General features: G+C 42.4%; 6 protein-coding genes across 10 annotated transcripts in view; 2 read left to right on the top strand and 4 right to left on the bottom strand.

Annotated features, from left to right (window-relative positions):
* Positions 1 to 10,029: 10,029 nt before the first annotated feature.
* clic4 (chloride intracellular channel 4) lies at positions 10,030 to 33,237 on the bottom strand. Its single transcript, XM_080042681.1, has 6 exons — positions 32,849 to 33,237; positions 18,289 to 18,398; positions 16,119 to 16,244; positions 15,580 to 15,686; positions 13,267 to 13,448; positions 10,030 to 12,327 (listed from the first exon to the last, which is right to left on the bottom strand). The coding sequence occupies exons 1-6, from the start codon at positions 32,915 to 32,917 to the stop codon at positions 12,163 to 12,165; spliced, it is 759 nt and encodes a 252-aa protein (XP_079898807.1). The 5' UTR covers positions 32,918 to 33,237; the 3' UTR covers positions 10,030 to 12,162.
* A 711-nt stretch (positions 33,238 to 33,948) lies between these two features.
* srrm1 (serine/arginine repetitive matrix 1) lies at positions 33,949 to 44,268 on the bottom strand. 4 transcript variants are annotated; one of them, XM_080042328.1, is made up of 17 exons: positions 44,156 to 44,268; positions 43,180 to 43,269; positions 42,854 to 42,976; positions 40,315 to 40,485; positions 39,878 to 39,972; positions 39,189 to 39,419; positions 38,649 to 38,840; positions 38,374 to 38,496; positions 37,994 to 38,202; positions 37,686 to 37,766; positions 37,296 to 37,382; positions 37,024 to 37,153; positions 36,831 to 36,917; positions 35,836 to 36,309; positions 35,467 to 35,653; positions 34,941 to 35,114; positions 33,949 to 34,780 (listed from the first exon to the last, which is right to left on the bottom strand). In XM_080042328.1, exons 1-17 carry the CDS (start codon positions 44,174 to 44,176, stop codon positions 34,670 to 34,672), a joined length of 2,586 nt encoding a protein of 861 aa, XP_079898454.1. In that variant the 5' UTR covers positions 44,177 to 44,268; the 3' UTR covers positions 33,949 to 34,669. The 4 variants fall into 4 exon arrangements, with proteins under 4 accessions (XP_079898454.1, XP_079898455.1, XP_079898456.1 ...); XM_080042329.1 differs by having other exon boundaries at positions 33,949 to 34,773; XM_080042330.1 differs by lacking the exons at positions 43,180 to 43,269; positions 44,156 to 44,268 and adding an exon at positions 42,485 to 42,608 and having other exon boundaries at positions 42,854 to 42,978.
* A 1,233-nt stretch (positions 44,269 to 45,501) lies between these two features.
* Positions 45,502 to 48,449, bottom strand: tdh2 (L-threonine dehydrogenase 2; the record flags this gene model as incomplete). The annotated part of the gene is made up of 8 exons (XM_080042816.1): positions 45,502 to 45,647; positions 46,170 to 46,439; positions 46,542 to 46,632; positions 46,724 to 46,896; positions 46,986 to 47,135; positions 47,285 to 47,355; positions 47,445 to 47,487; positions 48,254 to 48,449. The coding sequence occupies 8 exons, from the start codon at positions 48,447 to 48,449 to the stop codon at positions 45,502 to 45,504; spliced, it is 1,140 nt and encodes a 379-aa protein (XP_079898942.1).
* A 1,172-nt stretch (positions 48,450 to 49,621) lies between these two features.
* LOC307261548 (myotubularin-related protein 9-like) lies at positions 49,622 to 56,497 on the bottom strand. Its single transcript, XM_080042117.1, has 11 exons — positions 55,971 to 56,497; positions 55,586 to 55,642; positions 55,053 to 55,161; positions 54,756 to 54,881; positions 53,201 to 53,374; positions 52,894 to 53,111; positions 52,534 to 52,695; positions 52,093 to 52,234; positions 51,009 to 51,233; positions 49,959 to 50,184; positions 49,622 to 49,824 (listed from the first exon to the last, which is right to left on the bottom strand). Exons 1-11 carry the CDS (start codon positions 56,153 to 56,155, stop codon positions 49,724 to 49,726), a joined length of 1,725 nt encoding a protein of 574 aa, XP_079898243.1. The 5' UTR covers positions 56,156 to 56,497; the 3' UTR covers positions 49,622 to 49,723.
* Positions 56,498 to 57,722: 1,225 nt separating this feature from the next.
* On the top strand, positions 57,723 to 60,188 carry fam167b (family with sequence similarity 167 member B). Its single transcript, XM_080042784.1, has 2 exons — positions 57,723 to 58,095; positions 58,648 to 60,188. The coding sequence occupies exons 1-2, from the start codon at positions 57,793 to 57,795 to the stop codon at positions 58,909 to 58,911; spliced, it is 567 nt and encodes a 188-aa protein (XP_079898910.1). The 5' UTR covers positions 57,723 to 57,792; the 3' UTR covers positions 58,912 to 60,188.
* A 2,222-nt stretch (positions 60,189 to 62,410) lies between these two features.
* Positions 62,411 to 70,593, top strand: part of lck (LCK proto-oncogene, Src family tyrosine kinase) — a 15,370-nt gene continuing 7,187 nt past the window's right edge. Inside the window, exons 1-8 of one of the 2 annotated variants that reach the window (XM_080042976.1) lie at positions 62,411 to 62,527; positions 65,314 to 65,426; positions 66,028 to 66,088; positions 67,285 to 67,375; positions 68,572 to 68,670; positions 68,798 to 68,901; positions 69,451 to 69,600; positions 69,698 to 69,850. In XM_080042976.1, the coding sequence (XP_079899102.1) occupies positions 65,319 to 65,426; positions 66,028 to 66,088; positions 67,285 to 67,375; positions 68,572 to 68,670; positions 68,798 to 68,901; positions 69,451 to 69,600; positions 69,698 to 69,850 (766 nt within the window). In that variant the 5' untranslated portion in view covers positions 62,411 to 62,527; positions 65,314 to 65,318. Of the gene's footprint in view, positions 62,528 to 65,313; positions 65,439 to 66,027; positions 66,089 to 67,284; positions 67,376 to 68,571; positions 68,671 to 68,797; positions 68,902 to 69,450; positions 69,601 to 69,697; positions 69,851 to 70,593 lie in introns of both variants that reach the window. The other variant, XM_080042975.1, reaches the window with a different exon arrangement.

Below are 70,593 nucleotides of genomic sequence, written 5' to 3'. Positions count from 1 at the left end.
TGATTGCTCAAGTCTGTTTTGGATCACGTGGGAATGGACATTAAAAGCCTGCATCGTCCTTTTCTTTCTCGTTCCCACTATGTTCTTTGGAAGCAGCAACGTCAAACAGATGCCTTCAATTATTTACTGCTAATTTTTACGTCTGTGTAAAAAGGAGATTTCAGTCTGGGGCTAACCATCAATCTAGATTACAAATGTCCATTCACCAGTGAAGGCTTGTGGGGCTGTAACAAAATCTGTGAAAACCACCAAAGCACCACAGATCTACACCCTCCTTTAACCCACAAACTGTTAGAGCAACAACATTACAAAAGTTTTCGCCCCGTCTTCTCAAGTGTCACTAAACACAAGAGCTTCACAAAAATGTGTCTGTCATCACCTTTCTTATATCATCGCTATTTCAACAGTCAGCTTTATTGTTGTTGCTATCGGCGCTTTGATAGTAAACGACGTCATCAAAACAATCAAAGGCCAGTCGGAATAAATCAAGACGACACTGCTGATATCCAATAAAGTGTCAGCTTTTGTTATTGTTAGACAGGTAAGGTGACTAAATGCCATTGAGTTGGAGTGTCTGTCTCCAGTCTGCAGTGTGTGTGCGTGGTAGAACACAGATAAACACCCCCGTGTCTGGCCACGGCTGCCCCGCAGGCCTCTGCTAACCAGTTCCCATGGTTCCACGGTTCAAGTATAGCGACTCTGGACTTCCTCGGGGGACACCTCCCACTCACTGGTTTGTTTTCATCCTTAATGGGAGATCATCTTACACTCTTTATGGTATGTGTGTGTGAAGTAAACAGTGTGTGTGTGTGTGTGTGTGTGTGTGTGTGTGTGTGTGTGTGTGTGTGTGTGTGTGTGTGTCTGTGTCTGTGTGTGTGTCTGTGTTTTCTGTGTATGCACCTGCAAGGACAAAGGCCTATCATGGGGTATGAGTTGTATGGGTGTTGATCTGTAGACACCAGACACCTTGATTTCTCCTCCTTTTGTTTTTGCCCATGAGGCAGAAATTAAGATGAAGGAGGGAATATATCTTTAAAGTGTCTGGAGACTTCTGTTGGGGAGCATTCATATTTAGGAATAATTGCTTTTAACTGCTGAAATATAAAAGCCAAATGGCTGGTGGAACAAAGAGGGCTTGTGGGGGGATGGAAAATGAAGCATTTTACATTCAGGGCCTGGTAATTAGGGGGTTTTCCTGAAAGATGACAGCGAGGAGGAAGATCAGAGAGAGAAAGAGAGAGAGAGAGAGGGACAGAGAGAGAGAGACAGATGATAAACAGAGAGAATGCATCAGATCAGGGGTTGGAAATTACAACACGGTTCCTAGACAAGTCTTTTGCCCTCAGACTGTGACACACTCTGGGGTGTGGAATCATCATGCACATGCATACAAATATGACGGCCTACAGGTGTTTGTGCTTTATGAGGCCCTACACTGTACCTCAGCAGGGGCTGCAGCAGCAGAGCCAGCCAAGGAGGATTTGGGCTCCGGGACGTCTTGGCCTATTCAGCCACATTATGAGGTGCGGCCCTTCTGGCAGGCAACTCGCAGCAGGGCACGGCAGACCTGAACACAAACACAGCCAGTCTTAAAAACCATCCATCAAACAGCTCCAACAGGGAGCAAAACCTATCAATCTCACTCACCGAGACGGACACAGAAACAAATTATTGAGGACATCCAAAGAAATTATATAGTCTTTTGGTTGACGTTTAGTTGTAAAGTTATGCGAGTGCCTCTACATGCATTATAAAGAAAATATTATATACATGCAATATATAAATTCAAATTGCCATTCTACTTTGCTCCACAGTCACCCAGTATTTTGCCAAAGAGTGGCCCTGCAGTTTGCTTTTTGTGGTTTTTGGAAATGCCCCCACTTTTCCGGCCCTGCTCCAATTTTCTTTAAATACAACCGTAATTGGTTTGATTTCCTACCTCCGGCCTGGTGGTGGGAGCTATAGCGAGGGCCAGGCAAAGGGACCCAGCCCACAGCAGGCGATTTCTATGCTTGGGTGGCAATACAGTTTGGACTTCAGTGCCAGCACCACTCTTCCCCCGTTTAAAGGCTGTTTATGGGCAGATGCTGGAAGTCCATCAGTGGAAACTGACATAAATCTGCAAAGATTTTTTTTTTTCAGGAATCTAGTTTCTCATACCTGAATGTGTCTGACGAGAAATTCTCCTTTTGCCTTACATCTATCACCCCCTCCCAACAAATCCTGCGACATTATCACAAAGACATTCCATCCTCCAAATCTAAACCAGTCTCCTACAAAAAGTATTTTCTTTGTGATTTTGTCTCATGGGCAGGCAGACAGAGAGGAGTGCGAGTGTGCCGCTCATCAGGCCGGCGTGAGTAATCAAAAAGGAAATAAGACGTAGCGTCTGGGAGAGGCCAAGCGAGCCCCTACTGATCTGCAGCCAGCTCATTGTTCTGGCCTTCTATTGTTTCCTGCTTGGTTGGCAGAGCGGAGAGCAACCAGTCAACAAGAAGCCGGTGTAGATATGCCCTGATCATGGATCAGATCTGGGAAACACCTCAGGTGGCACTGATGGCGAGGGGGTAATCCTGGAAAATCATTGCTATCAAATGCACCGATATAACGACAATCAGGATATCATTGCATTATGTCAAACTAGATCTAGTTTACCAAGCAAGCTACTGAGATTTAATCCCAAAGACTTCAAGCGGATAAACAGCTCTTAGAGGCTATTATTAGGGGCCGTTAAAGGTGAGAGAATGTAGCACACCATACATACACATCTTCTTATGACTGTGTGGGCCATGTGGGGGAAACTGGATCTACACATTGAAATGTCTCAGTCTGGGGTAGAGAAGGTGTTGATTTTTACTGTAACCAGCGGCAACCCAGAGCAGACCCGTTACGGTGAGTCCAGGGCCAAACACAGCCTGTTAATATAGGATGGAGAGACAGTAGAGGAGTTTGTCCTCTTTATGATGGCTGGAAAAAAAAAGACACACTTCCAACCAAAGCAAGATTCCAGGCTATGTGGTCCAGCCGCAGGAGAAAAAGACCCAGGAGGCTTCCGTAGCTTGAGCGCTGGTGCAGAGAGAACACAGGGACGCTTCCAAAAATGGCCCGAGCGCACGCACGCACATACACACAATGCTGAAGCCTTCCCGGCAAGCGACAGTCATCTCGGTGGAAAAATATGGTAACCGATGCATTAAAGCCCAGGACTTTGAGGGATTGCAGAGACAAAGTGGCATTAAAGACAGGCAGACCAGGGGAAACACACCACACAATATCCAGAAAAGCAGAGGCGTTTGTTAGGCAAAATGGGTCAGTGCTGCAGCATATACACACACACACACACACACACACACACACACACAGTCTCTCATGTATGAAATACGGTGGGAAATGTTAGTTTATATGTGTAATGTATTCTGACTTGTCAGCCCATACACATAAAAGATATGTGCAGCCTCTCTTCATATCTAGATGCCATTGTGGCACCATCAAAGCAAGACTTACCCAATAATTACAGCGATTTGAAACAGTGTAGGCCACATCTCCTTCCTCCAAAAGAGAGAAGGACCTCGCTCCTAATAAACATTTTTTATAAAAACAAGATGGCTTTGGAAGCAGAACCAGAAAACAACAAAAAAAAATCCCCAAATGCAACAGAGTCTGTCTTTCATGGCGCTTGAGGCCTGCGGTTGTGCTGTCAAACGATGCACTTCTAACCCCCGTCCTATTGAGCCCCATTTCCAGTATCGAGCCATAGGTCTCTCGACATTAAGTGAAACGTACAAACGCTACTGGCACATCTTCACATGTTTGTCAGTGTGAGAAGGGGCCGTGACTGCACACAAGTCGGAGGACATAGTAAGTTTACGGGGTGAGTGAACCACAGCTTTCACTTCACAATCAAACAAAGTCCCAAAAGTCTAAAAGCTAAACCGGCACAGGGCTTACCAAAAACAGCGTAGTCAAATAAATACTCAAAATTAAATGACAGAAAAACCAGCCTTTTGGCTTTGGGATCTCGACTTGTGTGTTCCTGATGAGCTGACAGGCTGTAGAACTAACACTGTGCGTCTTATTAATGCTTAAAGCATTCTGACAGAGCCTTTTGTTACTTACTTAAACCACGCTACAACCTAATGGAAGTCTAAAAGCCATTAGGATAGAGGGCTTAGCCAACACAAACCATGCACAGGCTTTGAAGGAGCAGCTAAGGGCAATCAATACATCTTCCCTCAGTCTCCTCCTTTCCTCCTCCAGTGTTAAAGCTGAATGTCATGGCATCCTCTATGGCTGGTGAGTAAAGCAGACAGTGGTTCAGGTCAGAGAGTAACTAGGGATGGAGGGCCAGCGTGGGCAGATCGGATACATCCATTAACTTTGGCTGCAAGTTAATTGCCTTTTGCTCTAGGGCCTCTATTTGCTTTGCTTTGTTTTGTACTGTAAGCTAATGTCTAGCATCTTGGTTGTGGACTTCAGCTGCTTCTGACAACTGTTTTAAGACAGCACAGACAGAACAAAAGCCAAAAGTCCAAACAGAGGATCTTTAGCATCAGTAGGGGCACGTGAGTGTGGTCTGTCGTCGTTTTACCATGGCTACATGCAGGGAGGAGCTGGTTGGGGCGTTTCTCTTTAACGGGCCTGGCCTCTGCAGTGGCTGGCATGAAAAGAAAGCCAGTGGGCTGGAGACGGATGGCAGGACCAAACACTTCAAAGACCTCCTCTCTCTCCCACTAGATGTGCTATATGGCTATGAAAGAGAACCTGCTAGTTCACTTTAGCACAAAGACATTCGCGCACACTATCTCTTATGCACACAAACACACGCACACACCTGGGATGATCAGCACACCCCACAGACATTTCCTGATTCCTTTTGAAAAGGGAAAAGGAGTATGGTCTGGTTATGAAAATGCACACATACAGTAGACATAGTATTTCACCCATGCACAAGTGCACAGACACAGCAATAATTCACCACATACCAGACAGATATTCAACCCGCAGGCTCTGACACACTCACATAACATAAACTGCGAGGGAAATCTCCCTCTATGTGGAGCTAAGGTGGGGGTGTGACTGCTGACAGAGCAGAGCCTTTCATGTCTAATAGTTTTTCCGTCACAGACAAAATAAAACAGGCCACTATTATAGTCTTGACGAGACTAAACAACATGGACAAAGGCCCCCGGGGGCATGAAATACCTGACGTCACAAGGTGTCTTTCAAGTATACACAGCTGACGAGGGCTCATGGTTGGCCCTTTTTTCTCTTTTAAAGCCACTTATTTTAAGACCCACGTCTCTCCTTATCCTCCACTCACAAACACACACACACACACACACACACACACACACACACACACACACATACATACATTCTCTCTCACACACACCTCCCTCGTGCTTCCTGTGAAAAAGTGCTGACCATGTAAAGGAGATAAGAACAAACCCCCGGGGAGAATATTCACCGCCAGGCTTTGAGCGTTCCCCCTCTTCTGGCTCACTGTGGGCGGAGTACCCTCTAGTGGTGATTAAGGTGAATGGCACTTCTTGAAATTTGCATCCTTGAACCCCTCACTGTGCCTCTTTTACCAGCCAACAGCCGCAGTTAACCGCAGCTCTGCCACAGGGTGTGACTGCAGGACACAGATGGGGTGAGTGGCAAGGAGGGGATTGGAAGAGAAGGGGGGGTCAGTTTTCTGTGGGCTGCCCAAGGGGGTCCACCACAGTCCCCTATCTCTCCACCACAGTAGCCGCCAAGCCCTGGAGAGAGAAAAGCCACCCCACCACATTTTTAATGAGGGCTAAAATAAACAATGCGAGCTCACACAAAACCCACCCTGACTGGTTGACTGCGGGCACTGGAGCAGGGCAGATAAGCCGGGCTGTTACTCGGCGGTCTTGGAGTTGATGGGGTTGCTGATGCCACAATAAACTTTTCGCATAGGCAGTGTGTGCATCCAGTGGAAGGCTGCCTCTGAAGAAGGACACACGCTGAGAGAACGGCCGTCTGCAGCCTTCTTTATGAATTGATCCACCGTTAAAACTGTGGTCACCTTCAATTAAAGGGTAAATTCACCCAAAACACAAATTTACACATTTTCTCACTGAGCCATAACCAAAGCCAATACTGTAGCTATGGTTTTCTTTGCACAGGTTTTAAGATATACATCTGGGGTTTCTGCTTCCAAACGGGAGGAGAGTGGAATTTTAAATATGCTGCTCAGAGAAAAACTAGGATTTATCTAGCATAATCTAATCATGTCAGGTAGGCCTACAATGACAGTGTGTTTCATCAAAAACAAGGAATGTGCTGTGTGAATGTCTTTAAAAAGGATTTCTTCTTTAAAAAAGAAAATAAGTAGTAAGGAGGCCTTTATTTGGCTTAGGCCCACTCTACCAAATAGTATACAAACAAACCAGCTGAAATTAGCTATTTATGGGGGCGCCCTTAGCTCAGTTGGTAGGGCGTCCCCCCCATGGGCCTCGGCCAGCAGCGGACCTGGGTTCGATTCCAGCCCGCAGTCGTTCTCTGCATGTCACTCCCCTCTTTGCCCCATTTCAACTCTGTCTCTACACTGTCAATAAAGCATAAAAATGCCAAAAACATATCTTTAAAAAAAAAGCTATTTACAGCACTAAATGTTACCAGACGGCCTACATATTATAGTAGGCCCTAATACTAATCAAATGATAGGCCTAGCATGACTCTTCCAGGGGTTATTTTGTGTGCATTATGACAATAGGCATAGGCCTACTCACTTTGAACTAAGTAGGGGAACATTTTGTAGGACTTTTTCTTGTAATAAAGTAGAGTAGGCTAACTGTCAGTGTGGGTTTGATACTAAATTATGTGTCAGCTGTTGTAGTTGCATGTGATTTTTAAAAAGGTATGAGCACCTAAAACAAAACATAATATACATGACTTTACTTGAGAAAACGTAGGCTATTATATTTGGGTTAACCAGGCTTTAAAAAACACCTGTAAAAATAATTATTGAACGAATGTTCTCGAATTTCCCGGTTCCCACCTCGGTGTCCCTCTGCGTTACCATAGATATAAATACGTAGGCCTAATATCTATGCTGCGTCACTAGTAGACTAGCTGCTAGCATGTTGATGTATTTTGTTCTACACTATCAGGAGACATTTTGGGCCAATTCATGAGTCACTCCCTAAGCCATTGCCAGCAGATAAAACCCTGTGCTAAGTGCAAAATAAAGACAGACGGTAGGCTAACGGCCTGAACCTGACCACGCCGAGTCAATTAAATGACCTGTTGTAGAACTTGAATAAGTTTGATGGAAAGAAAACACACCTTGTAGGAAAGCTTAGCCTCGTCGCTCTTGCTAACTTGTCGCAGACGACTACTGTTGAGAGTCTCTCGGCAAGAGTTGATGCCAACATATTTCTGGATAAAGGCCAATGGTGCTGAATATGTGAATTAAAGGTATAGGCTAAGGCACGGAGATCATAATGGAGGTTCTGTAGCCTGGCAGAAATGCCCACATTTCTCAGTAGAAATCCTCAAATTCTCTGCTATCCATTCCAACCATGGACATGATTCCAACAACACCAACACACTGTGTGCCAGGCTGGCAGCAGCTGTGTGCACTAACTCCTCCTGATTGGCTCATTATTTAACGGCTTATTTTGAATATGTTAACGAGCTAGCCAGCCAGCTACATGGTAGTGGATGCTGTCCATGAGCTGTCCCTGTCTGCAATTATAACGGTGTCATATCAAATGTAAAAGCTCATTAATGCTCATTGCAGAGATAGCACAGGTGGAACTGTATCACACTAATTAAGGTTCGGTTCAGGCCTACACCACCAAACCTTCCTAGTGCAACTGGAGTGAAATAAAACCACTTTGAGACAGTTAGCCTATTATTATTTATTTAGGCTTGACATTAAAAAACAAAAACACTAGCCTATGTTTCCTTACCTGGAATGAATAAGCCAAACTCTGCAACTAAATTAAAAAACAAATGCCCTCCTGAAGAAATAATTTGAATGGCACAGGATGATTAGCCCTACCAGAAGAGCAGAAAAACAAAGCTGTATGAGATTAAATGTTTCCCTTTAATTGTTGTGCCTTTCTTGTGGCCCACACCAACTTTATTTTCTTCTTAAATTAAGATGTATGTATTGGCAGGCACACCTTGAAAATATTGTTTATAGCCTGCTGCCTAACGCCCGACCTCGAGGGTCCCTGTGGTTTATATCCTGCTTGCTTGAACTTTCATAACTGGCAAAGTGGCACATTTATCCGTTGCTTTCATTTAAAGCCCACGTGGTAGATGTTAGATAATGTGCATGTATGGGCAAATAAAAAAATTAAAAGGTGTTTTATAACTTAAACAATTGTTTTTTAAACTGAGAGAATCTCCATGTTCTTGCAGCCATGAGTTTTCTATATGCAGGCCTTTGTGCTGTCAATCAACAGGCTAAACCAAACATGGAGCAACCTATGCACCCACATCAAATGTCAGGTGCACAGAGTCCATATGCAAAGAGGGGTTTTCACACATTGTAGGCCCAAAACCCAGTTGGGATATCGCTGTGTACCTTTGAGTGAGCTACTTTACCAGTGTAAATAATTAGCCAGCTGTATAAATGGGTGTTGTGCAAAAACCTGCAAACTGAACTGGCACTGCGCAGAAAGAGTCTGTGCCAAAACGGAGAAGGCTCCACTGAGCCCGAGTAGTGAAAAAAAACACACAGCTGATTGATTGAGCTGTCATTATTGAGTAAAAGGCACAATGGCAAAGATGTATATCCACAGTGAAACACTTCTGCACCAGAGGTTACACGTTTATCCCACCCTAACAAAGACAAATCCAAGGAAACAACTGTGACTGTAACCTGTGTGTGTTCATAGCTTAGCCAAGTTGTTGGCTCCCTCTCATGGTCAGTGATAAAGCTCTGCTTTCTCCAGACACACACACACACACACACACACACACACACACACACACACACACACACACACACACACACACACACACACACACACACACACACACACACACACACACACACACACACACACACACACACACACACACACACACACAAAGACATGTTTGAGAAAGAATACTCAGCTCCTCCCGGCCTCACCTTCATTACCCAATTACACTAATACACTCACCCTGCTTCTTGTAATGACTATGTGGTCTGAATGATAGCCAGCGTTGTTGTGTCTTCTCTAACCTCACACACACACGTCTGCATGTGTCTGGGTGGATTTCCTCCCCGTTAATAACAAGTGGAGACCACGTCTCAGCGTTCACCAGTATAGAGAATCGAGAATGTGTTGGGCTGAAATCTGACACTTTAATGATCTGGAGAGCATCCAAAGAACTGTACACACACACACACACTCACACACACCTTTTGTTTTTTTCTCCTTCTCTTGCGAAAAACCTTGGCTGCAATCAGCCCTGCAGAATAGTCTTGTTTGTGCCTCGGAACAGTAGGGGAATTGGCTGAAAAACATCATCAAGCTGACAGCCAGAGGGTGTCTTCAGAAAGAGGGGGGTGAGGTGGACACCCACATGAGACATTCCATGGAGACATAGAGCTGTAAACAAACATGCTTTGCCCAGAGGTTCCCAAACATTTCCATAGTTCTGTATCTGTGACCTCGAGATAGATTTATGATAGATAAGATTTTAAAATGGAGGTGATAGTACAAGAATACAAAGCCTCCACACACTCAACAGCTATGAGAAGCCGTTTTCTTGTATGTGCATGGGTTTTGATGGTATACAGTAGTTCCACATCAGCCATCAGAGTGCATTTTATGTTGGCATTGTATGTTATAGCTTTCACATAATATAGTTGTATTCATTCTTTTGCTAAACATATATAAGTTAATAAAAGTCCTTGAAAAATGTGTGAAAAGTACATTTTGTTTTGAGTGAAGTTTCAACTTGTCAAACTTTATTGTGTCCAATTGATATGGGAGATTGGTAATGGCTGTTGATAGTCACCACTGAAGATTTGTACAAAAACACAAGTCTGAGTGCCAATGAAAAGTTTATTTCAATTCAGTCAATATTGTTAAAAAAAAGCCATGACATAGCTTGGATACTGTTGGAATGAATTGATCTCTGAAAAACCTTCCTTCAGTAGAGAGAAAAGACTGAGTAAGGCAATAAGGAGATGGGTTTATCCGGAATTATCCAGGCAGGCGAGAGATGGCGCGTTTATCGAGAATTCAGACACTGCGTTCAGAGCAATCATAAAGAAGTATTCACAATTCCTTTTTTTATATCAAATTTGTTTCATAACAAATGTCTGAGACATGGCATAACAAAAACAGGTTTTGCTTTATCCACACTAAGCACTTTTGGAGGCTATTGTATCGTAACATACATTCAATACTTTAGAGATTAAACTAAAAACGTTGCTACTCTCCTCGATTTGTTTCGTCATAGATATCTTTAGCGCTGCCTTTCTTGGTGCCTGACTGCAGTTCAGTGTCCTTCACTCTGTAAGCTACGGAGAGGGAAAAGGTGAGTGTGTGTTGTCTTTCCTTTCTATTATTTCACCGGTTTACAGAGCCAGTCATTTTATCCACAGTGAGACCAGAATAATGTGCCCCTTTTTCTTTGGTCCGCCAGGCGTAATCCAAGCTACGACTACAGTCAGCACGACCAAAGTAAAGACTTTCCTTCACAATTCATAAGAGAAGAAAGAGTTGGCGGGCTGCGTCAGTGTCTAGAAATTAACACTTTATATGGCAATGTGGTGATTAACAAAAGGCCGGTCTACACATCTACTCGCGCTTGAACACCTGTAAGCTACATATGGTTGAATATATACACCTCAGACCTCAGGTTAGGGTTTTCCTGAGATGTTACTTCCGCAGCCGGTACAGGAAATATCCCAACAATGCTACTGAGCTGAACTACAAGCCTTTTTTGCCTGTTTGAGGCAATGAGGAAATCAGAGCATTGGATACCAGGTAGCTTTACCTGTAGTTACAATTATATTTGATTTATTTTCAACAAGCTCAACATTAAAATAAAGCTTATCTCACGTATGATATGTCTACCACCCAGGTTTGGATTAGCTTCTACTTAAACCTGTCTAATACTTGAGCCAAAAACAAAAAACACAGAAGCTTCCACACCGTTTACAATGCCTCTTAAAGGCCTACTTCACCGGTTTGAATATGAAGGTGTATTGAATTCTGAGATCCTATGTAGTATAAATGTGCGAAAAAAATTGAAATCGGTTCATCCTAGCCTGAGAAAAGGCCTTCTCGTGACTTCTGTGATGTCACGAGAAGGCCTTCTCGTGACATCACAGAAAGAGAAATATAGGGTTAAAAAAAAAAAACTTACTTTGTAAATATTACTGTGATGTCTTTTACTGTGACATCACAGTAATATTTACAAGTACGTTTTTTTTAACCCTATATTTCTCTTTCTGTGATGTCACGAGAAGGAGAAATATAGGGTTAAAAAAAACACTCTTTCTGCCTTTTCTCAGGCTAGGATGAACCGATTTTATTTTTTTTTGCACATTTATACTACATAGGATCTCAGAATTCAATTCACCTTCATATTCAAACCGGTGAAGTAGGCCTTTAATAAGCCAAAAGACAGGAAGAGAAAACGGCTTCTCTTTTTCTTATATAGCAATCATTGGATAGAGCTTTTTCAATATTAAACAGACAACAGAAATTTAACAACATCTTGTGACCTCTGCCCTATATGCAGAGAAGAGGTCAGCTCGAAGGTCACTTATCGGGGAGCCCGTGTGTGTGACGAGGCTCCCGACATTGATAATTGACATGGACTCTGAGTCGCCTTGCCATCTCACAACATTCATCGGCAAATGAAAAACAAAAGCAATTAATGATGAAAGGCGGAATTATGGCGAACTTGGCTGACTCAACAAAAAAACTAAAACAAAAGGTCTTCATACAAATCGGAGCACGGGAGGGAGCAAAAGGAACAACAATGGACGAGGGTTCATGCATTGCTCTAGATGAGGAGAGAAGGAAAAGAAGTCCAGAGTTTTTTTTTTCTTTCTCGTGAATGAGCACATCAGTCCCGGTGCTGGGGAGCAGAGGTGACGGGGGGTCTAAGGAGTGTATAGGGTGAGTGGGTGGAGGGATAGAGGGCAGTACAGGAACGGGGACGGGCTTATTTGACCAGCCTCTTGGCTACGTCTCCGTAGGCTATCTCAATCTCCTTCTCGCTGGGGCAGGTGTTGGTGAACTCCTCGCGTGTGTAGGCGTTGTTCAGGTACTTCCAGATGGCGGTCATCTCTTTGGGGATGTCAAAGCCTCTGTACTTCTTGGCCACCACCTAGCGGACGCATACAGGAATTAGGAATTAGGCAATTCACCAACTGAACTATGAACTTTTGAATAAAGTCAGAGCATCAGCAAAATAGAACCACTCTCGATCTTTGAGAAGCACCACGATGTACTTAATCTGATTTGTTGAATCTAATCCGACAAATCACCCGTCAATACATTACACTTTTGATGTTAGTAAGTTATCATGGTGTTATTTGCTCCATGTCATTATTCGTGGCAATTTTGAGGGAACTAAGAAATAGCTATAAAAAGGTGGTGTATGAACAATTAAACTACCAGCTACTAGAATGTGAAGATGTGTTGCCTTTCTTTGTTTTCAATGATGGTAAACTGAATATCTTTAAGTTACTTTGACTTTTTGATTGGTATTTATTTGACCATTTATTTAAAGTTATTTTCAAGATGCATTGACAATAGAAATCATTGTTGTAAGTTTCAACAACATCCTTATGAATTGAATAAATGTGGCTCACAGGAAAAGTAGTTTTGAGAATGATTAGCATTCACAATCTGATAGGCATAAGGTGACGAGATTACATTTCAAACATTGGCTCATTTAAAAATGCTTTAAATATACATGCTACCTAATAAGACTCTTGTGAGCACATGAGTGTAATGACTTTGCTTGATTCAAATATGTCTGACCCGGCTATTCATTTTGTAGCCCTTCTTTGGGTGGGAGAGGATATTCTTCCTATTGGTTCATTAAGTTTGGTGAGCTCGTGTAATTGCATTTGAAGACCATGCCCATCCCTCAGGTTGGGTGGAGCTATGCTGGGATTTATTTGAGGTCCCCTTGTCTCAATGTACCAATCGTTGGGAGTTTTCTCCCCACCCAGATATATTTCTGTCATAGTCTGTACACTCCTACACAGTCACACAGGGAACATTGCAGCCATGCTTTTTAAAATACTGCTCTGCTCACCTTGACTATGTGCAGCTTGGGCAGCAGGTTACAGTCAGCCAGAGTCATTTCATGGCCGTCCAGGAAGTTGCGGTTGGAGACCTTGATGTCCTCGATGCTGTTGTGGTCGATCTCATCGGGGAGTGGGGAGCAGAGATACTCGTCCAGCTTCTGCAGTGTCTTCAGGAGCCCGCGCTCCAGAGCTGCACAGACACAGACACAAGACATACAAGAACAACTTTACAAACCATTGGAATTTAAATTGGATTATAATCATTCACAATAGGGATGGGGCCGATCCGATCCAGTATCGGTATCGGGTCCGATATGGCCGAAATCTGCGTATCGGATATCGGACTGACAGCTCCGATATTAAAATCCGATTTTTTTTTTTTTTTTTATAATTTTTATTTTTTTATTTTTTTGCTATGTAAGAGCGAACATGCGCCGACGTTCGGTGGAGGGAGAGAGGACATCACTTTATAATTTGACATACAGTACATATCAGTTTGTTAGCCAGTGAGCTAACCAAAGCTAATCCAAGTCAAGGAAGTGGAGAGGCTTGTGACAAATTCTACTATGTAAAATACAGCCAGAGAGAGAAAGACTGTTTAGACAAACAGACCACCACATATTCTAGTGGGGCAGAAGTGATCATTGAGAAGGATTTCTGCCTTTAAGATAAACCTATATGCATTTGTGTATATTTATTGCTCTTTTAAATTAGAATTGCTTAAGCCTTCCTAGCCTAATACATAACATCACCACCAACGAAAAAATGTATAACAATTATGATATCGTATCGGTCAGTATCGGTATCGGCCGATATCCAAACCCCAGGTATCGGAATCGGAACTAAAAAAAGTGGATCGTCCCATCCCTAATTCACAACACGGAAATATTAAAAAAAAGTGCACTATGTAACTTTGGATGTGTCAGAGAAGTGAACATTTTTCTAAAGGTATATTCTCATAACTGAATAAACAAACTTTCGTCACGGGAAATTTGGATCACTTGGAACACTGTTTGAAGTGAGAAAGTTTCCTGAAAAGTTACTGTTTCACTGGCCCACAGTTTGGTTTACAAACATATTTAAGTCTTATATTTGGTTTACAAACATATTTAAGTCTTATATTTGGTTCCAGGTAGGTTCTTCAAAATAATTTACTTTGTGATGATAATTTAAAATGTACTAAAACATTAGATACAATTATTTTTGTAGACAAACTGCATGCTCTGCAAATGTAAACAAACTCTGAATCTGCATTGTGCACCTTTAAATATAACAGTATTTAAACTGACAGGTTTTTCTGAGACCTCCTACTGCAGTTGCTAAACCCATACGCTGATCAACCACACGGGGGCAGTATTTCATCAAGTAACAAGCCCCTGTGTTCATTAGAAATACAGGAAACAGACACTACACATAATGAACACCTGCACAATAAAACACAACCGCAGAGTAATGAAAAGGACCTCCTGTTGTAACAAATGCCATCGTTACCCACCACACATTTCTTGCAGTTGATAGCACAGGTGTTGGAAAGGCTTTGTCCTCTCACCATGTGGCCATCCATCAATAGATTATTCATTAACGACTGATTCTATTGTTGAAAACTATGACATGAATGGCGCTGCATGCTGGATTCAGTCGATCAACAGCAGACCTGAGCTGATACTTTGAGCACTTATCATTGAACCGTGAGATTTAGCCTCAAACTCTGTTGACACAGCCTTGGCTTTCACATCCAGCTCACCGTGGTTCAATATTTTCCCAGGGTGGAGAACAGCCAACATGATGCCAAAATCTTGGTATTTTGGTAATATCGTAAACGCTCTTCTAGGGAAACAATTTCTACAAATCGTTTCAACCAGGATGAAACAGAGTCTATGAATCAATACACAACACATTTTTCATATTATTCCAAAAATCTTATCCGATACGTTCATGATAAGGCTGTTCTTATGCAGCCGGGTCATGGGTTAAAAAAAAATATAAATAAAAATCAAGAACAGGTAGGCTGAGATTTTATTTCTGTATTTTATGAGGGACAGAGCAAGCACTAGTGTGTTTTTCTCAGAGAGCTCCACCAGGTGATACGGGCAGCACAGGGACAGGAGGAGGCAGCAGAACAAAAGCTCTGTGTTCCCACCTATCGGGGCAGGGCTAGCAGTGTTGCCTAGCGACCAGAGATCTCTCCCTACACAATTGGAAGGTTTCTGGATCTCTGCTCTTTAACAGTTTACCTGCATGGTGTGTGTGTGTGTGTGTGTGTGTGTGTGTGTGTGTGTGTGTGTGTGTGTGTGTGTGTGTGTCAAAGATAGATAACTTACCCTCATTTGCATCTGGCTTTGAGTTCTTAATGAATGCTGAAAACTTGGCGAAGATGTCCATACCAGCTGTGTTTGACTCTGGGTGTCTTGCACCAAGCTTGATGTACCTGCAAACACACACATACATACTAGTAAACACACTCACACGTATGCAGTATTTTCTGTTTAGGCAATCCCTGATGGAGAGTATTTCTCCGTGCCATAAACCAAGGGAGGTGTACTTGACTTGGGTCAATACAACAATTCGTGTCTGAAATGAAAGTATGTTTTTGTGAGCCATTTTGGAAGAGTTATGTCTTCATAGGGATAAAACAACTCCAGGTTCAGAGCCACATACAGACAGACACATTGTTGGTGTTTTTTCATTACATATATTGTAAGCCTTATCCTTCAAGTAAAACATTTAAGGCCTTTACCTTTCCTTACACATGCAATGGGAGCATCTAAAAGCTGACCACATGCTCATGGCAGCAATGCAGTGTGTTTCCAGAGTTGAGACATGCTCTAAAGTGTTGCCACAGGGCTGAGAAAGCACTCACTTGGGTGGGCAGAGGACATCCTCGAGGAACTCCTCGATCTTGTTGACGTCCGTTTTGACCTCACCGTTAAAGGTGACGAAGGGTGGGTGTGTGCCAGGGGCCAGGTTCTGGAGGTCTGCAGGCTTCCTGGAAGACAAGTGGAGCAACTTGAGTGGATTGAGGCGAACAGAACCAAGACACACAACCAGTAAAAACCTTTTTATAAAAGGCTTGTTTGTGGAAATAAATTAAAGTAGCTTTCATCTCTATACAATAAGATTTGCAAGATTTGATTTGATTTTATTAGGATCCCCATTAGCTGATGCAGAAACATCAGCTACTCTTCCTGGGGTCCACAAGATCTCTCCTTCTCCAAATACATCTGCATAGTACTCTGTCTTTAACTGTGTATGTGTGTCCGTTTGTCACCATGAGCGTGTTGTTTGTGTGTCTCTTCCCTCTGCAGCCTCCAAACCAGCACATTCTGTACCAGATGTCTCTGGCTGGCGGATGACACCGACACACGTAAACAAAAATAAGCATGTGTTGAATGAGGAGTGTGAACACAACCGACTTGTGAAACCTACAGAAAGCAGACGCCTAAATTCCTTTGACATAAAAACAAAAGAACACAAAGCAGTGTCTCAGCGACTGTCAATAGCCTAATAGACTGGTGTAAGCCAAGGGGTGGTGTTGTGGATCCTCTTTGATCCAATGTTAAGAGTAACAACATCAATCCAGAGACTCGAAATTGTCTTTGTTTGTTCTGTTTTTGCGATATTCACAATGGTTGCTGAATTTTGGGACAATCCATCTCAGGGCACAAAAAAAAAAGGGAAATGACTTCAACTCTTCAGTATGCGAGGCGGAAGTGGCACCCTCAGCAAATTACATCACTGAAGAGTGGGAAACAATTCAAGAACTTTCATCAAAGAAACAAATATTAGCATGATAGCCTTGACCCAAGAAACTCAGTGATGCTGTGACATGTGACATTCATGTTCCTCTATAGGCGTAACAAAAACGCACTGTGCTTCCATTTTAAATACTATAATAAAAAAGGAGCCATAAATATAGCAAACACACACACCTTCTTTTACAGTATGCAGTGGTATCGTGTTTACTCAAGATTACAGTAACTATGGAGAAGCATGGAAAAAAGCAAAGGTGGAATTACTGGTGCGCCTCTAGAAAAAAGAAAAGCACTATGTAGTCACTCCAGATGAACAAAGGGGTTGTTAAGAGGATTGAGGGGGTAAACAGGCACTGCTAAGTAGGTGGACATCCTCCATTGCCTTCTACAGCACACTTTGTTTTATTTCACAAGCTCTCTGCCAGGGAAAATACATGCAAATATATACAAAACTATGCACCCATCTCGATGGGGTAAGGCATGCGCAAAAACCAAATGGACACTGCCTTTCACTGTGTAAATAAATGGCACTTTTATTTATTTATTTATTATTTACTATCAAGTACATCTCTGTTGTGTTTTGTCAGCAAGCAGAGGTCTCCATGTCCCAGAGGGGGAGACGCCCGACAGATATCTACAATCTCTGAGTCAAACGCACATGACGAAGAAAGCCCATATAAACCAGACGTCAGTCTGACTGTGCCCGAAAATAATCTGGCACTCGCTTTAGCATGTGGAAAAACATTGAGGGAGCATTTAGATGAATCATACACACAGAAAAGCATAGTGAGGTTTGGGAAAGAGCTCCTGGAACTGGAATCCACATGTTAAAAGCACGTTCACTTGCAGCTGGGGAGGGAAAATAAAATTGCAGAGGAACCCCCGTTTTTTCTGATCCCCAGTGGTGAAAAATAACATGTTTGCGCACTAAAAACCAAGGCAGGAAGTGAAGCGGAGTGAAGAACCTTAAATAGCCCCTCCAGAGTCTGCCTGTTTATTTTGCTCCGGCCTGGGAAAGGGTCATGGGAAAACCAAATAAGCAGTGAGGGAAGCGGCGAGCGTGTTCGAGGTGGGGCCAGATCAAAGCGTTACAGAGCCGCGCAGGCCTTTGTGGAAACGCCCAGGGAATATGTTGGAGGCTATCAAAGGAAGAAAAAGAGGATTTCAATGTTTCCTTTAATCCTGGGTTAACAGCCAATCCAGAAGCAAGGCAAGGCTGCGGGAGGTGACAGATAGGGAAGAAGAGGAGGAGAGATAGAGGGTGGGAGTAGGTCTCACCTCTTCAGGTCCACTGTGGTGACGTTGAAGACGACTCCTTTGAGCCACAGGATCATGAAGAGCCTCTGGGAGAAGGGACAGTTCCCGATGCTCTCTCCATCACTTCCCGCCTTAAATAAACAGACAGATAAGAAGAAGTTAGAAAGAGGGCAGATTAAGTATATGCAGCAATATGTTGAAGTACATAAACAAGGCACCATTTTCTATTTAACGGAGGATATTTAGCACAGGGTGGGAAACGTCCCATATTATAATTGAAAGCATAAAACACAAAATAGAAGACAAAGATCTAAAAATCATCTGTGGCAGGTTTGGACCAATGATAGCCCTTGGCTTCTGGCTGAGAGCGAAAACGGAAAAAGAAAGGACTCGACAATCTTGATGGAGACAACATCTCTGTTGCACAACCTCTATGGCCCAGAGCGTTTTACTGCGGTCACCCAGAGAGAGGGCCCATTTCAGACAATGACCCTTTCATACTTGTTACAGGCTGCCATCTAGACTCAAGTAGGAGGGAGTGAGTGGAGAGCAGACCCCCTCTCTAGTCTTAAATGCTTCAGCACACTTCCCCTCCATTAATCTGGGTGACTACTGTCTCAGAGTGAGAGGAAACTTCTGGAGTGATAGGACTAGCACTGCCTCTCGTTTCCTCTTTTGCTGGACAACACTGCACTGAGATCAATGGAATGTGTGTGTGTGTGTGTGTGTGTGTGTGTCCCTATAAATTATTGTTCATTATTTAGCAACATCCTGAAAGCAGATTTTAATTAGAAACAGTAAAAGCACGACATGCAGGGCTCTTTTTAGGCTAACGTATTGACAAAAAGAGTCTAGTAGTCAAATTGTGGGGGAAAAAATTAACAATAGCTGGGATTTCACACATAGCCCACACACACACAACACATAGCCCACACACACACACAAACGCGTGGCTGAAATTCAGAGATGTCTCCCGTGTTCCTAACAACCATCCATCTCTTTGTCGTGCGCACTCCTTTTTCTCCAAGTCTCCAAATGATCCTTTGTCTCACTCAACTCACAGCCATCTACAGAGTGAAGAGGGTGTAGCAGAGGACAAATATGGTTTTGTATTTTCTACAGAAGGCGGCAGAATCAGCATGTCATTTGATTAACTGAACTTTCAGTGTTATCTAAATTAAATCTTATGTCCACTCCAAAAAAAAAAAAAATGTTTCCTTTTCTAGTTAAACAACATAAATGACTAAATTGACAGCTGTTATTTTACTCATTTGCTCCTTTTCATACATGGTACATTGGCAACAAAAACAAAACGGTTTACGGAATGCCATTCTTCATGCAAGGCAGGCAAAAAAAAGAGAGAGAAAAGGAATACACAATATTCTTCTATTCACAAGGACAAGCATGCAGGTCATTCAAGACTGGGCGCTCTGGAATGCACCTTTTCATTCAGCGCATTACTGCTGCAGAGCCTCTGTGAAACGGGGCTGGACATTGTTTCTTTTGCGTCAGCCTCTTTTGACGTCAGTTGCTCCTCGTTCCACAAAGACTGCACTTGACGCGTGTTATTTAGAAGACATACACTAGACCACTGTCATTTCACAAAGATATGGTTTAGAAAGATGTGGGAAGATTCGCAAAGACGGATGAATAAAAATAAGATTCAAATGTGTTTTCAATCACTCAACAAAAACATATTTGAACAGTCTTCTGGGGTACAGGGGACTTTGTTGTGGAGTATTCAGTCAGTCTGCCCGGCAGCTCCTTGCCGGTGTGTACAGGCTGGCTGCTGTTGTCCTCTGTGTGACGCCTTGTGGGATGGCTCTGTTTGATCTGCCTGCTGGCTCCCATTGTACTGTGGCTGTCCTCTCTCTCCCTCTCTCCCCTTCTCACTCTCTACTCCCTGTCCCCCCCCCCCCCCCCTGGATTAGATCATTGCCTTTGTTCAGCAAATGAAAGTCCCGTTTTCACCTTACATGAATACATTTTTAAAATAAAGCTTTTGGAGGTGACAAGCCCGTCACTGGACTCGCAGAGCTTTAGCTGATCCTTAAGGGGGATCATCGAAGAGACATCAGTGGGATGATGATCACTCCATTTTCTACCACAACACCTACAGAGAAACCACGGGGTTCTGGATCAAGGTCGGCAGTGCAGCACAGCAACCGCTCCCATGGCAATGGCCGGACAAATATGACATGGAGAGCAGAGGAGGGCGATTACCAATACACAGGTAGAGTGTCTAAATGAGCGCTCTCTGTTGGAGCACAACATGTCAAACCACACCGAACACAACGGGATTTATGTCAATCGAAAGCTTTTCACTGTACTTCGAGACAAAGAACTGCTTTCAAGCTAATATCATCTTTGAGTTCTGAGTCTCGAGTGGCAAAAGAAGGAGGCCACAGCAGCTGAGAAACACATCTCACTCTCTTCTCTCTAGCTCTCTTCGCTCTAGCTCTCTTCTCTCTAGCTCTCTTCGCTCTGTCTGTTCCCTGTGCCGTGGCAGCACTCTGACCCTCTGGAGTCTGAAGAGTCTGCAGCTCTCTGCCAAAGACTTGAAGGCAGGGATCTGTAGCACACAGAGAGACAGACAGCTAGAGAGAGAGAGAGAGAGATTTAGTGGAAATGGTCATTGGGCACAATAGGTAGTGCTAACACGAAGGAGAGCAGGCGGTAATGGATGCTTTAAGTGGGAGGAAGAGGAGAGATATCAAACTTCAGATGCTGTTTGGCACGCTGCTGGTTCCTTCCCTTATCCTTCTCCCCTTATCCTGGGCCCCTCTCTGGAGTCGGGGGGGTTGGGGAGGAGGCAGAAACTATTCCAGATATGTCCTGTTACTCCCGCTGAAGAGGCTGCCTTGTTTAGTTTAAGTAATGATGCTGGTGGAGCTGCATTTCCGCTACCTGTCACGTATTAACTGCTGCACTTTTAGGGGGGGGGGGTGGGGGACAGCTGCCCTACATGCAATAACTGTGCTGAATAACATTTTAAAGCAGCACCTTATTGAATAAGCTCAGTGGATTTGAAAGAAAATCAAATTGAAAAAATAATTGCTATATGAAGGCTGTGGCACTAAACAAGTTGGAAAAGGTTTAAGACAGCACTCCAAACATTGTCCTCCTCCACCATATGAACACTTTCCAGAGTCCCACTATTACAGTGTGACATTCAGAGAGGGCCTTCTGGAGAACCTTCTACACTGCAACAACACAAAGCACTTTTTGTTTGGAGTGTTTTAGATACGTCACCACTGGTTAGCAGCAAAGGGAGGGGGAGAGAAAAAACACACACCCCAATAAAACACAAGCAAGGCAAGAAATTGTTTTTCGAAACGGGCCCTTATAAGGCAAAGCACATACATTTTCCAAGAAGTAAACCAGCTATTCGATCTCCAAATACAAGCAGCAATGTCAGGAACCTCTTAGCAGGGCCCTGTGTGTATAGCCTAGCCTGCCATTTTGTCAGAAAATGACTCACATCTTGCAGACGGTTGCACCATCTTTTACACAGAGAATTCGCCCCCCTATGGGAAAAGGCTATAATAATGTCTGGGCCACGCAAGCAGCAACAGCTGACCTAGGCTAACAGACTCTCCACCAGCAGTCTCTCTATAGAGGCACAGTGGATGGACCGTGAGTCAACAGATGCCTGTTTATTTAATGCCAAACACACACAGCTGCCCAGTGGAGGGTATGAGTCACACTCCAGTCGGATGTTATCTAGGAGTCACTAGTGTCCAGGACGGTGTGGCCCCCGCAGCAGCAGTACAATGAGAGCTCAGTCTGCGAGCGGGAACGTGGGGTCTTCAAAAACACACTGTTCACATATACACTCTAAGGCCATATCTCTTCCTCTACACTTCCCCTGTGACTATGTTCATGCAGCCCTCGATTAAAGTACCAGCCTATCTCCAGAATGATGAGGACGATCCTAGACCCTTAACTAACAAGCTTAAAACATAGTAAAGCCACGTATGCACTTGAAGGTATGTGCACTTCAACAGGCACAGAAAAGGTGCCCTCTTTACAAGTCCAGTCTTTTAACATTTTACGAGCGGACGCGGAACACATAAAACACAAGGGCTGTTCAACTCAACCTCCACCTCTTTGACTCTCCCACTTCCACTCCAATGATTTACTGATACTTCTACTAAAGACTTGAAAGCTCCCTTATAGGCCTTTCACACCGCAGCAAAATCGGAGCCGGTTCTGGGCTAGTTCGGAGCTAGAACCAGTGTTTTGGTTTCACAACACCAAAGAACCGGCTCCGGGCTGTAAAAACCGGTTCAACTCAAACACCAGGATTGAGCAGGGTCTAAATCAAGAACTGCTTTTACGCCAGGGGCAGGGGGCGGGGTTATCCTTACCTTCATGGAGGGATTATCCTGACCAACCAGACCAACTCAAAGCTTAAACCTCATGCCCGCCATATTTAAAAACACCGCTACTATGAGACGTAAACATAACATAATTACCGAACGTAGCGATCAAATTGACCGGCGAGAATACGCTGTATGGGTCCTGTTTGCAAAGTAGGGTGACCAGATCCCAATTCACCAAATGTGGGACAAAGACTACGTTTGTGCGGGACAATGTGCCGTTTTTTTAGCAAAATAAACATGTGTCACCACCGGTAATGCCAGAGACACGGCGGTCTATATTAAAAAACACTATCTTTAGATCAGTGCGCAGCAGTTAAGTTACTGTTAAACAAATGGAGCATTAAGGCTGCGGCTTCACATTAAAAGCATTTCACTGGCTTCACATTAGGATTTCACTGGACAAACGTGAGTTGGCTTTTATTTTGAAGTAACAGGAAAGTAAACCCACTGAGCCGAGCAGGGCGACACAGACAAACGGAGACACACACACACACAAACGGCAACATGTAAAAATAACGTATTCGCCGCTGTTGTTGTGCTTAAAGCTAGCGGTAGCTTTAGCGTTAGCCACGAGAGCAGCGGCGTCGGGCGACGTACACACACGTTTACAGTGAAATCATGACGTTGCTCTCTTGCCGGCTCCATGGCTGGCTCTGGTCGTTGTGAAACCAACCGGTTCATAACTGGGATAAGGCTGTAACCAGTTTTGAACTGACCCCAACACCAGCCCTGAACTGGCTCATGGTTCTTTTTGGTGTGAAAGGCCTATTAGACACTTTTTGTAGACTGGTGATGTGTGACCACAGTTACAGTAGACAGTATTTGAAGGACAATGAATCCTGTTCAGGCTGGTCCTCCCAGTCTCTGCTCAAGGTCTAATTTTAGTAACATGAAGGCCCCGTGCCCCCACCTCCACAACACACTTCATAGTCTAAAATGGGGTGGGCTGCTCAGCCAGTTCAAGCCTCACTTTGACCGAATAAGGAAGGGACGATGTAACGAGTGTGCTGTGCCTCTCCTCCTCCTGCTGCTCTGTCACACAGCTGGAATGTCCGTCTGAGTGGGCAGCCCTGGTAGTAGTCATGGAAACGCCTCTCCCTGTTTCCCTGGACAAGCATGCAGCGCTGGACTGGGACTACATTGAGCAGCTGCTGCTGAACTATCTTATGTCTTACTCCAACAGCTGGTCAGAGGTCAAACAAAGCTATATAGAAACACCTGGAATTATTTGATGCCTTGCTAAAGGCCAAGTCAGCAACACAAAAATTGCCAAATTGTCAGCATGGATTACAGATTACTTTTTGAAGGCCACTATCACTTTTTTTTTAGTTTCAAGGAAAAGCAAGACGATTAAAAACAACCAGGATAAAGATGAATCGGGCTGAAAACATAAAGCAGATTAATCGATCAAGAATATCATGAGTGATTGTTACTATACCAATAATCAAGGTTGAAAGACCCCTCCTGGGTCACAGAATAATCTGGGGGGGAGGGGGGGAATACACTTCGAAACCTTTATTTGTATTTCACAAAAGAAGCCAAACCCAACCAGCCTAGTCTCACACTGGCAGCAGTGAGATTGGAATTCAACTTTCAAATTCAACCAGCCATCGGATGCCCCCTTTTCCAGTTCCAAGCTTTTCACATCAGTCCTATGGGTAGAGATTTCAGCATTCAACAAAAAGGTGTTGAGGTTTGGCCCAGTTGAATCACTAGGGCTGGACTGGTTGGGTAATGAGAGCCGAGACCCTCTTGTCTATCTGACCACAGTCACAGAGATGAGTGTACTGCCAACTCAGATCTCGCTGGAACATGGAAACGCCGTCACATCCTTGGTGTGGCTGTGACTCAGTCTGACATCACCGTGGAAACCTCAAAGCTTCCCGTCAGACACACAGGCCGACTGTGCTGGAGCTCATGAGCACAGTCTAAGAGCCACGGTGGAAAGTTAGGACACTGAAGCCTTAAGGAGGCTTACTGCACTACAGCAGTGACGTAAGCTAAGTCAATAATGCTATAACTACTGTATTTAGCCCCCGGGTGGAAGAAGAGATAAGACATACAGCCAGCTCAAGAGGTCTAGAGGCAGAGGATTTCTGTTTGTTGATGAGTAATGCAGATCCAAAATGATGGAAAAACAAGCAGACAGCCATGTGGGAGATCAGCGTGAACCAACAGTCGGTCACCCTTACTCCGATTGTTGTTGTTGTTTCAAGTGTCTAACACAGTGTACTGCATACTGAGGGCGGCACCGGCTCCAATTCTCCACGCACTTACACATTCAAAGAGCCCAGGCTGATGACGAGAGCAGACACACGCACAAAATCCACACACTATTGTCATCCCCCTCCATTTCCCCATTGCATTTGCATAGTAAATAACACGGAAAACTGGCCTCTACTAGTCTATCAAAAAGCACCTAATATCTGCACTAGAGCTGCAACTAACGATTATTTTGATAATCGATTAATCTGTTGATTATTTTCTCGATTAATTGATTATTAATCGATTAATGTTTTGGTCCGTAAAATGTCAAAATGGTGAAAAATGTTGATACATTTTCCAAAGCCCATGTTGACGTCCTCAAATGTATTGTTATGTCCAAAACACAAAGATGTTTCAGTTTACTGTCATAATAGGATTAAAGAAAGAGTCTTCGGTCTCAATGGAATTTACCTGTATAAATGAAGGTTAAAAAAAAAAAAAAAAAAAAAAGGAAACTAGAAAATCACATTTGAGAAGCTGAAACCAGACAATTTGGAAACTTTTTATTAAAAAATTACTCGAAATGATTAATCGATTATCAAAATAGTTGGCGATTATTTTAATAATCGTTTTGTCGATTCACCGGTGCAGCTCTAATCTGCACCCAGCTACAATAATTCATATTCATCCTAAACGAACCCTGCTGTTGCCATTCCTTCAGGACAAATGTCTCATCCAGACAGGTGTGAATCACCCTTTTGGCACCAATACAGTGCCAGCATGCAGTGACCATATATGCCAGATATGCATGGCAGCAGAGGCTCGCACAATGACCACACAAACACTGGCCTGATCCGTTATTCTGAGCAGACTGTGTGTCTCTTCCACGCTGACCTCCGTTTGAGTTGACCTGTAGCCCCAGTCTGGGACATGCCGTCTTGCTTTTTAAAAAGTTAAACATGCAAAACAAAAAGGTTTGCATGAGTGTGCTAATTCAAAGCAGCATGGAATTTCTGCTGTAGTTGAAATTGTCACCATGTTTATACAGTAGCCTATATGATGCAGCTAAATTAAATATACAAAAAACTAAGACTTATTTTATCCAAAATCCTATACTAAATTATTTACTATCTAGCAGGGATTTTGTGTTGGCATGTATACATTAACATATGGTGTGCTCCAATCAATGGTCATCAAAGACAAAGAAAGCCTAGATTCGGGACGGTTAAAGTCCACTATGCATCTTGAAGGAGTGACGAGTCAAGAGAGAAGCCCCCTGTCACCCTATCCTCCATGTTCACATACCAGACTTTGGGTTACATACACCACAGTAGGCTCTGGTATGAAGAACAGGGCATGTGAAACACAAGTGGACTGGATCATGTTACATGTGTAGTGGGCAGGGCAAATTCTCCTCATTTAAGAAGGTGAAGTAAGCGGTTTATTTATGTTAATATAAGTCAGGGTTCAACATAACTTTTTTTTCCTACTGGCCCGCCGGGCCAGTGGATCCGAGTTTTACTGGCCCCTTGTATATTTTCACTGGCCCTGCACACACTTTTTTTTTCTTCATAATTTAGTGTCAATAATTATAATACCTGTATTAGAAAAATAAAGAAAGATAACCAGATCTAAAGGGAATATCTATACTGTAACAGTATAGATATTCCCTTTAGATTTGGTTATTTTTCTTTTAGTTAATTATATGAAATGTTGATATTGCTCATACACATAATATAAAACCAGGCAAACATATTGAATTAGAAGCCTACAACTGAAAGTATGTTGAAAGAGTCGGCCAGTATTTTAAAGTCCAGTAGTTTGATGGTTGTTTTTATTCTTGAATTTGGGCAGTTTAATGAATAGTTCACCTGCAGAAGTCATGTTCAAACATAAAAAAAAAATAAGAGATGAAGGTCTGATCATTCTTTGTGGTGTGGTAGGCTGTTTTTATTAGGCCTACTTTCTCTATATGCATTAGGGATGTGAATGTGTCGACCGAATGACCGGTTTTCCACTTGCGCTCAAGTTGACTTTAAAAATAGAATAGAAATCCGAAAATCAGTGGGTTATGCCGTTTTTTTAATGGGAGATTTCACCGTGTATGTGAGTTCACGTCTGGTCGTGAGCGCGCTGCAGGAGTGTCACTTCTCCATGAAGTGTCAGCTTCACATATAAGAGTCCGGTGTGGGACCATTTTTTCAAACTATTGATAAAAAACCAATGCAGTGCAAAATATGCAGCATAAGTTAAACGCTCGTCTAAGACTATGACGTTAAATCACCTTAGAAACACACAATGCCTTCGTCCGATCACAGCAGCGTTTCACCGTGTGATCTCGCCAGCGAGTGAGCCGCCGCGCAGATGAACTGTGGTTTGTGGCTAAAATAATAACCGGGGATATTCTCCCCGTTAGCGATTTCAATGGGAAAGACTTCCGCGATCTGATTGAATGTCTCGAGCCTGAAAACACAGTGCCAAACTGCGCGACTATAGGAACTGTACAGTGAGCGGAGTCCCTCCGTTCGTTTCTGTCTACAACCGACACAATCACCGGAGACGCATTCACAGCGTTTAAATAACGCCTCTCATTTGTATTACCATTGGGGCTTGGATGCAAATACTGTAACATTACGGCGGCAGATAAAGGAAAAGCGCAGTTATCATTTTCTGCACCTCAACCTCTGCTGTGGGAAGAAAGAAAGGGGGCAGAGTAAGTCGATTGATTTGTCGACTCGCAGGCGGACGGTAGGCAGCTCTGCCAACGGAGCGAGAGTGCACCCGCTTGTTGCTCCGCCTGTCAAAACGGCCACGCATCGGTTGTCCACTGGCCTTTCATTAAAAAATATATTTTATATTAGGTTTATTATACTGAGTCTTAAATAAACACTGCTTTCATTACGACTCTGAACGCGCATTTCAATGAACCATGATGTAGTCTACAAAAAGATACTGAACTGTGATTGGCCAGTCACTGGCCCGGGCGGGACAGTGACTGGCCAATCAACTTGCCCTGCATATGATTTTACTGGCCCCGGGCCATACGTTATGTCGAACCCTGTAAGTGTTAAATCGCTTTTTATTCATACAGTGATCATTTACATAATGTGCACGTTTCATAAAGCCGATCTCTCAGTCAGCTGCTCTGCATGTAATCGGCAAATAAACTTATTGGAGGATACCGAAATTTTTATCCAATCACAAGAGAGAACGCTACAAAGCGACACCCGTCTCACTCATGGTCTCACTGCCGGTGCACCCCAGAGCAACAGAAGGGTGAATGTTTATGCGCCTATGTTTATGCGCCTACAATGGCGGAGCAGGTAAAAATCCTTCCCAATGTCCGTTTTGATGGTTTTTAATCATGTTTTATCACACTTATGGATCTGAGATGATGCTAGATAACTCGCTGCTTTAAGACCGCAGTGCATTAATGTGGTGACGTAGGGACGAGCGAGGGGACTGCTAACTGCAGTAACTGACAGGAAGTTAGCTAAAAGAACCATTCCGCTTACAGCACCTTTAAGGGGTCACATATACACTTCTCCTGACATGGTAAAGTGAGGGGCTCATTTTTCCTCTGTATCCTGATCTAGTAGTTTATAATTGCAGCAGTAACCTGCTAGTTAAGTTAAAAAAAACAATCCATGAAGTAGAGTCTTTGGTAGGATCAAGTTTCCAAAGTCTCTGATCCATGTTGTTCTAGGGTGGCCTCACTTCCCCTTCTTGTACTCATAGGAGAAATGCCTCATTAGCCACCGGCTTCCTGGCCAGGCGGCAAAAATGAGACAAGCTCTTCCTCTTCTTAACAGATTGAACTAAGCTTTTCCTCAGGATATATTGTACGTAACGCAACGTGATTTTAATTGGCACATATTGATTCAGACACAATCAGGAACAAACACACCTATATAATCTACCGGCAAGAACATGACATGGACTTCTGAATGTGCCCGCTAAAGATTAACCAGAAAGCCCCTCTTCAAATGGCTATAACAACCCACTGACTGAGGTCTGTTGGGCAGGCTTCCACAGTCATCAACCAGACCAGCAACAATGAAGAAATAGTGTCAGGTGCCAGGTAATGCAAAAGCAAATTTACAGGGCAGAAAAATAACAGCACAGTGCTCTATAACAGCAACAAGCCATTAATTATTGTCATTTTGCAAGAGAAAATTGTGTATTGTGTGGAATTGTCCGAAAGAATAATAAATAAATAAATAAATTGTACTCATGATGCTGACTGCAGCATTGCTATAAACCTGGGAAACATAAACTGCTCTATTGATTTTCCTATCAAAACTACTCAGTTGCCAAGCGTACAATCCCTACAGGGGAAGAGAAATACTTTATATTAGGCTGAAGAAAAAAAAACTATAAGCAATTTATGTTAAAGTTTAAGGCTTGGTATCTTTACCACACTCCTTGGTTCAACTGTGTCCTAAAACTATAGAAGTCACTTGAGCTTTGACTTGTGCAGTCACTGCTGAAAAAGTTCAATGAGTTTCCATAAAACATCACACATCACAAGACGGGTCTGAGTGTCACATGTTTCGACCGATAGCACAACTATGACACGAGCAGCGCTTCCCAAGGCCGTAGAAATAAAACTTTAAAAAGAACAAAAGTCACATCTACCAAGGGTTTACAGTGGGCTGCATGAACCGTAACATATTCCTTCATATACGGGGAAGAAGGACTTACATCTTAGTGGGCGTTGGGATTGTGTTGAACGTTAAGTCCTTCTAGAGAGTGGTCTGACAATGCAAGCCCTAATCATCCAAACAGAAGTGCTGCTTTGTTGGTACCTCTCTCTTTCTCTCTCTGTGGCATGTCGCAGGCTGCCATCTCTACGGTTCCCATGGGATTGCACTGAAGGACACACACAAACACAGACGGGCTCTTAAGCCACCCAGACTTTAAAAGCACTTCTCCAACATGTTTACTGGCTGCTGGCAAGGGTATAGAAGGAGGCAGCAGAAGGCTTCTTGAACTCAGTAGTGTGACCTTGGCGCAGATGCAGCCAAGAGACGCATACATAAAGAGGGATAAAGCCTGTCTGTTTCTCTTCACTCATCTATATTCTGTTGGCCTTCATACAGAATGACTCACCGGCATGCTTTCGTTTATTCAGAGCAGGATAGTAAAGCTGTGAAATCCTGAATTAAAAATAAACAAAATGGCAATGATTTAGTGACAGGAATTATGCGCAATAACAACGGTGAATCTTATTCGCCATCCTGTAGAATACACACAACAACCACCTAAGTGATGGCAAAGATGACAAGAAACTTACTGAAAAATCCCTGTGCTTTCCTAAACAGTGAGAAAAGCTCGACCTTGTACTACTTAAACGCTAATCCTACATAATTATATGTAGCTGCACCTTTTCATCCTTCTGGACTTTGGGTTGGGAGGAAAACACTTCCCAGCTACCACAGCGTATAAATACATCAGATATAGGGTTTCATATTACCACCACCTTAACCATGTGATGCGTGGGAGTGCAAACTTGTGAAACAGACAGGAGTGGATGATGCACAAAAGAAACGTCTGCTAATCATGTGTGCAAAACAATATCTAATCTTCAGTGCCATGATGAGGTCAAGGGTCCATCTTCCTCGCTTGCAAAGTCATTACATCGTGCTGATTTGCAACAGAGAGCAATAGAAACTGACAATGAAAACGTTTGCGTCCACGCCCCCCTCAAAGATGAGGTGTCCCCATAGTGATAGCACTACTGTTGCTATAAACAACGAATGCAGGTAGAAAAAGTTGCACGATCATCTCTAAAGTGGCACAGTCAGCTACTTCTCGCAGGCAAACAATTGTTGTCGCTGTTTGGCTTGCACAGAGACACGGCAGCAGAACATGTTCTAAAAGTCCAAATTAGTCAGCTTTGATATGTGGCAGTGCCCTAACAGATCTGACACCACTGTGTGTGGAGAGCAGAGCACACACACAAATCGTTCGTTATCAGCTGCTCCCAGAAGCCCGGCTCATGGCAGTGTGCCTATGGCAACCTGCATGCCTTCCATTGTCTTCCATGACTTGTGTTTAACGAAGAACAACGGCATCAGTAATAGATGTGGACGGCATGTCAGACACTGAGTCATGCTGCGAGGATCTATAGAGAAGAAGGGCTATCTCACAAACAGTGGAAGAAAAGTCTGTAACAACAAGCAACGCTGTCCAAGGAAGGGGGGGGGGGTGTATGTGAGGGAAGAGTTGGCCACATGTGTAAGCCTTCCAGGGCTGGGGGATGATGTAACTTCGCCAAGACGCTGTGAGCAGCAGACACGCTGCTAGCCGGTTGGTTTCCATCCGTTCTGCTCCTGCACTGAGGGGCCAGATTCAAAAGGGTGAAGACAGCAGTTCTGGATGATACCTGTTGTCAAAATCACTGAATATCTCCTCACGATCCACTAACTGTATACCTACTGTGTGTGCGTGCTGGAAAGAAAATCCAGTGTTAAAACATAGCCTAGGCTCTGTAAACGGGAATCTTGCTAGCTACAGTGGTCCCCCTTTGTTGACGTACCCTTTTGTTAACTAGACTAGACTTGACTGGAAGACAGAAGCTGCCGTAATTCAAGCTAAAGCAACTAATAGTACAACTTTTCCAGATACCGAGATGACAGTATCCCCAGCCCAAGAAAGCGGGCAGGAACGCAGGCTTAAAAAGGCATGCTTTGATTACATTTGAATAAAGCAGATAATCCTACTTTTTATTTTTATTAAGTTTACCACAAGTAATTACTCTCATATGTTGCATTTACAAATGTTTTTCCCCTCCCATCATAATCACCATTACTGTAACGGGTGTGCTGTTGTGGTCAGTGACGCGGCGCCCACTACCCAACTATAACCCTCTCGCTCTCCATGACTCCCTCCTCCCACTGCCCCCCTTGTTCCATGGTTCCAGCCCTGCACCCCTGCACCCCCCACCCCTTTTTTTTCTTTCCTCAGCCAGTTTCCCGCCCTGAAAAGCAGAAGGCTGAAGAAAGGAAAACAAGCATCCACAAGCCTCCTACACCATCACTGTTGAAGACGAGGCAGTTTGATGCATAATTACAGTTTTAAAGGAAGGCAGTGGAGCAGAAAACAAAATTCGAAAAAAATACAAATCTGAGGTTATAAATCAGGTTTCCTAATCTATCATTTCCAGTTGTTTTCTTTTCTGTAAAGCAACACAAACAGCTAAACAAAATTAAATAACATCCAGGGTCAAGAGCAGCACTAATGACAGATGCCTGCTACATACAACAGCAGTAGCCCATAATCTCATACTTTTGCCATATAAGGGAAGTAAACTTGAAAAATTGTCAATCACAAAAGCAAACTCTTTCAGATAGAGCTTTGATGGCATTTTGCAACATGAGACATGATGAACTTAATGTTCAAACGACTGTCTTTGACTGTTCTCCGGAATCAATTAATGACTGGACTGTAAGACTGTACAGTATGCATGCACTTCCAACATAATCTATTGCATAGTTTAATCAATTAAACGTGTATGGATGGAAATAAAACTGCAGCAAGTGAGCGAATGTACAGTGTTGAATGAACAACGGGGCATATGTTAACGAATTTGCGCTCAGTTTCCAGCATGGCAGCCTCCTCATCCCCCATGATGGGGGGGGGGGGGCTGCCTCCGCCCTGCAGGTTGGTTACACATGGGCACAGTGGCAAGGAGGTTAGAGATTGTTGTGGAGCTAAACCAAAATGATTTCAACAAGAAGTGTCTTCTTCTCTGGAGCTTCTATCAAATATGGAAAACCCCACGAGGCAAATAAGAACGTCTAGCTAGCTAAACGGGTCTTTACTGAACAAAAACCTGATGAGTAGAAAGTAAAGTATTCCCGAATATCTCCCAAGGCAGAAAAGGGAAGCATTCATCCTCACAATGCAGTGATGCGGATTTAGCCAAGTATGTTTTAGTCAAATTTAAAAAAAAACTTGTCCCATGCGCCTCGTGCCAGCCGTCTTACCTTCACAAACAACTCGATAACGGGCTCGTCGTCCCCCTTTACTCCGTTCTGCGGTACCGACAGCGACATTATGGCTGCTGCTACTTTTTTAAAGTTTTGCTAACAAAAGGTGTAGTGAGGCTTCTTTCTTGTCTACCACGCCCGACTTAGCTAGGTCCTGTTCTCCACCACTCTTCTTCTTTTTCTCTCCGCACTGAAGCCCAGTAGGCGCCTTTTCTCCCCGAGGACGAGGTGTTGGAGATACACGAAGAGGGTTTTGTGTCGAATCGAACAAGGAGGCTAACAGCAGCGGTGTCGTCCAGATACTTTTGTTTCAACGAGTTAAACCTAGCCGAGCTACTAAACCATCGCTGGACCGGGAGGCTCTTTCCGTTGGCTGAGTAGTGATGGTGAGGAGGACGGCTGTTGAGAAGCAACGGGAATATTTAAAGCCGTGATGTCATCTGCAGCGCAAACATACAAAAATGTGGGAGGGTTTGAGGAGGGGAGGCTCCTTGTAGGGAGCATGGTTGGGAGGGTAAGGATATATGACTGGGAGCCACTCAGCGGCTGCACGGAGATAATGCTCTTGTAGGCATTTTCTGCTCTTTGTCAAGAGATAACACCCTTTTAAATCCCCAACCAGAGCTAAAAACCATATGGTCTTTCATTGTCCATCAGTTATTTTAGTGTGTAGCTCTCTTTACCTTAATTCGTTTACAATGTCACTAAATTAAAGTAAGGGATTTTCAGCAGTATGAATACAAATTAAAGTTGGCAACTGGGATTTTAAGACTGTTCAAATGCCAGTGTTGCAAAGAAAATTTAGCTAGAATGAATACACATTTCATATCCGCTGTTAAGTATGCTGCAACAAGTTGTGTCGTGGCTTTGCAGGTCATGTTCGATCATTTCTCATTTCAATTACTCGACAAAAAAAAACAATTTTGTTAACAGTACCTGATGTAAACTTACTGTATGCAGTCGTCAACATCCGAACTCAAAAACGTCACGACTATTAGCCTATCTTAATTTTTTTTCATTGACTGACATTACATTCCTTGTCACTTTCTAGATCCCATCCAAAACTGAAATGACACAAACATTAAGGAAAGCACAAATCCTATAAAAAGGTTTTATTCTGAAAGGATGACAATAGCAAGGGGCACTAAATACAAATTATATAGCAGTCCAACAGAGATTAGTTTGGTGCAAGGGTGTCAACATAAAATTGCATATCAAATCGGGTTGGAAAAATTAAAGCATCACATCAGATTGTTTTAGTCTTAAAACAAGACAATTTTAAATTTAGAAAAAACAGCAGGTTACACACAATGACAAACACCTCTATTCAGTTACAATATGGTACAATACATTCTGTTACAGCCTCTAACAGGTCACACAGCTTTGCAAATGTTTCCTCTAATAAAAAGGCAATAGTAACAGTTTGTTACTGAATGTTGGTTTGTCTCTACTCTCCAAAAGGTCAGTGGTTCATGCACATCAGAGACAAATCACTGCACATGCAATCATTTCTCAATGGAATCTAATGTAGGCTGTGGAAGATATTTTAAACCTGCCCAACTCAAACCCTCTGAGCTTAAACCGTTCCCCTGCTCAACAATATAAAAATTATGGACAACACAAGCATCTTTACAGTTTAGATAATACACTAACGGACAAATCAAGCTCTTAAATGCAACACGCTCTTTAGAATGTACCAAACCAGTAAAAAGAAAGACTCAAGATTTCACAATTTGTACATTCTAAAGCTGAACCAGGTTGATGACATACATCAAGAGTGAGTGGAAAAAAATCATAAGTGAGAAAGCTCCTTAGTTTTCAGGACATTTGTGAAGGTGACAACTGGGCCTTCCTCATGGATCGCAGCGCCTTTTCTCTGAGGTGCTTCTCTAAGTCATCCAAGGTGTCCTCTACTTCACTATCTGTTTCCTGAAAGAAAAGCAGCATGAAATATAGGTTTCTGTATTTGGAAACCTGGACACAAATGCAGAATGACAGTGCATGGCAAACAACTCATTACTATCCATTAACTTATACGATCTCTGTTGAGCAGAAGGCATTGGTAGCTAGAATCATGAACAGATGTAACCTTTTTAGACTCTCCATCCTCCTCTACGACGGGGATTTCTTCTCCTTCTCCGGCCGCGGCACTAGCACTCTTCTCCTTCTTGTGCTTCTTGTGCTTCTTGTGTTTCTTCTCTTTCTTGTGTTTCTTTTCCTTCTTCTTCTTCTTTTTCTTTCCACTGCCGTCAACATCAGAGTTCTGCAAGAATACAGATTTGTTTGTTTTAAGAGGACAACCTTGAAAGTAATACTTAATAAAACCACAGACATCACTGGAATGATACACTTTTTCAAGGAGGGACATTTACAAAAATACAGAGTATCTGCAGAAAATCTCTTAAGAGGACAGTGGACGGAAAAACATTTGATAGGTATATGACAGCTTTTACAAGAACCCAATGGGTATTTTTTTTTATGAAAAATTTCAAGAATGTTTGGCAATCGTGCGTGTGCAGAAGATCCACCAAAACACAGAATATTCAAGCTTCACGATATGAACCTTCATAGACAGTCATATGATCAAAGTCAATAAGATAAATAAATGATCAAACCTTGCTTGGGGATTGACTGCCGGATCCACTGCTGGCCTTTTTGGCTGGTGGTGGAGACCCACTGGCTGAGTGAGATGGTGAGGGGGAGCCAGATGCTGGGGCTGGACGTTTCAGAGCTGCTGGTTTAGGGGAAACCGATCTGGATCTGGAAGAAGCTCTCCTTTTAGGCTGTGGACTCGGAGATGGTCTGTGGAGAGGACAAAGGGTGACGAACCATTTCAAAGCAAGTTTTATTATCGCAAAAGATATAAAACTGCGTTGTTCTGACTCACAATGGAGACTGCCATCATTTTAATTTCATTTAACTTTTTTTATACTCGAGAGATCATTGAGGGGTGACCCTCATTTACACAAACACAATGCAATTACCTCTTGTTGTTGCGTGGCTCTGGAGTGCGGGACACTCTGCGTATTGGTTTGCCAGTGTGTGACGGGGACTGCTGTCTCCGGTTAGATGGAGGTGAACTGGAGGTTTCAAAACGTCCCTTAGGACTGGTGGAACTCTTAACAGTGCGACCACGGTTTGCAGGGGATGGGGAGAGGCGGCCGGCTGCTGCAACGGGGGATCGTGTATCCCTGCCTGGCCGTGCAGAAGGCAGCATGGGACTCCTCCTCTGCCTGGACGGAGAGGAGGAGGATGGAGGTGTGCGTCTCCTTTGAGCATGAGGACTTCTGCGCTTGGGGGACCTGGAGACGCGTCGCTTGGGCGGCGAGCGTTTTGCGGGGGAGCTGGACATCCTCCTCTTCTGTGGAGGCAGAGGGGACGGGCTGTAGCGACGCTGGATAGGAGGAGAATACCGTCTGGGGGACGGGGAACGACGACGTGGAGGTGGGGAAGGAGACCTGGGAAGAAGAAAATTCAATAGTCAAAAAACCTTGTAGAACTGTCAAATTTTAGGGTAATAACTTTTGAAAGGTATACGGCAGCATCTTTGTCTTCTGAACGTTTACAGCTGTGCCCTTGTCCTCAGTTCAATCATAATCCTTACAGAAGCTTTTCAAGTCAGCTTGGAACTCGTGCGTCTTTTCAGAGACTTAATTACAATAAATCTATACTTTTAGATACATTGTTGTCCGTTTATTGTTTGCATTGATGCAAAAAGACTTATTAGTTGCCCATGATGCTCTGGGAGTCTTTCGACAAATCAGATGTTTAGTTATGTCTGTCCATCAATGGGAGGCGGGTCCACTAGTATACTTCCTGGATATATTAGGTGTACTTCAGGACCCATGACATGAAGTCAGAAATGCGAATTGTCGTGTGTCTTATATCATCTGATAAGCGTTTATGACACCCATTCAAACAATTTGAATGATTATATATTAAAATGATAGCTGTAGTTATAAAATAAATGTGCCAATACCTCCGTCTAGGAGGAGATGGAGATCTGCGACGACGTGGGGGAGAAGGGGTGCGACGCCTGCGTCCAAGAGACGGTGAACGTCTTTTCCTGAAGAGGTAAAAACACAAAGATAAGAATTATAAGCAAAGCAGAACATCGACTTGGATTTTTCTCTTGGATCCAGTTAAATCTTCCCACTGGCTAAGTCTCTGACCTTGGAGAGGGATCCCTGTGTCTCCTCCGTGGGGAGGGGCTACGTCTCCTCCTGACGTCACCATTTCGGGCACCGGGCCCTGCTGGAGGCCTCTTGGTCCCCTCGTCTTCTGAGGAGGAAGATCCCGAGTCTGAAACAGAACGGAGAGAAGACTTTAATAACTTTTTAAGTGTAGCCAGTAAGGGCACAGCTTCAAAAGTCAATGAGACGATGAGTGCAAAATGACGAATGAGAATGAGAAGGTTAGAGAGAGGGATAAAAAGGCTACTAACCTGAAGACGACTCCCGATTCTGCTTGCGATACTGACGTCGCGGTTGAACTGCATCGCCTGTCTCACCTTTGTCATTTTTGTCCTCGTCTGAAATGTAGAGCATTGAGTGTACTGTCAAAACAGTCAAACCGACTGCAATAGAAAAATGTGACTTACTTTCCCTCAACTTGCTTGGATACATTTTTCACAAATAATTCTTTGTCCATCTCATCGGCAAAATGATTCAAAGTGTGCAATAGCCATAAAGACAAATCATATACTTAAAGTATGGTAGGTTAAATTGAGACACTGATAAGTTGGATTTGACTTCTGTCATCATGGCCCTTCCTAGTGAAACCAGGGCAAACTGACCTAGGAACTACATACGACCAGTCATAACTTCATTCTTACCTGACTCTGACCCTTCAGAAGGTCTGGTTTTGGCATTTCCAGATGGAGAATCAGCCCTTTCTCCTGGTTTTCGCTTTACACCTGAAATCCAAGACCCCAAGAAGTTTAGATACATTTAGTCCTGAAACCATGTACACTTTAAATGCACAGGAACAATTTGGTTCTGTGTAACCTCATTTATAAAGAAAAGTAGGCATCTAAAAAAAATGTAAGCAACAAAGAAGGAGCCACAGAGGTGAAACGGTAGTGTGTCAAATATGTAACAATTACAGAGATGAAATGCAATGAAATAATTGTAAAGATCGTACCAGATGATCTGGCTGGTGATGCAGAGCCTCTGCCCCTTCTGGCCCGTGGAGACGGTGACCGCCTGTCCTTCACTGCTGGGCTAATGGAAGTGTCCGCGTTGGGGGCAGGTTTTCGGGGTGGAGTGTTAGATATTCTTTTCATTGCTTTTTTAGGTGAGCGAGAGCCAGAGGAGCTGCTACCAGAGGATGAAGCAGAGCGAGAGCGCCTCCTGCAGGACAGAAAAAAAGGAGAAGTTAATTTTCAAAGGGAAAACCATGTACACAATTTTACGGTGGACAGTATAATAGTGAACTAATATAAAACAGAAGAGGTGATGGAGGAACTATGCCTGTAAGACCTTAACACTTGTTTCTTTAAACAATGGGCTACAGTCACTGACCTGCGGACAGGAGAGCGTCTATGTCTGTGTCTAGAGCCGGGAGGGGGGCCACGCCTGGGGGGACTCCGTCTACGAGGAGACATTCTCCTCCTGGGACTGGGCCTTCTGCGGGGGGAGTAAGATCTGAAATAGGGTAGAGAGGGAAAGTTTAGAGATCTCGAAACCTTTTTCTATATGAAAAGATCCTTGAGGTTTTGATTTTAAACATCAAGATATAAATATAGGACAACCACATAAGGCCATGGTGACTTAATATCACAAATATCAGACACTACCTTGAACGGGAGCGTCGCCGGCGAGAGCGGGAATGAGAACGAGAGCGGTGGTGAGGTCTGTCCCTCCTGCTGTCCTTATCTCTCTCCCTGGACCTGGGCCGCTCCTCTTTCTTCAGCGTCTTCTCTGGCGACGGCTCTTTGTCTTTGACTTCTATCACTGACTCTGATTTCACCACCTCCACTACCGTTTCACTAAGGGACAAAGAAAGAAGTCTCAATTATAAATGTCAGCCTTCAGGACAATTTTTTTTTCATCTTAAAACAAAACTACAATACTTTACTGCTGAACTAAAATAACTATGGATGTTTTTGATTCAGTTCTGTGTAAACATTTTGTCATGCGTGAAAAATGAACAGACCAGCGGCCAAATCAACCCAAGAATGAAAGGCTTAATGTGGACGAATTTGAAATAAGTTTGAAACAAATAAAACTGACATGATGCAACACAAAAAAATTCAAATAAAACATTTAAAGCCGAAACTTAATTAAAACACTTAGAAAATATGTGAACATTTTAGCAAAGGAAGTATTCCACAAACCAAGTGGAAGGAGTTTCTTGGATGACTGGTTCCGGTATGTCTGTTGCTGAAGGTTCCGGCTCCGCAGCTGCCATTTGCTCCAAAGGTTTTGTGGGCAACTGCATCAAGGGTGGAGGGGGTGAACTGCCACCCACTGGACTGGGTTTGCGTCTTGGGGAGCGCGAGGGACTGCGTTTCCTTTCCCGCTTCACTGGCGACCTTCGCCGTGGTGACGGTGACCTCGTCTTCCGCCTGGACACAAAAGAAGAAAGCATAGAATCAGGTTATCATTATTCGTAATCAACACGAAAATCAAACTTATTTCAACGCATCTTATTTAGGGGTGTGAACGGTTACAAAAATGTCTAAACGGTTACACGGCTGCAATTTTTTCGTGTACACGTTTAATCGTTTAATATGGGGGGGAGGGGTCGACGTAGGAGTGACAGTGCGCAGTGAGAAACAGGCAGACAGATAGAGAGAGGCAGAGAGGCCTTTATTTCATAATTTTGCTTTTTGACTTCGAAGTTATCATAGCTAGCACATGTCGACCCCACTCCTGGAAATAAATGTAGTAATTTTCCAAACTAAAAAAAAAAAAAAAAACGGGTTAGTTTATTGATTTTTCTTAATGGTAATGATTTACTAACCGGCTACACATGCACACCCCTAATCTTAATATATATATATATTTAGTTTTTTCCTTTTACCTCCTTGGGCTCTTTGACTGACCCCTCTCTCTGTTTTCCTTGTCCTTCTTGTCGTCATCGGCCTTCTTCAAAGACGCAAGCTTCTCCTGCTCAATCTACAAGAAAGGGAATAACGGGGTTAACAAGGACAATAATATTACTAACAATATGTGTTATAAAGTGAAAAGTTCATCTACATTTATCTGGGCTATAAAATACCATGTAGAATTTTATCGTCTATATATTGTACTTGTTTTTATTCACTAGATTATAGCATATATATATATATATACGAATATAAAAATACACACATACATATTTTAAACTTCCTTTCTATCCAAACTATTGTGAATCTTATTTACTACTACTAGAACTTCCTTTTCACCATCACCAACCACAAATCAAAGACCATCACTCAAATAAAAATGTTTAGGAAGCAGGCCTCAGGAGAAGCTCACCTGTCTCTGTTTGATTTCCTCTTTCTTCTGTTCCAGAAAAGCAGATGGGATGCCAGCAATGTTCTCCTGGGCACTCAGCAGCAGGGGCCACAGGTCCCTCATGAACTCCCGGGCATTCTTCCCATTGAGGAAGCCCGTCAGGTTAATCTGCATCATTTTGCTATCCGGATGCTGCAACACACACACGAAGGAGGGAGAGAAAAGACCATTTGGCCATTGAAATAATGGAAGGTACAATATTAGGGGGAGGTAGGATCCCATAAATGGGAATGCCTACCATCTACTCCTCACTAAACTGTGTCTGTGACTATTGCATTTAACCATACTCAAAACATGTAAGACTCTGACTAGATTATTAAACATACCTGGGTCCAAAACTATACTCAATAACCTTACAAAATAAAAGTGTGATTGATTTAAATCGTACTCAAACTCAAACTGAGAGTGCAAGCTAGCTGAGAGACATATCTAGTGATTTAATAACTGCATGCAATACTGCTGCTATGCCCATTTCTGATGGTCATTTTCCAAATATACAATCTTAAAAAAAAAACTCCCATAACACAAAACTAAATCTGTCATTTAATTTTCCTCAGAGCTATGCCCACTACTTAAAATCCCCATGTCCCTACCCACCCTTTGTTCTCCAGTCTCCCCATAGTCTACACTTCAGGAGTTAAACATATAGCCACAAATACAGAGTGCGTTAAAACCCAACACTGCAAGTACAGTTCCGGTGTCTTCAGTGAGTCCCGTGGGATCAGTGGGCACGGAGCTCCCTTGGCTTGCTTCCGCCTCCCTACTGCTTGAGACTCAACCACCTTGAGCTTAATGTTATATCATTTATCTAAATTGCAAGAGACGAACAAGCAATAATGAGTACACAAGTTACACAAAAAAGAAAGTTTTATTTCAACAAGAATTATCATGAGATATCTTAATCTCAATTTAATAACCCTTTTGACCATTGTGCAACAACTTTTAAACTTTCAAACCCGTTCAATTTAGCTTAAACAGACCTCCCCACCCCCAAAAGCTATAGCAAGCAAAATATAAAATGAATAGATTAAAAGAAAGAAATATTAATTTCACTGCTGGTGTCAAATAAACCATTATTTAAATTTAAAAAAATACATGAGTTTTTCAGCATCCTAGAACAATGAAGGTCATTAATGAGGCGTAACGCTTATATGCCCAAACTTGCATAGAAGTATATATAGGATGGGATACAAGGGTACTGTGTGTAGACTACCTGAGATGTTTCTCCACATTAGAGTTTTTTCCTATTTCCAAAAGCCAGCGCAATGGAAATGACCAATTACCTAGACATTGCAAGTGGTTTGACATATCAGTGGGGTATACTGTATGTATCAATAAGAATATCCGATATGGCTTTCTTTAAAATAAAGAAGTCAATAGCATTTGGGATAAAACATAAAAAAACATGCAGAATTTAGTCTTCAAAATTGAACTACAAGACGTCAGTGGATCTAAGCATTAAAGCTCTACTAGAACAAAGGATGTTGTTACGTTCAAGAATGACTACAAGTATTTCATGACCTTACAGTTTTTAAAGAGTAACTTAATGCCAAACCAAAAAGTATATATTCTTGTGGCAATTGTTTTTAAATGTCTGTTCCACATCTGACCACACCTAACTGAGATACTGGGTCTGAGGTCAAAGTTGTAACAGACTGTAACTCAAAACCAGCTGGAAATCTTGTCTTTGCTGACCTCCAGTGGTTGAAGCCCTCAACCATATTGTAGAGAATGGATACATTGGGTGTGCTCAAGAAGACACCCTCACACCACTGTTAGTTATGGTCACAAGTGCAACAGAAAACCCTTTTGACCACATCAAACAGAGATGCAAAACCACATGAAATGTTCAATCAGAGGTTGTCAGTGAAACAATACCTTTCAGCTTGGAGTTAAAATATTCTTTAAGATACTCTTTAAAGAAAGTAAACAGAAAATACTTTACTCTTAACCATTGAACGCAGCTAATTTAAAAACCTTCCCTGTTTTCAGCCTATAATGCCATGTACATTTAAGGGAATTTGGGCAGTTTAACGATACTCTAGAAAATACCTAAGGAGAATATGAGTATGGCATTGTTCAGGTGTTTCTTTCACTGACATGATATTGGTGATCCCTGAATATAACTCACCTCAAACCACACACTGCATCATGAAGGGAGAGTTGGGCTCAGTGACTTTGGGCTCAGGAGAGAGCTAATTAGGTGTTGGTGCTATACTTCTGATGCAAGGAATAACATCCATATTGGTTCAGGCCTTTTAAATCATAAATCACATCATCATTAGAAGACTGCTGCACCAAGGCACTTTGTCACATAACAGAAAAAACATGGTTATGTCATTATTAAAATGAGTCTTACACCAATTGTTACTCTACCCATTCAATTTCAATTTGATGTGCATTCATTTGCTTGTATCCCTTTCTTACTGACTAAGCAATGCCCTCAGATTTATGACAGTTTTCATACAAAACAAAAAACAAACACAATGTAAGACTTTACCTTCTCCTCAAGCTGGTTAAATATGAACTCTATGACGACATCATCCTCGAATCCTAGAATCTCTGTCACTCGTTGAGTAATCCAAGGCTTGATGACTTCCAGGTTCACTTTGGTCATGTCCACCTATGGGTGAAGCAAGCAGGCAAACCACCCAGTTAGTAAAGACAATTGATGAATAAATGACCCCAGACAACAGTATGCGTTTCAGTTTTATTCAATCAAAGATAAATAACTTGTCATTGTATTTTTCAAGGCAACAATTAGTTTGGACAGCAATGAGTACAAACGCAGTGGCAGAAATATTGTAAAATAGTTTGATCGTATACCTTCTTGTCCAGACATTCTGCAAATTTCAGCTGCTTCAGCAGTTTCTTCTGCTTGTTGCTGAAACGATTGTCTTGCTCCGCACTTGTGCCCTTGAGAGAAAAATCAACAACCAAATATTAGTTTGTTTGTTAAATGAAAGTTCACAGTGGCATCTACAACTACACCGAACACATGTGTCGCACATCACTTAATTCAGTGAGGTGCACATGTAACTTTACCGTAACAACACGCTAACATAATACAGATAGCTCTCAAACCAAAACACTGAGTTGAGGTTAACTTTAACCATACATTCATTGCGCTACTTGTTGTAACATATGTCCCCGAGTAAAGAGTATTACGTTCAATTTAAACCATCAAACTGATCTAGATAAGCTAACGTTAGCTAAGCTAAGAGTTAGCCTGCTTAATCCACAAATGGAACCACCTGTCAGGCGTACATTAGCCTTTAACGAATACAACGCTGACATGGAAGTAATATCAAAAGTGGCATTCGTGTCGTTATTCAATGCATACTAGGACTATTTATGCTAGCTAACGTTAGCATAGCAGCGGTCGAGACTGCCTCACAGAAACGATGCATCGACCAGACGCCATCTTTACTCGAGACTAACACATTAGCAGTAGCTAGCTTGCAAGGTAGGCTCGTCTATTTCCTGAAAATAAGCCTTACTGTAGATACATATGGGAAGACTATGGCAGGTAAGCAATATAGCATAACGCAAGGATATAGGGTTCCACACATTAATTTTGTGAATACGTGTAAACTCTGGAAATAGCCCAGTTAAAACACGACTCATGCAGGAATCCGAGACTGTTATCAGTTGATAGACGGAGCCCTGGTCTCAGCGTTTTTAACTGTATGGCCGTTCTCCTACGTACATATTACTTTAAATGTTGCAAAGAAGAAAACCAGACCCAAACAAACTGAGCAGCAAGACACAAAAAAGTTACAATGAAGTTTAAATATCTTACGCGGAAGAATCCCGCGTCCATTATCGGAGAAAATGGATATTATCAGGCGCTGATGAGAAGACGTGTGTGGCTCCGGTGAAATTTTCAAGTCGGACGAAGAGTGCGCCCCTACAGCACGCAACGAGCACTACACCTACTGTGATGACTGGAGATGAGAAGTCATAACCTGGTTAGCCTACAATAAAAAAAAAAGTGAGTGTTCTTTCACTTTAGTTTAATTAGTAGTCTATCATCGGCAAAAATATTATTGTAAAAGAAGGCTACCTAATATGCAGAGTGCCCTCATCCTGAATGGTAGCCATTCAGTTGGCTTTATATCTTATAGCATAGTCAAATGATGCATTAATATAGCATGGTTAGGGTGTTTTTTAATATGCTTTATAAACTGGTGTTTTGTATTTACAATTTGAATTTCCAAATAGTTAGCATTTGTGGTGGAGAAATAAAGCTGCAATACCTAGCCTAGTAAACTGCTTTTAGCTTCATCATAAACCACCATATTATAGGCTAGGCTATATGTTTCACAAAGTTCAAGAATTTACAATAATCCCTGGTATTTGGGTAAATGACATTTTTATTATTTAAGATCTGATTCAACGTACACTGCATTTATTTTAAAAATACATTGCTTTCAAAAGTTATCAACAGTAAATAAGGCTTCATTTGTTATTGGTACTCCCGCATAACCAAAATCACACTGCTGGCAAGAAAAAATATAATAAAAAATTCATGTTAGATGCCACAGCAAGGGTACAGATGTGATTTGACTCGATGAAACTTTATTATAAAAGACTGCCTTTTAAAACAGCCAGAATACATGATGTGTCATAACAGCCCAGAGTTTAAGATATTCCAGATGTTCCCGGAATAAAGGTATACAACAGATTTGTTCTCTAAATGTGCAACTGATCCATATAGTATTAGACATTTTAATAGACATTGACTCTGTTGTGTCCATTGACGCGATTAACATGAACGTTGGAAAAATACTTTTCATTTCTGTCTGAGGCAACCCACCCATGCGTTAAGGATGCTTATGCCATGATAACAATTAAAAACCTAGAAAGATGAAGAGAACGTTTGACAGTATATGATTCCCTGAAAGAGACTGAAATGTGTGTGTTTGAATTCATGCATATGACGTCTCACTGTCAACTGTATACTGAGAGGATCTGACTAAAAGTTCCTACTTTACAAACAGTCCTTGCTGTGATGTTCCAGAGTAACAGAGAATACTAGTTGACAACTTGTGAAAGTGAGGTTGGAGAGAAGTGTTTTGTTTTTAACTGTGGGCTGAAGAAAGGCCAGGGGTGGGGCATTGGTTCATCTTTGTGACGCAAGTTTTGCTAGCTGACTGGCAAACCCTCATTTGACCTCTTTTCTCGAATGGAGCGCAGCATGTCCGACACCAGCTCCTCAAGCCCGTAGACTGGTGCCCAGCCCCAATCTCTCCTGGCATTGGTGTCATCAAACCTTACTGGCCAGCTGTCAGCTGCAAAGGGGGAAGCAAGATGACCACATTATTTCTATTTCTATCAGTTTTAAATAAAGATAGAAAAATCAATCTCATAAATAAATAAGAAACCACTAAGATACAAGTTCATGTAAATACTGCTCTAAGGTCCATCTGTGAAATTACTAATTGGACTTGAAAATCTTACAGAATTAGCTTTTTCTTAAAATGTCACACATATTAACATGGCATCTGCCATGATATGAGTGACATATCTCTACGTGAGCAAGTGAGCCAATTATCAGTTATGTTGCCGTTTTTGTCAAGGAAATAACATTGTCGTTTAATCACAATCCCCTACAAGCGGTTGTGATTTCTATCACATGCATAATACGTTTTATTTAACCATAACTGGACCAATGGTTACTAGCCTCATCAATCAATATAATCTTTAAATTCAGTTGGATATGTGTTACATCAGTTGGAGCGCTATTTTGCCAACTTGCTATACTTATTAATTGATTGAAAGCACAGGTGTTGTAGGTGTACCACAAGTCGTACCGATGGTCTGGCGGACAGAGTCTGGATTGTAGGTGACCTTGAGGTGAGGGAGATGCTTGCGTATTTCATGGGCCACCTCTTCCGGTGTGAAGCTCATTGCGGCGATGTTGTAGGTTCGCAGCGACAGCTGGCACTCTGGAGCCTGCATGAACTCTACTGTGGCCCGATGACAGTCAGAGATATGCATCATGGGGAGACGGGTATCAGAGCGCAGGTAGCACTCATGGTGACCTGTGCTGAGAGCATCGTGGAAGATTTGAACCGCATAGTCTGAGAAGACAGAGGCCCAGAGTGCTGCTTAGTCCATAACATCAAGCTGGTTGTACTGAACATATATGTGGCATGTGCAGAAGTGAAGTGATGATGCAATACCTGTTGTTCCTCCTCCAGGAGGAGTGTTGACTGATATCACACCTGGGTAACGTAGGCAGCGGAAGTCCAGACCATATTTATGATGGAGATACTAAAAAAGAAAAGAAAAAGATGCAAAGAGTCTGAGATTTTGCAAATCCATGTATTGGAATACTGCATGTGCCACATTAACAGTGACCCACCTCCCCCATCAGTTCTCCATGCACTTTGGACACGCCGTAGATGGTTCGAGGTCTTTGGACACAGAGGTCAGGAGCCGGGTCACGCGGAGAAGAGGGACCAAACGCTCCAATTGTGCTGGGGACAAAGAGGCGCAGGCAGTTCTCTAGGGCCAAATCCAGCACATTATGAAGGCCTATGGACAGCAGAACATCCCACAGGGGAGTTTAAACACAATATCCCTGTCTAGGTGTGACATGTGAACGGCGTGTGTTTTCAGCAGACCTGTGATGTTGATTTTGCGTGCCAAGGCCACATTAGCCTCGCCCACAGCGCTGAGCAGAGCGCTGTAGTGGACCAGCCATGTGATACGGTTATTAACCACCAGTTCTCTGAGATGTTTGTAGTCCAACACATCGGCGTACACAAATGGACCTGATGGGGAAAAAGAGAATAAGGTGGAGACGAGAGATCGGTTAAAAGAAAGTAGCTTGTGATCAGAACAGCAGGGAAACAAGCTGGGCATTGTGTTAAGTGTAAACTGCAGAATAATGTATCTTTTGAATGAATTCAGTGTTACATACCAAGGTCGAAAACATGAGGTGGAGGCTTCTTAATGTCTGACAGGATAACATTCTCTTTTCCGTAGTGTTTCCTAGACATCGATATGGATATGAAGACGTTCAAATTTCAATCACTTTGGCCAATTTCAAACGAATCTCAGGAATTTTGTACTTGACTCACCTCAGCATCTGTGCGAGTCCCACACCTAACTGACCAAGACCGCCTGCGTACAGAGACAACGTTTAGTATCGTATCTGTCCATTGAAAACAAAACGTTGTTTGGTCTGTTGGAGGCTCACCAGTAGAGCATGTACCGTTAAGGTAAATAGTCTTTATTGCAGCGGACACAGGTTCGACTCCGACCCCGGCCGTTTACTGCATGTCTTCCCCCCCTCTCTCTCTCCCTATTTCCACTCTGTTCTTAATATTATCCAATAAAGGTGAAATACACCAAGACTATCTTTAAAAAAACAAAGCACAGTTTGGAGTTTGGTATGAGATTTAAATCAATGTTTTTGGTGCATGATGCTCTAGCTCTTTGTTTGTTCCACAGCTTTATCGTGGGACAAAAACTGACAGCAGACTATTGTTTATCCCAATGTCACTCATTGGCTCCCTTTTGTGCTGAGTCAAAATGGGGTCAAATAAAAACAACTTGAAAAGATAAAATTAATATTTTTTTTAAACGACAGCACGTGTTTGAAGTATTGCTCTCGTGCCTTCCCTAAGAATTCATTACTTTTTAAACATAGGATATGCTTGGAATGGATTTGAGTAACCCGTTCAGTAACCTTAAACAGCAATACTCTCAACCCCTATTGTATCTGCTCTGTGGCCAACACAGTACCAAACAATGGAAAACAATGGCAGCCTCACAGGTTCAGTGTTCAGTGGCGTTGTGGAAACGTCTATCTCTCTCTCTGAATAGATACACGTCAGGAGGAAGTAGCTATATTGTGAGCTTGTGATAGTGGAACATTTGGTATTACCTGTTATGAAAATACGGGGGTTTTCTTGAGGAGGTAGAGGGTTACTGGCCTCCCTGCTGTTCCACCTGCTCATCTGCCTGGGCGAACAGCCAAAGCTGCGTCCTGGATAGGTCTTGGCCCTGCTTAGACAACCTCGGCAGAACAGGTCCAACACAGCGGCCGCGGTGGGCACGCGTACCCGCACACCCGGTTGCATGTCCAGTGGCAGCCCTTGGAAGAGTTAAATTAAACGTAAGCAAACCACACTGATAGCACAAAACTTCCACACTTTAGTATTTATCTTTGGTAGTAGGCATGGGCCGGTATGATATTGTGACAGTATGATAACCTTAAGCAAACATACCACAGTTTTACGGTATTGCGATTACAGCTGTCAATCGTGTTATTTTGTAATGTCTAGGTTAAAAAACAAAAACAAACATTCCGGTTGAAATCAATGTTTTTATTTTAAAACACTAAAAAGAATATTGTGCACATCAACGAACTTGTATGATAACATAATACCATAAATAACTGAATTGTTGCCAGCACAATTTAAATTGAGCAACTCAACAAGGGGTTTTAGAGACATGCTCACTTTGACACATTTCACTTTTAGTAAATGTTATGATATATAATATGAATAATCTGAACAAACTTGTATGTTAACATCCTGTTGTGGAGCCCTAATACATTACAAGACACAAATTCAACCGATATAGGACGCATAAATATTTTTTTTTTACCTGTGTGCTGATAAAATCAGAAATACCAGAAAGATGATTCTTGGTCCAAAAGCAGCCCAATGTAACGTAGTAAATCCCAAAATTATTCTGCTAAACTAAATGACAAAATAAGAGTTGATAAGGCAGTTTCCAAGGCATTAAGGTGTTAGAATTGAAAGATTAGCGTCCCATTTGCCACCGTTTCAGTTCAACCAGTAACCAGTGGTTGTATAAGCAGGTAGAGAAAGTCATCATGGGCTATGTTGTTCTTGTCCTCTTTGTATGATCACCAGGGCTAATGGCTTTGACTGAAACAAACTACAGTCTCCAGCTTGCAAAGCGGCATGTGTTTCAAACATGCTGACTTGCTGTCCACGGGGATTTATATTGTAAAGGGTGTTTAGCTGAGCTTAACAGGACTGGGAGGTGTGTCCGTTACATAGCCTTCCTCTATTGATCATATTTATGAGTAAATATACGGTATATGCCAGACAATAATTGAAATTATGCAAAGTAAAGAGAACATATTGTATACTTTTTTAACGCTCCACATGTTGTAAAAAAAGGCAGCTTGATCAATCCAGTTTTTTACAATACATTTTTATAAAATAATAGAAATTTTACTGTACATTAAAACATAGTAGGTTAAGAATTTTGAATAAACAATTCCACATTGAAAAGACATTGAACTTTGGTAACATTCCTCCTTATAACATGCTCCACATGTTCAGGCTGACCTTCTTCATTCGTGTATGAAAAAAAGGTATCAGCTGAGCGCCAGCTTCCCCCACTGTATGACCATGTTTCTTATTTCCTCCCGAGCGTCTTCAAGGTGCCGCGCCTGTTGGGTCCACCTCAGAAAAAAGCCTAAGGATCGGACATGGGCTTGAGTCAGCACAGACACTTCAATTTAATTACAAAATCACATCATTGGAGGCTGATACAAACCCCTGGTCCAATGCACGGCAAGATCACGTTTGAATAAATATATCAAAGCTTACCCCTCCAGAGCTGCAGGGACTGAGGGTGGACTGAGGGCCAGATGGCTAGCTCTGTGGGCTCATACAGGGGGTTACAGTAGTGATCTCTCTCCCTGGGCCTCAACAGAACCTGGAACAAACAGTGAGTCTTCTCCGTTACTCCTAGAGCACACCTGAGAGGGGAGAGGGGAGAGGGAGGCAGAGGGTAACTAACACACTGGATGTTATGGAAAAGACTAGTGCTGCACTACATCAGGAAAACATGCGATAGGCGATAACATTGTTAAATATTGTGATGACGATATCACTTGCGATAATTAAAGAAATACTTAAATATACAGTGTTAATCTGTATTGCATTCTGTATGATTTCTTTATATACTGTACAATATATAGGGTTAATGTCTAACTCCCTTTAGTTCACTGCCAAGTGCCAACATACACCCCAGACCGTAAGTATCCTATTCGTGGTATAACACCTAACAACAGGCCAGGCATTCAAAGCAGATTAGTTCAGTCTAACCCTGTCCACCCAGTTTGGTGGCATACACGGCGTAGGCATTGTTGTCTGACACTTGCTGGTCTTCATGCAAATCAATGAAGTAATCATGTAATGCAAGAGCTATTTTTCCACCAACATGTACTTTACCACCTCAGCCACTAGTGTCTAGATAGGGGAGCAGATAATAGCCTCGTTTGACTAGGAGCCGTCTTGCTCAGACCCGCGCAATTATTATGCACGTCTTGCTGAGCGCACAGCAAAAGTGCTGCAAAAATGCTGTGCGCTCAGCAAGACGCGCGTCATAATTGCGCAGGTCTGAGCCAGACGGCTCCTACTCAAACGAGGCTATTGACATGCGTGCATGTATGGCATGAAATAGGCTATCATTTACCACAGTTCAAGCAGTCTTTGCGATACGTACAGTATACTATACCGGGATATCAACTTCTGCAATAACCATACATTTCTCAATATATTGTGCAGCCCTTTTAGTGTAGATCACTTTGAATGAATGACACTGTTGATAGGGTATCAGTGCCCACAGTTATGCAGAGACGTACAGTATATGACCAACCTCTCTTGCTGGTTGTTGCACAGGAAGGTGCCGTAGTTGGATGCGTATGCCTCGGTGGCTAGCCTCTGGAGCAGCGCTTCAGAGAATCCAAGGGCCAGGGGGAACTGGCTCCACAGCTGCCACACACAGTCAAGCAGCAGCAGGAAGACAGGGGACTCCTGCTGGAGACGGGCATGGGAGTAGGCTGAGTGGGCACACCGCTGCTGGAAAGGGTGTCCTGCCTTGAGATATAAAAACAAACACTTATTCATATAACTATGCACACACCCGTCTTATTTGCATTCTGGCCACACGCTGCATTCTTTCACTCTTCAGCCAGAATACTATTATCTAAAGGAGCTCATGTTGAAATATCTGTAATTGCTCTCCGTATTGATGAACTTGTAGAACTGGGTTGGGTAACTAAAGCATGAATAACTACTTTACTCCATATGATAATATCTTCTGTTTTAATTGAACATGGGTAAAAAGTATTACTATTACATTGATTGAGCTAATGTTTTAGCTATTTATTTATGTTTGGAGACATACCATTGATATATAAGGATGATGCCATAATAACAATGTTGTTGGAGAAGGGAAACATTTAAAAGCAAAGCAAGTTTTGTATAATCCTTGACAGCTACACCAGACCAACAGACTGAATATGACTTTTTTCTTAAAGCATTTCCTGTTAGGGGGTAGACTGCGGAGCAATATCCTTTTAACAAGAGATATGGTCATAACCACATGTGAGATTGTGCTTGAAATAACAGCGGACCGCCCTGCAGCAAAACTGCAAATGCTCAATGCACCGGAATTCTTCATGTTCTCACTGTGAGTATGACATGTTTTATGGTATACTTTCATTTTGATTTCAATTCTTAAATTCACACGAAGCATTAACCTAGACATTGAGACATACTGTTTAGATTATTCCACCCTATGCTAACCTTACTATGTGTACAATATGTGTGCCTATCAATTTTGAGGTCGTATTTGTTTTGTATTTTTTTTATATAAATCTACAGAATTCTTACAAAGTCTTTTCAAATTAGACCAGCAATCATTTCAAGTTTTGCTTCACACACATACACTCACCTGTACCCACTCCCTGTCCAGCAGAGCCAGGAATCCCTCCAGTGTGCGGCAGCATGGGTCCATGATGAGCTGAGCCAGAGTGCTGATGAGCAAAGTGGAGTCCGTCCCTTCAGAACCATGAACCAGAACCGAATGACCGTCCCTGGACAAGAAAAACAAAACAACAGTCCTGTTCCTCATGTAAGAGAAAAAGTGGATTTATTTCTCTTAGAAAAAATAAGAAGAATGTTTTGCTTCTTACAATTACAATCATATTACAAATACAGAACATGATTCAGACATTATAACCATGGCTTCCAATATCCTATTGTGAAGTGGGTGAACTAACTTTAATAAATAGGGTTACTGGCACAGTTTGCATTCATAAACCACCTGCAACACCACCACTGACACACACAGGAACACACACTGACACACACACAGTGAGGGTGTAGCTCTTACCTCTCCACGCACTCTGCCAACAGGCCTGCAGTTGACAGAGCAGTCTGGACGTGGGACAGCCACTTTGAATTCTCGAGCTTACTGAGCCAGCGGTCCATATTATGGGACTCATCACCTCGGGCCTCCACCAGTTTAATGAAACTCTCCTGCAGCGCTTTACCCCTTCACACACATACGAAGACAATGAGCGAAGGACCAGATGAGGATAACAGTATAAACAACATCCTCTTCTACTAAACATGCCTCACACACACACACACACACACACACACACACACACACACACACACACACACACACACACACACACACACACACACACACACACACACACACACACACACACACACACACACACACTTTTCCATCTGTCTGTGCAGTCTTTTCCAGCTGCCATAGCACGATTTGGACTCGAACCCTCCACCCATCATCCGGGCATGCTGCGCCTGCTGACTGGAGCGCGTGTCAATGATGTAACCTTTGTCTGAGCCGTCAATCACAGCTTGGAGGAGTTGCTCGTCTTCCTTGCAGCGCTTCCTATTGGCTCCCGACAGCGGCTGACTGCTGCGCATAATTACCTAAACGAAAAAAAGTGTCACCTTGCCTTGATTAGAATCTCTGAGTTGCACGTACGGATCGAAGGCTTATAAGCATGAAAGGCCCTCACCATGCCGTTCTTCCGGTGGTAGTAGCAGAGCACGGGGAAGCGCCCGCCCTGTCTGAACTTGGCCACCTTCCTCAGCATGTCGTCATCCGTGCTCTTGGGGACGATGACGGCCGACGGGTAAGAGGGACACACTGAGTAGTCTCTGTTCACAGTGCTCAGCCTCCACCTATCGTGCTGCAAATAGAAGGGAGAGGCTAGTCAGAGTGACACGCGAGTAATGCATGAATGAATGAAAAACAGTAAGTGGTCGTTGTTTGGAAATGTGACCTTTAACACGCATAAATCAAGTTAAAAAAAAAATCAGTAAACTGCACATTCATGTTTATCACCCTACACTTCGGGATAGCTTACTTCCAAGTTCAACTGACTTTTTCTCAGCTCAAGCTTACTCTCAACACCTCCAAACAATGGGGCATCTGGCTAGAAAACGTCACTTTCCTTCTCCATTCACAGATCTAAGCTGCAGTGTAAAGGTCAAGGCCAAATTTGTTGCATTTTTGCCACTTCTGCCAAACTTCCCCTCATTCAAATGTCTATTCTACTGTACATATGCTAGATTATGGCCACACAATATACAGGGTTGCCTGGAAAAACAATCTATCCAAACTTGATACTCTTTACCACTATGCTATCCGGTTTGCCAAAAATGTCCCATTCAACACACTCCACGACACCCTTTACTTGTTGGTCAACTACACACTTGTTGTAAGATTAATTGGTACACTCTAATGTACGAGACCCTTCTCGGTCTATCAACCCCCTGTGTGTCACCTGTCACACAACATCCAGTCCTCACTTCATATCCAATGAAAAATTCCTAAAACTAACACCATCTTTGGACTTGCATCATTTAAATCCGCTGCTGAGCACGTCTGGAATGCAAAATACCCTTTAACTGGATAAACTGATTTCCATTTCGTCCTTCAAAAACGCCATCTCCGCCATTCTCACGGATACATGCAGTTGCTTTTCTGCATTGTAAGTATACCTGTGCAATAAACATGTAGCCACACAGCCAGGAAAGTTACTTAGTGGAAAGAGAGCTTAACAATCCGGATATTTCGTAATATCTTTCTCAGATTGTTTGCCTGGCAGCTTCACAATAACAACAGGTCTCCGGGGAGCCACTGCCGCCAGCCAAGAATTCATTTTTTACACATTGTTTTATGTACAGTTTAAAAAACAACGTATAAGGCCTCATATATTGTGGTCTTCAGACGTGTGATTGGGCCCTTAAAACATATGCAAAGCATCGGGTCCACACCTCGCCATAGTAACATGCCATTTCCCAGAGGAAGATGTCTGAATTTCAAGCTGTGTGCAGCACATTCTGGAGTTAAGGGGGAAAACAAACGAATGCTCAGCAACAGGGATATCCTGAATCTCGACCCAGGCAATCAGTTTCCGTGGCATTTTCTGTCGTATACGGTTGTTGGACCCCTGCTGTGGAAAGTTGCCAGTAAGACTCTATGTATACATGTCTTATACACGTAAGATGACATTACTTAACAGCAGACACAGGTTCATAAGACACAGAGATTTATATGTTGCTTACGAGCTCCTTCATTTGACTGTAGTGTTGTTCCGGAGATGAGAGACCCCACTGGCCCGGTAGGCTGAGATCCGAAGGTCTGTAAAAGAAAGGATACATCTCCGAGACATCGTCCAGACAGGACAGGGTCTAGAGACAAAAAGAAAATGTCATTACTCATTAGATAGTAAAAGCCCAGATCAGGGCAAGGAGGAAATTAAGAGAAATGCTGTATTCAAAGAACATATTTACAGTCCCTTCTCAACGAATTGTTGATACCCTTCTAAATGTGTGCCCTATGTTTCAGGTTGTTTATTATACCTCAATGGAACGCGCAATGTTGAGACACTGCTCCATGCCGGGGATGTCAAGCTGGAGCACACGCAGATCCTTACACTTGATGGTTAACGTCCCCGAAGATCCTGATATCCTGGTACACACAAAACAATGTAAACAATACCTCTGTGTCCACATCCTCCCCCCAACACCCCCAATGTTTTGACTCTAGAGCAGTGCGGAAAGTTTGACACGCAGCAAGAAAATGAAGGTGAACCCGGTCAGCTGGGCTGTGTGTGTGTGTGTATGGGGAAGGGGTCTTCTCTTGCTGACAAATGTGGGTGGGTGTGTGCATCCCCTGCTCTCCATCGCTGACCAAAAATATAACAAGTGGCTTTTGGGGGAAGGTAAGAAAAAAAAAGAAGTTGTCAGTAGCAAGCGACACACGCAACACTTTGGGGTGCCAAAAACAGAGTTGCTGTAATTAAACTTGTTGGCAAATGTCCTGTTACAACAACACTGTGGGCATATGCACAGCACAGCAGCAGCAGACACACACAGCACAAAGGATGTCCAACCTTTCACTGGGGCCTGCACTAGAGAAGAGGCCGGAATAGGCCAAAAGGTTTTCCACACTGGTTAAGGAAAAAAGATGTGAGGAATAATGGAATTAGACATTAATGAAACAATGGAGCATTCACTGGCACGGTGGAGAGTTAGTGTGGTTATTTGTTTGAACATGGCCAAGTTTGTAACGGTTATGTAATAGAAAATACAAAACCCCCAATATTACGTGCTGTGTTAAGTATTTGTAATAAATCAAATCAATCATGAAGGCTGTTAATTGAATTGTGTAATGTTTTTGTTTTTGCAGTGTGGAAGTGACTCTGTGCTTTACTATTTAATTCTCGACTAAACTGTTTCCTGAGACGTTCATGATCACAGTGGTGACCTGTCACTCACCTTTTCTCAATCGCATCAATGTTTCTGAGGAGCAGCAGAACCTGCCCGGGGCTGCCCTCCCCCCTGTCCGAGAAGAGCAGGTGGTGGCCGGTGATGCACAGGGTGCCTCTGCTCGGTGGGTGCAGCGGCTGCCGGAGCCAGACGTCCTTCACATTGGCCGTCTTGATGTGATCAGCGAACTCCATCAGAAGAAAAAACTGCTTGACTTGTTGCTTCAGAGGTGGCCACGACCACAGTAAATCACTCCTTGGCTCTCTCTTTCTTGTGAGAAAATTTAAGTGAGCTCTCGTCTAGCTCTGTTTTGGGTTAGGCTGCAGTGGCGCTCTTTGTTTGTTTGACGATAAGGAAACCTATAAATAGATTCATTTTGTTGCAAGCATGGCCGGGCTCTGCAGTGGTGGTGTGATGTGGCTTAACCTCCCTCTCTCGCGCACAGGTGGCTGTGTGCGCACGAGACCGCTCTGGAGCGAGATGCTGTCGCTCAAGGCGACGCAGAAGACGGAAGTGGACGTTTCCGGAGATATAGCAACCCCGACATGTGCAACATTTTGCTGGTAAAAGTTTTGTACCTTCACTGTAGTGTGTATGGGGGGCTTGAGAGAGGCAGCGGTGATGGGCTTGCTGTGTAATAAAGGGCCACTAGATGTCAGTATTGCCAAAGAGCTGTTCTAAATCACGACAGGCTCTATATTGATTAGTTTATTTAGCCTACTCCAAAATGTAGGTAACAGGCTATTGCAAGTAAAAGTAGGTTACTCATGTGCTTAATGCTGCCTCTCAGAGTATTATATTATTATATGTAGGCCTATGCTTTTTTATGTAGGCTACTTGTGTTGGTGTTACTGATGGACAAAGGACTGTAGCCTAAAAGAGGTAGGCCTTCCTTCATTTAACTACATCCTTTAGGCCTACACTGTTGGTATTTTTATTGTATGCATCGTATTTTGATACTCAGTGAGTATTGTGTATAACATGTATCCAGTAGACTAGCTATAGGCTATAGATAAGATATAAGACATATATAAGACATATGTGGGAAATAGGGCCTATAATATTTCCCTTTGAAATATAGTGCAGTGAAGAGGTGGATTGGATCCAAGTAGGCCTTCATTTACTTATGTTTGCTAAAGTAGCATTTAGATGTTTCTTTATTGGAGTATTCTCTTGTTTTATTATTATTGATCGGCTCCGCTACATTTCAAATGGAAATACTTTTTACTCAGCTATTTTCTTACAGCTTGGTTAATGGTCACTTTGTTGATTGCAGATTTTACAACCAAAACACAAACAGCTCCAGCTACAACATAAATGCTCCTTACGCATTAATAGGCTACATGAGTAGCTATAGATAGGCCTCATAATAACCCAGTAATGAGTAAAGAATCTGAAGTATAAAGTAACATGATGCTCAAGCAGCCTATACCTTAAAGTTGTGGTGTTGCTTTTCACTATTTAATTCAGATCACATTTATTTATTTTAAGTAAAGCCCACAAGATAAAGACATTCTTGGAATTTAAATTCTAACTTTATTTAGTTTAAAATAACTTTAGCTACTTTTCAGTGTTTCAATGTCAATGCGTGACTCAGCGACACCTGGACTGGACTTTGCTTCCTCCTCTCGTGTACAAAAAAAAAATGAAAAAAATTAAGAGCCTTTAAACGATCCAGCCTCTGCGGGATGGGCGGTCACTGCCTCTTATCTCCCTATAAAGGAGCTCAGGACCTGTTGCGCTCTAAACAGCCCTGCTGCAACCGAACCACTAATAAGCGAGCTTGACTAGTAGTTGCAGCAGCAGCAGCAGCGTTCATCCATTTGCGCTGATGGATTTCAAAGAGTTCGGTGGGGAGTCCTCCGAGGGGGAGGCGGAGGATCTGGACAGCTTGAAGGCGCTCACGGCGAAGCTGAAGTTGCAGACCCGCAGACCGTCCTATCTGGAGTGGCAGGAGCGCGTGCAGAGTCGGTCGTGGAAAGAGATTGATCCAGAAGCGACAGCAGAAGGGAGTCCGGGCTCTGAGGAACAAGTCGTCCCCATGCCCGCGAATGACAACTCTGACGTGACTGTGAGCAACATCTGTGGCTTTGACTCTATGGATGATGCTTTGGAGTTCCTGAGAAACGAGCTGGTGAGTCATGACCACTGAGCATTTCCTTTTTGTTTGTATCGGAGGATCTAGCCAATTCCAGAGAAAAAAGATCAACAAAACACAATAACATAATATAATACCACACATGCAAGACATTTGCTGCACGATTCATCCTTAGTATTGCATATTCAAATTCAGTACCACTGCTTATAACAAAGTCAACAACTGTACCCTGTTAAACTGAAAATGATATCCAAAGATCCCCATCTGCATGTGTGCGAAAAAGACACCTTACTTCCTCCTCTCAGGTAGATAGCTTAAGTGTCAGTGATCTGCTCTGCATGAACGCCTGACCTAACTTTAAGGGGACAGACTTCATGCATGGCCTCACATGGTGAACCAACAGCTCCCCAAACAATATATGATGTCTTTTTTTCTCACAGTCAGTCTCAGCCTGAATTCTCCACATGTCAGTTCTCTACATAGTTGTTTGATAAAAAAAAAAAAAAATTGGATGAGTGCCAACTACATCAAAACTCTCACATATTTTTCTGTCATCAACCTCCGTCCCTTCCTCCCTCCTTTCCGCAGAGAGATATGCAGGTCCAGGACAACCGGCTGGCCCGTCAGCTGATCCGCCTGCGGGGGGAGATCAACCGGCTCAAAGTGGAGCAGGTGTGCGACCGCCACAAGGCCATGCTGGACGACGCCTCCTACGAGCTGGAGGAGTGCGGCGAGGAGTCCGACCTGCTCTGCGACATCCCCATGAAGGCGGCCTTCGCTCTGTCCACTCCACTCAAACACCTGGGCCTCACCAAGATGAACATCAACTCCAGACGCTTCTCACTCTGTTAAAACAGAAACAAACTAAACCCTGTAGGAGGATGTCCCTGGCACAATATTTAGCTTTTTTTTCCTCCTTTGGAGAATTTTTTTGGCGGCGACTGGTGCCTTGAGCGAAAATGACAATGACTTACTCCTTTGGTGTGCACCCTGGCTTGCCATGCATGAGAAGGCCTCGATGTGCAGACCTGTAGGGACGGACACACACCCTTTATATGGTCACACCTTGAGCTGGGCGGCTCTGCTGTTGACTGTTCTTTGCACAGGGCAGTGTTTATCAGGGAAGATAGATGAGGACCAAAGAGCTAGACTGTAATGTAAATATAGATATGGATTGGGTGTTATGTTCAGTATCTTCCCAATGATTTGGTGGTGTTGTAAATTAGACATGTGCAGAACAGTCAGGGAGGGTAACACTGTTTTTTTTCTGAAAGACTGTTATTGAAAAAAGAAGAAGATAACCTCAGAATAGAAGACATTGTACTCTGAAGGCAATAAAGGAGGACATTTTTTCAGACAGGAGACATCATTGGCTCCCAACCTAAGGGACACAGGCAAGGGGTCGTTAGATAAATCTGAGAGGTTGTGAAGCAATTTAACAGGACAGAAACCAGGAAAAACAGTCCATCTAAAACAAATAACTCAATAATTGTATCTCATCAGACCACCCTCTAGTAGAACTGGTTGCATCCACTGATAAGTGATCGCAAGTAGACATGACTTCATCTTAAGGGTTCACAAGTCTAGCCAGATAACGGAAATGTTCAGCAATGTCTGATGTCCGCAGTGGTAATGTCTCTATCAATATCCTCAAAGGAAATGGGAGGTCGCACTCCAGCATTTTTTAACACCTCTTCTTCACAAACCAAAAATATCTCCATGGCCTCGCCACCGCAGTGACAGGAGCCAGGAGGCCATGCCTAATGCATTCTGTTTTCCATTACCGTGTCCAGATTCCTGGAGAGCACGGATTGGAAACTATATATGGACGGACAATGACAGGGCGTATTTTGTCGCTCCGTGGGCTGTTTAAGGGGAAGTTAAACAGTTGATTTGATAGCTTTATACTATTCTAACAGCAAGTAGAATTTCTATTTTTTTTTATATTTAACTTTGGGTGTAAAATATATTAAATGTAAAATATAAAAAGCTAGCAGCACTATTGTCAATATATGCAGGTCATGCAACTGTAATATGAATGTATCTGGGAGTATAAGAGCAAAATGCCTTAACATGTAAATGTTTCTCTTGCACAAACAACACACAATTAAAGAGTCTTAACATGTCTATATCGCTTGTAGATCAGATTTTATTAGCATCTGAAATATTGGTTATTACATGGTTAAAACTGGTCTTTTGGACTCGTTCTCTCTATCGATCTCATCTGGGTTATGTGTCACCACATGCTCCATCATCCTTGGCTTTGAAGCAACCATGCACAATAGTAGGCTATCTTCTTTCATGACTTGGTGTAATACCCAAACGTATGAATGGGGGATGTGCAAAAAACCACAGACCATGTTTCTTTGGACACAATCAGTCAAAGAAGTAACCAAATATGCCTCGGCAGAGTGCGGCCTCTGTGTGAAATGGGAGCGCTGCTGAAAGGATCACAGTGTGGCGTGCTTTAGGACACGAGTGACCCCACGTGTGACTTTAGACCTCAATAGTGGAAATGAAATATCACGTGGAAAATGCACATGGGGGTAAAGTAGTATACCTTTAGGCCTTATTCTTCAGTCAGGGCTTTGACAATAGAGCTGTCCAGACTTGTGTTTCCCCTGCCACTCCACTGCCCTACACATACTTTCCCTTGACCTTTTCCCCATATCGTGCCACATTTCATATGAACAGTGGCTGATAGTAGGGCAAATGATTTTAAGGCTCTGAAACTAGACTTAAAATGCTTGATTTTTGAATTGGTTTTACTCTGCGTTAGAACATACATGCGTAAGAAAAAGAGAAACAGAAGTCTTGTTCGCTCACATGAAAAGACAAAGAGGCCAGCACCTGCATAGTGAAGCAGGAGGTGGGAGGGTTGGAAAACTTTCGGCACATTGATAGTATCTGTATTTCGATTGCGTAACAGAATGTGATTTCCAACCACATTTGGAAGCAGTGACAGCTGTGGTCGAGGGGGGGGAGACTAGGAATACCCTTAAAGGCTCACGACGGGCCCGAGTCAAAGAAGCCCTTCGCTACGAAGATGGTGAGATAATCTATGGTATTATTTAATCACATTTTAGATTCAGCCTTAAGACACAGATAGAATACTGCAGTTGTGCATTTGCTTTATTTGTTTGAATGAAATCAGCTCAGTTAATAGGTTCAGGAATGTACGGCACAACAAAACATCTAAATAAAATAAATAAACTACTTCACCCACCCTCCTACATTAACTCTCTCTGTCTCATGGAGATGTGCTTTAATGGAAAAAGGGGTGAGGTCAGGTGGTTTTCGTCGCAAGTGTCACTTAATCTGTGTGTTTGTGTGTGTGTGCGTGCATGCATGTGTGTGTGTGTGTGTGTGTGTGTGTGTGTGTGTGTGTGTGTGTGGCAGCCTTCTAAGCACACATCTCTGAGCACTTCCTGTAATGTTTGGACTGACTTCCTGCCAGCGCGTGCTCTGTATCAGCATCCGTTCACCACAAGAGAGGGGATGCGGCCGAGAGGTAGAAAAAGGCAGACAGCTCAAGCTCAGAGAGTGTGCTAGCAATCTGAGAGACTTGTTCATTTTTGTCTCCTCAAGACTAAATGTGACCCACTCAACACAGGGCTTCGGTTAAGAAAATGACTCAAAAATATAAGACTTTTATTAGTTACCATTGTGCCAAATGTGTCTATTTGTTTCCATATGATTTAGTTGTAAAAAACAAATCAAGGCCACAGTCTTTGTTGCTTTGGTCCACTGGCCACACAAAAAATAAGCCCTCATAATAAGAAAAATTGACGCTCAAACCACTTAACGGGAAACACAACTGTCCCAAATCAGCAAAATGCTATTTTGTGTGGCCCTACTGTAAATACCACCAATTACATTTAAATCCGCCGCCTCATCATAGACTCTCTTGCAGAGTTAGTTCAATTGAATAACCCCGGACCACCTTCTCAACCCTACAATGACGGTGTTCCTCACCTTAAAGGTCACCGGCTCACAGATGTTACATGCAAAAGCAGCCTAAAATAGACAGATATATAACCTCACCATTGTCTCCCAACTGTATTGGAACATTCACGTCTCCGCTCCCACTTTAGGAGGGGTGCTGTCCTGACCCCTTTACAGTGTGTGGAGGGCCTATAACATCCCCCCTATACCACTACCTCTGCTCACACACAGCTGCATGGTAAAGCACCTGTTAGAAGCTTGCACTGCAACCCTCAGCCTTTCAACGACAGGAAACACTCTCTGGGTCTGTGTGTGTGTGTGTGCACAGCCGTACATCAGCACTCTAGTCACACTAGTTATAATAAGAGACGCAGATGATGACATCTTCACACTGGGGCTGCTGTGGTGAAAAACTAAATAATTGCTAAATAGGTTTATTAAGAGTATTTAATAACAGTATTTCTATGGCGACACTTGAAATCTGATATCGTTGGACACTTGAAGAGACATTTCATTTGAAAAGGTAAGTTTCAAAACTTGTGATTCTATCAGTGTTACAGAGCAAAGAAAGAGGACTGAGGTAGATAGCCAAACATGTTAATTCCCCTGTAATCACAAGCGTTGTAGAAAATATTGTTTGTGATTTTTAGACAAGTATAGGGTGTGATCTTTTGACATTTTTGTATAACATACTATACTTCGAAAAGTGGCCTAAAGACAATAATAACGTCCACACCCAGAAGTGATGACCAATTTATCTTAAAATTCAAAATGTTGTCATCCACTGATAGGGGAGAGTGGCCTAAGTTGTGCATTTTGGAAGTTGTGCCACCCCTTGTTTCTAGAAAACCGTGGAAGAAATTGGAAATGTGACCACATATTTAAGAATAGCCATCCATTTGACTCATCCTGTAAAGAAGGGAGACACAAGGAATAAGATATAAGCACATTCAAGCTCAAAAAACTGTGTTTTGCCTTTCAAAGTAAAATTTCCATGATCAAGGTTTTTTGATTATTGTGTCTGAACAATTATAGACAAGTTTGAAAACATTTGACACATGTTTTAGTGCTTTGGTATGCTACATTTTGAGTCTATACAGTTAGCACGATGTCAGCCCTAAATTGCTGCATCATGCTTATTATCCAAATTTCTGGGATGAAGGTAAAATAACAATAACCAAAATAAAAGACGTAAAGCCCATACATCCACATAAACACAGATAGTAGTGCAGAGGTAAGATAGTTAATGGGGAGGAAACACCAGGGTGTACATATGGGTTTTGAGCCTTGATTTAAAGGCAGAAATGTAGGGGAATCACATTTGTCAGGTGGCAGTTGGTTCCACAAGCACGGAGCAATTAGTGCAAAGTACATTTCTGAGAGTTGTGCCAGTGGCATGGCTGTATACGCTGGTCACCAAAAGAAAGTGATTGTCTACAGTAGCTCAGAAGAGAGTGACATCTCAATTCCACTTAACGACACCACTGATGAGAGTTCAGATGGCCAGAAAGATGATGATGGTGACTTTGTCATTGTGAGCTTTGCAGGTAAAACCTGCTAGGCCTTACACCACACCGGGGGCAAGTTGTGCATCAAGACAACTTTTTTTACGAAAGCTATATTTCTTCAACAGTTTATTCCAGATCCAAAGTTTTTATTGCCAGGGATGCACAACACCCTGAAATATATGTACATATTTGAGTTGGAGATTTTACTGTCAAGGCCTTACTTTAAAGTCACTTTGAGTGAAAAGTTGCACAACTTAGGCCACTCTCCCCTATAACACAAACGCTAGTCACAAAACAGGTTGGAGGGCTGTTTGTGTTGTGGTCGCTGTTGATAAAAATCTGTATTAAAAGAACAATAGGACCACAACATGATCAGTGAACAAAAGGATGCATTGTTCTCTCAATGAAACAAGCACCGCATTTTACTAATCCATTTTACAAGTTTATTACTTGAGGTCAAATATAAACTTCAGGCCATTTATTGGTTTGTAAATGAATAGCCGCCACACAAACAAGAGACAATGTGAGGTGAATAATGACTGGATGAAAAGTGCAAAGAGTCATTTGAAAGGTGGATTTGATAAATCCACATAAAAAAATATAATTTTATTGAACATATGTTGTTTCTTCGTCTTTTGAAAATAATTATAATAATAAAAGTATATAAATACAGTACTGCAAAGTACTGCATTTATATTGTATATGAAGTATATATCCACATGTTTCATTTACAATGGCAGTGAATTAAATCTGATTTTTTAGGTCATTCCTCCAGACGCACTTGCCATCTACATACCCATAATACTTTGCAAGCAAAAACAAACAGTATTTGTTTGGAGAGGCCTTTAACAGCAGACCCGAAATAGTAGAGGGTAGCCCCTTAGTGGAAAATGCTGACTTGCTTGCATGACTCCCTGAGTGCTGGCCCAGTAGGCGTAATAGTGATGATCATTCAACGAAAGAGAAAAACACTTCTTATGACCCATCAATCCTCCTGTGATTCTGAATTCCTCAGGGTCTCAGTATACAGTGGTGGGTTGTTGTTCCCGGATCAGCCCTCTCCAGATTTTTCTCACGGCTCCGACCCTTTTTAGGACGGACGTGCTGCTGCGATTAGCCCACTGACCCTGTACCATGACTGGTCCAGAGGGAGCCAAGCGAGCTTGAGAAAGCCCATTCGTACAGTGCACCAGTTTAAGACTCAAAGCAGAACATGTGCAGACGTGGATTACATTGAGATTAGTGTGTGTGCACTTTAGTAGAGCCGGATGCTCAATAAGAATTAGAACATGTCAAGGCCTGCGTTTGGCCAAGCTGAAGGTCACAGTTCTGGATGAGACTTTATGTGATTTTATCTTCAATATTGTGTGGATGCTTATATGGTGTCATAAGAGTGGGAAAAATGAAAGCTTTTACAAGTGTTAGGCTCTTGGTTTCCCCACTAAGCCTCCATTTTGAGGCGAGGCCCTCAGTCACATCCGATTAAAGCAGAAACTGAAACATTTTGTGTCTTTCGTTAGTGTCCTCTGTCAACGTATCGTAAAAAGCAGCCATAAAAAAAGTTTTTTGGAACTTTGCCAAAAATATTCTTTTCATGAATGAATTTTAGTGTTTTGTTCGAAATTTGAAAACTGCATGGATTGATATGAGAGATGAGTTTTTGGGGGCTCCATAGCTAAGATGTCCGCCGAAGAAAACACTTGCATTACAGACACTTTGCCATTGAAAATGGAGAGAGCAATAATTATTTTGATGCCCTTACAATTCCAGTTGAAAAGTAACATTATCCTCTAAATTGCAGGAAAAATGGGATGTAGCTGCAGTTCGGATTATTCCGACACCGACTGGATTGAGAACCTGGATGAGCTCTGTGAACACTGCAGCTGCCCCATATCTCCGCAGTCATGCAATCCAGTAAGTGTCCAGGTACATCTTTTCTTGTATTTGGACGCTATGCTTTGGTACATTTGAGTATGAATGAGAGTCTGTGTGTAAGTGAGCTCGGCATGAATGCGGGTTTGGATTGTCTGTGTGGTTGGATGTCAATGACCACTTGGAGGACATACGGTGACTGCAGTTCAGTGCAAGTGAGAAGGTGTGAACACAACATGGGCTCCCATACATTCCTTTCATGTTGTGTAAATGATGACAATTATATTATCCCATCTAAAGCTGTGTGCAGCAAAGGTTAACAACTTATATAGCTGAGAGGGAAGTTGTCTTTTGTGTGTGTGATTGAACAGGAGTGTCATTATTCCCTCAGGGTTGTTTATTGTGAGTGAGATGTCCCATTAGATTAGAGATTGAGGAGAAAGCCACCTGTGTGTGCCACAATACATCGAGACGTTTTGTCTGGTGAGAAAAACCAGAATCTACCAACGAGATCTCCCTAATAAACCAGACATGTGTATACTGCCAATGTGACAGTGCCTTGTTTTTACCGCACGAGTCTTCCGTAGGTCTTTGGAAACTTGATCTTAAAACGAAAGTCTAATATTGATTTTTCTCCCACCAGTACACAGACCAGCTGATTCCATACCCATCACAGCACTCACCTCCTACATCTCCTTTACCAGGTAACAACATACAGCATATTCTATGTGTCTGTGTGTTTCACTGACATAATTTATATGTTATGCGGTGAGTCAAGTAAAAAAAGGACAACATGCAACATCATTTGAATGGGGTGGCAGTAGTGAAAATATGGAAAATCATTATATATTAGTTTGATATAGCCAAATTATATATTTTAAGAAATTATTCTGAAATAATATAAAAAAGTACATCTGAAAAATATGGAAGCCAAAAACAGCCATGCTTGCAATAGTGTTTTAATGCCATAATAGTGATAGCTGCTTAATTAGCCTGTTATCTCAGGGAAACATATAGCTTTTTTCTTGAGATTATGAGGAAAAACGTTAAGAAAAAACGTAACTTTTCTGAATACAGGTCGTTGTCTCACTCAAGATTATGCTAATTTTCTTGAGATAATGATATCATTAACTTAACAGAAAACAGCATTTATCATTGTAACCAATAAAAGGAAACACATTTTTGCTTTCTCCATCAAAGATCACAAGATAAATAACTTGCAACGAAATAGGGGCATTTAAAAAATAAATGAAAACATGGCTGTTCTCTGCTTCCGTACAATATGAAAATGTTTTCTCTTTTTACCTTTCCTCTACCCCCAATTAATTTGAATTGCTGAAGTTTATTTTCTTATCTTATTTTTATCTCTGTATATTTTATCTTTCAAAACTTCCAACTCTTCTTTTTCCTTAAAACTATCCATTTATACATGTTAAGGCCAACTCAAATATTTTTCCCTCACAATTTCTCATTTCCCTAATTTCTTACATGTTAATGTGTTTAAAATCCTTGTGCAATACCTGACACCTCACTGACTAATCTTACTCGGTAGTCAATTACATTAAATTTGCTTACTAATTATTTTATTAATTTATTCATTTTCACACAATTTAAATGAATACACTCCATTGTATAAGTGTTGGTGTTGGATTCAATACACATATTTTCTGCCACTGGAGCTTCACTTCCACATCACTTTCTTTCATTTGCTATATCGCATTTTTATCTTGAATTTGCCATTGCCAATGAGCTTTTGGCGGCAGTTTTTGGTAGAAGTACCAATATCAAAGCACATACTATTAGCTATTTCTGTTTACACAGTCATGTTTGTGATTAAAACCTGTACCAGATGTATTTCATCAATGTTTTATTGAAGTAAAACTAACAAAACCTCTTGCAGACAACCTTGTGGTGGCCATATACAGTTATGATCCAAACCATGACGGGGACTTGGGCTTTGACAAGGGAGACAAACTCAGGATCCTCAACAAGTAAGCTGATGATAGACATATAAAGCTTGTAAAAAATAAGTATATACTGTATGTACAACTATGCTATCCACACCCACCCCCCACAGCAGAACCCCTATGCATTTTTACCAGCTATGCGAAAGATTAGTGACAACTCCTCAACTCTAACCTGGGTAGACTAGTGGTCTCTGAATGGAGACTCATTGCATGTCAATCCCCTTAGCTTTCTCCCCATGTCTCCTGTCTATCTCTCATCAACTATTGAATAATAGCAAAAATGGTTACACCATTTAGCCTCATGAAAACATTGTGGGCTTTAAGAGGAAACCTATACTTCTCTAACACATGTGCATACAGGAAATAAAGGTAAATGTTGCGCTTATAGATCTGCAGTGCATTTGTAACGCTATACAATACCTAGGTAAGTAGCTTTTAGGGAAAAATATAATGGGTTCTTTATTACATTTTCTAGACAGAAATTCATGGCTATTCACGGCTCTTTAATTGTGAAAATCTCAAGAGGACTGGATTATTTTGTTTTCTTTGGTGGTCCAGCAAACTCAAATGGAGTTACTTTTTATTAAATCAATCAGGGTCAGAAGTTTAAATTATATGATTAAGCACATATCACACATTGTATATATATATATATATATATATGTTGTTGGTGGTGTTTAAGTGCATGCAATATCTGTGAACGTGAAGTATTTTAATCTGTTCTGGGGGGCAACTTGAATTAAACTAAAGTGAAAGAAACTTTGTCTTCTTCAAACTTAGCACCTTACAATAATGTGGAAATATTTAGTACACATAACAGGGTTGTGCAAGCTAAAGTTGGACTATTTTTTTAAAAATATTAGCTTTGGTCCTGACAGAAAATATTTCGATTCATGGAGAGTTATTCATCTGATGAATTTTAAAGGTTTAATAAGCCGTATTCGATGTGATGAATATTGTAAAATACTCGCTGCGAGCACGTCTCTCTTTTCTGTATTCTCTCCTCTCTCTAAGACATGCATACGCCCACCTCATCTGATGCGGTTGATATTGTGCAGTTATGCTTAACGTTGCAAAGAACCCTTTTGCCTGTGGGTGCTCATTGAAACTGCTCTCTGAATGCGTGTACCCATTCATCCCAGAAAGTCTAGACTGCTCACCACATGTCACATACATGCCAACTCACTCATGGTATTAATACGGTCTTGTTTGACATCCAGGGAAGATCCAGAGTGGTATTTGGCAGAGTCCCTCATCACCGGCCAGCAGGGCTACATCCCGCACAACTTTGTGGCAATGACCACGGTGGAGACTGAAGCGTACGTCATACAGGAAACATAATTCTAAGACTCTGCTCTCACACACAATACATGCTCTTTGTCCCTGGAGGGAAAGGAAGTGGTTAGCTCTAGGCATATTGAATCACATCGTGTGTTTGTGCTGCAGGTGGTTCGCTAAGAACATCTCTAGAAACGAAGCTATGAGGCTCCTGCTCGCTCCCGGGAATACGGTGGGCTCCTACCTGATTCGAGAGAGTGAGACAACCCCAGGTAAACTGATTATCATCATATACAGTCCGCGCATAATCAAAGTTTCTTTCTCATTAGGTTGTTTCTCAACAGAATACCTAAGCATGGTCAGTGTCATTTGCTTAAAGGTGCAAAGTGTAGCCTTCAACATCAATGTATTTTTTATACAATTTAAGATCATTAATACAATGACAGATATCATCCCTACGCTTTGTTATTACTGGCTGTGTTTGTAAAATAACCTGTTCCCCAACTTGCTTCATCAATTGGATTTCAGTCTTGCTGTTCTGCTGAAGATGTTGAGACTTGTATATGTAATTGTTCAAATTTTTGTGCTGGAGGTGAAGCACAAACAATTGAATCCTACATCAATATACTTTGACTCTAAAGCAGACCCAAATCTGTTCAACTGCATATAAAATCAGTGTTAAGACTATCTAAAATCATATCTACTTGGACTTATAACTGAAAAGAATCTAGTTTTGATTTGACGATGATGTTGAAATGCTGTCATTTTAAGATATTTTTGGTTCATTCTCACCGAAGAGTGTGCCTCCTCTTTTGCTCCAGGGTCATACTCCTTGTCAATCAGGGACCTGGACCACAACACCGGCGAAGGAGTCAAGCACTACAGAATCCGCAACATGGACGATGGCGGCTTCTACATCACAGCCAAGATATCCTTCAACTCGCTGAAGGAGCTGGTCCAGCATCACTCACGTGCGTGCAAGGGGAAAATGTATCACGATGACCATTTACTGTGGTGATGGTTAGGCTCCTCATCTGAACCCTTCTCTCCTCTCTTTCCGTCACCCAGGTGATGCAGACGGGTTGTGCACAAAGCTGGTGAAGCCGTGCCAGTCGAGGGCACCACAGAAGCCCTGGTGGCAGGACGAGTGGGAGATTCCCCGTGAGACCCTAAAGCTGCAGCGCAGGCTTGGAGCAGGACAGTTTGGAGAAGTCTGGATGGGTGAGTGACGGATTCAAAATAAAAGCCTCGGTTTTGTGGATAAAATGTGAATATAATATAAAATTCATTCGATATTGGCGTTGTTTTTCCATCTTGTACACAAGAGTTTGAGACATTTTGCATAGATACATCACATGAGAACAAAGCCCAGTTGCGCAATCACTTTGCGGGCCTGCCCGTGTGTCTGCTAGAGAGCCATTAGACACGGTTTTTCTGCCGTGTGTGCAGAACTGCTTCCTCAACACTGCCTTAATTGTAGGCTTGAATGAGCTGGTTTACTCTAGAATGACAAGAGGTATTACCCCTGTTATGCAACATCGCACAAACAACGCACATCCACATTTCCAATCAGCTCAGAGTGATTGGAGAAGCTGTCCCTTCACAATACATGCATGCATGTCTGTTGTCATTGCAGGTCAAACAACAAGGCAGGATGTTTTGATCTCAAGGGTATCGTTTGAAATAATCTGTGTCACAACCCCGTCATTATTCAATTGAATGGGTATTTTCCCCTCCATTTTCCATCCACATTGGCCAGCACAATTCAACATGCCAGACAAACCACTGTATTAGAGTCAAACATTGCCAACCACAGAACTTTATCCTTGTTTCGCAGTCACTTTCTATTTAGAGTATCCTGTTGCATGTAGTCTGGGGCACTGTCTTTGTTTCTCTATTCTCATACAAACATTGGCTCAAGGACATTCTTGAATACCGAGAGACTGTCATTTGCTATGAAATGT

This window comes from Ammodytes marinus, assembly GCF_949987685.1.
Source record: "Ammodytes marinus genome assembly, chromosome: 15".
Lineage (NCBI taxonomy): Eukaryota > Metazoa > Chordata > Actinopteri > Uranoscopiformes > Ammodytidae > Ammodytes > Ammodytes marinus.
Note: the sequence above shows the minus strand (reverse complement) of the source record. Positions and strands in the feature narration are given on the sequence as shown.

Coding starts and splice junctions, on each gene's coding strand:
- clic4 (XM_080042681.1), bottom strand. CDS start 32,917: ATGTCGCTGTCGGTACCGCAGAACGGAGTAAAGGGGGACGACGAGCCC. Junction 15,687..16,118: donor GATGTCCTCTGCCCACCCAA/GTGAGTGCTTTC, acceptor GTGTGTTTGCAG/GTACATCAAGCTTGGTGCAA. Junction 12,328..13,266: donor CCAAGCTGCACATAGTCAAG/GTGAGCAGAGCA, acceptor TGCGTCCGCTAG/GTGGTGGCCAAGAAGTACAG.
- srrm1 (XM_080042328.1), bottom strand. CDS start 44,176: ATGGACGCGGGATTCTTCCGC. Junction 40,486..42,853: donor TTAACCAGCTTGAGGAGAAG/GTAAAGTCTTAC, acceptor TGTGTGTTGCAG/CATCCGGATAGCAAAATGAT. Junction 38,203..38,373: donor AGACGCTCTCCTGTCCGCAG/GTCAGTGACTGT, acceptor TCTGTCCTGCAG/GAGGCGCTCTCGCTCTGCTT.
- fam167b (XM_080042784.1), top strand. CDS start 57,793: ATGGATTTCAAAGAGTTCGGTGGGGAGTCCTCCGAGGGGGAGGCGGAG. Junction 58,096..58,647: donor AGTTCCTGAGAAACGAGCTG/GTGAGTCATGAC, acceptor TCCTTTCCGCAG/AGAGATATGCAGGTCCAGGA.
- LOC307261548 (XM_080042117.1), bottom strand. CDS start 56,155: ATGGAGTTCGCTGATCACATCAAGACGGCCAATGTGAAGGACGTCTGG. Junction 53,375..54,755: donor ACAGTCAAATGAAGGAGCTC/GTAAGCAACATA, acceptor TTCTATTTGCAG/CACGATAGGTGGAGGCTGAG. Junction 51,234..52,092: donor TGGACAGGGAGTGGGTACAG/GTGAGTGTATGT, acceptor TTATATCTCAAG/GCAGGACACCCTTTCCAGCA.